This window comes from Meriones unguiculatus, chromosome 6, assembly GCF_030254825.1.
Source record: "Meriones unguiculatus strain TT.TT164.6M chromosome 6, Bangor_MerUng_6.1, whole genome shotgun sequence".
Classification (NCBI taxonomy): domain Eukaryota; kingdom Metazoa; phylum Chordata; class Mammalia; order Rodentia; family Muridae; genus Meriones; species Meriones unguiculatus.
In genome coordinates, this window is record NC_083354.1 from 94,034,857 (window position 1) to 94,106,945 (window position 72,089).

Here is a 72,089-nt window from a genome sequence, read left to right on the forward strand (position 1 = left end):
AATTATAGTCCTAAAACACAGGGCAGGCCTTCTACACAAATTGGAGACAGCTAAATGCTCTTTTGTGCCTGCAGCCCTTGGATTGTAAAAGAGGCTGCTGATGCATGAGAAGAAGTGACTGATTTAACTCATTGGGATGCAGGAAGCGACCTGCCCTCTTTTGAGAGAGAGAGAGAGAGAGAGAGAGAGAGAGAGAGAGAGAGAGCCTAGCTATAGAGAGTGAGTGACAGAGGAAGGAAGGAGAAGAGAGGAGAGCAGAGGGGAAGAGGAGAGGAGAGGAGAGCGGAGGGGAGGGGAGGGGAGAAGAGGGGAGGGGAGAGGACAGGAACACGCAGGAGGAGGGGGGAGATCAAACTCCTTCTTTGCTGCATTGAAAGCTTCTGAATTTCAAGCAGAAAGTAGAAGGAGCCCCACACAGCAATATGCATCTTTCCTTGGGCTGCATGTGCAGAGCATAGACAATGAAAATCTCCACCCCCTCCCCCATGCTTTATAGTCTACAAGATTTTTGTTTCTTTCCTCCTCAGAGATGGAAGCTATGTAAAAGCAAATATAGAGACGCACATACTTTTTTTTTTCTTTTTCTTTTTTTTTAAATCACAGACTAACAAACCAAATGGAGCTGACTGCGGATTATCCTAAAGCGCACCTGCTGTAAGTACTGTGTTTTCCTGGGTTTTTGAGCTCTTCGTAACGCGGTGAACTGAGTGCTCCCTTTGTGAACAGAGTTGCTGCCTGTGTCTTGATGTTTTTATTAAAAGGGACTCCCTGGATTGTTTTTCCGCATTGGAGCACTTTCGCCTAAACTGGTGATAGGGTCTGGCTAGTATTCTAATATACAGCGGCGGCTTGGAGCCGCGGGCTGGGGCCAGAGGAGGTCCGCAGACCAGAGTTTCCCGCGCACTGAACATCCAAGAGAGCTGCTGCTCTCGGCATCCTGGGTGCAAGGATGGTTTCTGGATCTCTACGGAAATGGGTCACGGAGATCTGTGAGTCCTCGATACCGGACGCGCTCAGGGGACAGGATGGATTCTGAAGGAGGAATCTTAGACTGGGAGAGAAGGCGCCTTCATCCCTGCAACACACCTAGCAGGCAGTCCTCCACAGCCCATGGCTAGGACCACTTGCCTGGAGAGACTTAGAATGTTTGTGGCCAGCTCACCACCAGCTCTGAGCCTTTTGTGCATCTTTTATCTAACCCTCAAAGCTGGCATCTTCTAGAACCAGTGCTAAGTGCTAATGCCAGTGTGTGTGTGTGTGTGTGTGTGTGTGTGTGTGTGTGTGTGTGTGTGTGTGTGTCGGAGCCCCAGCAATATAAATTGCCATTCGGGGAAGATATTTTCTAACCTCTTGAAAATGTGCAAGAATTCTGCGGCCCACGCTTTCTTTGTGTGGCGGGCAGCGCCAAGCGCTTTGTGCTTCCCAAGTAGAAAATGGCGAGTCCTATTGTGTTTAGGCCATTTTCTTCCCGTACAAGAATTTCACAAGTTTTCAATACTTTGAGGGGTGGGGGCAAGAAGCAGCCCTCTTACACCCAGAAAAGCGCGAATGGCTATGGCTGGGCCCCTGGGCCTGGTAGGTATGGACCTTGCTTTAAGACCAAGGGTCTGTATCCCTGCATTTCAGATAGGTGTACAGGAACAATCTGTGCTGGTTGGTGCCCTCTAAAGATTCCTAGGAGTTCTTGGGAGCTTTGGATCATAAGTGTCTGGTTATACACATGTATGAAAACAATACCTCTGTCCTGATAATCTGGAGAAAATGAAAGAAAAAAATTCCCCTACTCTTTGGAGAGGGAATGGGTGAGGTTTTATTTTTGCTTTTTCCATTCGCCCCCTGGAAGAGCCCCAGGGCAAGGTTACTGTTACTTTACTGTGTCGGACTTTAGATTTTTATAAATCTAAGAGTAAATGCTATTTCTATTGGGATAGAAAACTACTGAGTGAGGAGCCTTAGCCTTCCTTACTATCTTAGAAAGTGCAGGCCTTACAGTAGGGATTCTTTATAACTGGCTTATTGTAGATGTAAGGTAGCTTCTACAAAGCCCACAGCAGAATGAACATATAATAGAGACAGGGAGACATCTAGATGAGTATTGCTCAGATCTCTCTCTCTCTCTCTTTCTCTCTCTCTCTCTCTCCCCCTCTCTCTGTCTCCTCTCACTTTCCTTTGTGTTTCATTTTTATAAATTTTCTTTCTCTAGTTAAACCACATTCAAAAGTAGATAAAGATGATTCTACAAGACTGCAGAATATCTGCCTTACTTTTATTAGCCAAAGAAGGAGAAAGAGAAAGGAAACAAATTGAAATTTTTATAAACTATTTATTACAGATCTTTGGACCCATACATAGAACTATCATTTGTCCATTCAAAAATAATAATAATAATAATAATAAAAGTAATCCCCCTTTTAGTTTCTGTACTCCATTTGGTGACAAATACAGAGGGGAAAAAAGAAAACAATTGGAATGAAAAAGAAAATGTAAGGTCTATATACGGGACTCCTCCTTTTATATGAACTTAAACTCTTAGGAAGCCAAAATAGTATAGAAACACCTTGACTTAAAATTTTCCAAAGCACTGAAGCTTGATCCTTCAATGGATCAAAACCATGGACAGCGAACGAATAATTAAGCAAACCAACTCTAGCAAAATCCAGTTAGTGTGGAAGAGAAGTTTACCTTCATAGTATTTGTTGGAGTCAAAACTATTCTTATTGTACTTTATAACAATTTGGATTAAATCTTGAATTTAAACTAAAATAAGATTTCAATTTAAAACATATGTATGCACATTCTACCAAGTTTTAAAGAAATTATAATTTGTATGTTCAAAATTTGCCCTTTTTCACAGGTATACTTCTTTATACAACTAGAGGTCATTTCTGTCTTATGATATTCATACATAACAATGCTAGAGGCATGCATTTTTTATGGGCCGCTCCTTTTAAGCCAGGTAGGAAAAGAGAAAATTTATATTCTGCCTGAGATTACCTGGATGACACTAGAGCACATTAAATAGATTTTTATCAGTGACTGGGTTTCTAAATGCATAGACTTGGAAAAATTAAATGCCACTTTGATAGACAAGGATAATATGAATTGAGATATGATGCATATATCCCATTTATTTAGGCAATGTAACCTGTAACTGTGCAATGGTTAGGCAAACATTTATTTATTTTTTCTCAAGAAAGATATTTTTTTTTGCATAGATATTGATTTTGTTTAGGACACAGGATTTAGAGCACACTGTGGCTCTGTGTCAAATAACTATGTTGTTTTGTGCATGGGTTTCATTACCTTAACCTTTTCAAAAGTGAAATATATATGAATTGTTTTGTTTCTGGATTATGTAATGCATTGAAAACTGCTCACTTAAATTTTCACTTTCATCCCTGTGACTGCTGACTTATTTTGTAATGAGTCTTCTTTGTGACCCATAAAGGCCAGGAAGATCATATGAATCATAAATAATATAAAATTTACAACAATAAGAACAAGTTACATTTAAATTTAAAATCAAGTTAAAGTAATGTTGATATTTATAAGGAAATGAATTCTTAATCTTTAGCCATTATACTTGATCATAGAATGAAACCGCAATTATTTGAATGTCCTTGTTTCCTAGTGTAGATGATGGTTATGTTTTAGACACCGCATTGAAAAAAAAAAGCGCAACATCTTCAAAGCATTTGAAGAGAATATTAAGTGGCATTTGGTGGTAGTCTGATCGTTTTCTTGATGGGATCTTGTGGTTCTTGTAATAGTGGCTCAGGGCTGGATGAAAAGCAGAGACAGGTTGGAAGGGAGTCATTGTTTAGGAAGGCATTCCAGCTGGGCTGCATTCATACGATTAAGCATAAATTTAGACTTTGGCCTGGAGAAAGGACAGTGGTGGGTTCAGAAAATGCAGATAAACCTTGACCACTGAATTAAGAGGTAGCTCCTCATCTGGAGCATGGCTCTGTCCAGCACGGGCTGCTTACTGGGCATGCTCAAACAATTAAACACCAGATCCTAGGTGAGGAATGAGAGAGTACTTCACTCTCTCCATTTCAGGGATAGGGAACAAGTGTGGTGACTTTGACTTTCTTTGAACCACCCTGGTCCTTGGTTGACAGTGCGCCGGAGGCGGGGTGGGAGAATGCCATGGAAAGGCTAGAGAGACTGAGGAGCTCTGTCGTAGGGAGTTGTCTTGGGGCCAGTGTGTTGGCGCCCAGGGGAGTGTGAGCAAGGGCAGGACGGTTGCCCTTTGCTTTGCCCAGGCTCGGTTCCTGGGGGCTGCTCGCCTCTGCGGCTCTTAGGTTTCAAGGACACAGCTAGCTGTTCAGGACTTTGGGAGCCAACATCTGTCTGACTGGTGACGTCAGCAGCCCGTGTAATCCTCTTGTGCTGAAGGCAGATGCCTTATTTGTTTGGCTGGAGTGAGCCATTAATCCCTAATTCTGGATCAGCAAGCGAGGGGGAAAGACTGGACCACTATGATCCACCCCCTCCCTGGCCCCACCGCCCACCCTAAAGCACCTTATACCTCGGAAGCCGCTCAGCCTCCTCTTTCCTCTGAGAACACACGGAGCAGCGCTTGAAAACACTTTGGTCCTCTGCAGGTTTGAGCAGAGCTAGAAGCTCTTTCTCCTTCTGATTTCTAGGACCATGTCTATATGTAATTCTTTATTTCATCGATCGTTTCGATTTTCTTGAGGGTACTCTCCAATCCTGCAGTTTGCAGGAGGCTAAACCAAGAAGGGGTGGGGATTGGAGAATGCGGTTCTGGCGTGTGGTCTGAGGGAGGGGTTAGACGGGTAAGGGCGCGCTAGCTGCGCGAATTGCTGAGGCTGCACAGAGGACAATCTGAAGACTCGTTTTCAAGACTCCATCTCCAGAAACCACTTTTCTGGTCCTAACTGCACCCTCGCAGCTTCCGAAGTTGGAACTGAGTCCGGAGCTCCCTTGTCGCCCGGAACATTGCAGCCCCCCATCCCCCATCCCACCCCGGCTCAATTCCCCAGGTCCGGTCAGCCGATCATCTCAGCTCCCTTGAGTGCTCCCTCCCCCGCCCCCGCCTCCTTTTCCTCCTCTTCAGCTTTCCCCTCCTCCCCCCTCCTCATGCTCTAATTCTGCGCTTTGCTTCTGTTTTTCAGGGGAGCGCTCTGGGGTCTCTGCACAAAACCTACTCTTGAGCTCTTTGGCTTCCTCCGAGAGAGCGGGAGCCCATCCTTCCCCCTGGCCCACTCAGCCGAAAGGGATGCTGTGAAAAGAGCTGCTGCCCACCGCCTCCGGCTGCTGTCCAGAGGGCTCCGCCCGTAGAGGTCAACTCCCTTGATTCTTTCCAGCTCTCCCTCCCCCTCCAAGCCCAGACTCGGGTCTTCTCTCGACTCCCGCTACAGTCAGAGAGTGCGCATCTGCTGCGCTGCCCTTAATCTACGCCAGAAGCGGGCTCAGACCCTGTCTCTGCTCTCTAGGGTCAGAGGAAGCCCTAGCAAGCAGACTTTTTTCTCTGCAGTAAAATCATAGCCAGACCAGATGGACCCCAGGTCTCCCGGGACTCGGCAGGTGCTGTTGAGTTATTTTTTCTGCAATACAAAGAAGGATGACCCAGCCTGCCCTTGGATTCTGATCTTTTCCCAAAATTTCCCAACCAAAATCGCGGTATCAAAAGCATATCCGTGTGTTTGTCAGACAAACGTGCATGTTTATATTCGCTTTAATCTGCTAGATTTCTTCGCTGACAGCAGGAGATGACTGACAAAGGTTTCTACAGCAGAACGCGGAAGGCAAGGTCCTTAAAGACTTGCCTTTCCTTACAAAGATCTTAGAAAGGAGCTCAGGGCAAGCCAACCCAGTTAATTGCCTTCAGTAAAATAACACGATTACAAAATTAGATCTGTACCAGAGGGATAATTAACTTTGATCCGTGTCATCACTTGAGAACTAGATTTATAGACATATGTATGGGTTTTAGGTGTGCTGTAAATGGCATGCAGATATATGCATAAGTGTACGCAGATTCATATGCCCACTCCCCTTCCACCACGCAGACTAATGAATGACAGCTCTGGCAGGAGAAGAGCTGAGACCGAAGTACTGCCTCTGACTGCGGAGGTAGGGACTCCAAGCCTAGAACTCGAAGGGAGAGTGAAGGAAAGTAGTAGTTGCAGTGAGTCAGTTGCTTCGGGATCAAGATCAGAGACTCTGCCCTCCGTGTTCACAGCGGACCTTGATTTAATGTCATACAATTAAGGCACGCGGTGAATGCCAAGAGCGGAGCCTACGGCTGCACTTGAAGGACACCAGAGACTCGCGGTCAAAAAAGGCTGGGGAGAAACAATTGCTGCTGGCTTCTAGAATGAATTCATCACCCATCCTGAGCAGCATTAGGACCCATGCATTGACTCAGAATCTTTAGAATTCGAGTCATATGTTTTTCAGGGAGGATCCGGGAAATCCGCATGTATATCTCCAAGGGCAATATCAGGTTTCAATGACAGCTGTCAAGAGAGCAGTAGCTCCATTGATGCAAATGGTCTAGAAAGTCAGCATTCAGAACACAGTGGTCTTTTTGAAACAGGATGAGATTTTCCTCAATCCTGGGCCGAATCGGGAAAACAAAGTGTATGAGAGGGGTATTAAATAACCCCCAGACCACACTGATCAAAAAACCTCAAATGATTCAACTATCTGTGAAAATAGCACCCCCTTCCCATAGCTCTCCACTTTCCCTCATTCTCTACCCAGTCTCATGGTGGCCTTGCTGGCCTTAAATGTTCAAGGCAACATCTCAGTACCCAAAGCCAAGCCAGAAACTATAAGACTTGGTAAACTAATTTATTAGGAAGACTATAAGGTAAATTTAGTTAAGATAGGTCCACTCCGCAACCTTGGAGGCAAAAAAAAAAAAAAAAAAAAAAAACATGGCTGAAAAAGAGCTCTGAGGGAAGTCTTTGTTCTGTGGTGGCCTGCCTGGCCTGAGAACAAAGGAGGTGCTGAAGAAGGATGTCCAAAAGTGGCCGCGCCCTCCACGCCTTGCGCTGTCCGTGGTGCTGACCGGACTGTCTCCCTTTTCCCCCTCCTCCTTCTGTAATTCTGTAAGCAAGGCAATAGAATTCCTTCTTCCTTACCCCCCTCCAAGCCAGAACTAGGTAATTTACAAATAAAAAAACTAAAATATGGACAGAATGTTAACATTTAAACAGTATTTTGCTGAACCTATCTACTCTGTTATGATATTCAGTTGATGTGGCCTGAAACCTGAATGCCAGTAGTTGACAAAATCTGCTAGAAGGAAATTAAATAGAATGAAATTTTGTTTTATCTTAAATCACCACCTTGAAAACAGAAACATAAGCTTTTCAGTTAAGGATATTAATTCAGATGTGGTCACCTAATACACATCTCAAAGGATCCCAGAGTGTGCCTCAAGACATATGGAAAAGGATAAGACTGGGACTGATTTAGTTACCAGGACAGACAGGAGTAAAGCAGCCTACAACCTCTGTACAGTCTCTCAGCAGCGAGACCTGCAGAGCTGCCTTCCTAAGAGACTTCTGAGGCCAAGAGCAGCAAAATGATGGGGGGCTGGTGCCCAAGAGCTAGCACTGCGTATCTACGTTCACGGGAGGCACTGCAGGCCCAGGAGGCCTGCATCCAACACTGCGGAGAAAATCAGACTGCAGAGGCCTTCTCCTCTCAGCTTTCTCGGACGAGACCTGCAGAGGCAGGGCACTCTACCATATCCCATGTAGTTAAGATATGCCTTAGGACTTTTTGGTCAAATGTGTCTGAATCAATGTATTCAACATATATTTAAAATTCTCAGCATTCTCACTTAAATATTGGAAATGTTGTAACATAACAATAGAATATTAATTTTATAGTTAGTAATGTTTGCAATGGAAAGAAATTGGCAATAAATTGATTTTTATCCAGCCTAGGCCCAGGAAAGAAAAATGTTCAGTGTTTGAATTTGTTTATAGATTCACATCTCAAATGATGTCAAACATCAACCATAGATTAACTAAATCAGGTTTTACAAGACACACAGTGGCAGTGATTTTCATCTAGGCCTAGAAATGAGCCATAGATGAAAGTGTTCTAAAAGATATTCTTTTATAACATTTATTCTCTTACACCTGAATGACGGAAAAGTAGCCACTGATTCAGAAAATAATCCAGACCAGAAACAATATCCTTGGCAATCTAGCTCCTTCTCACTCCATCCTAAAGGGTGGACTTTCTTTGACTTCTGATTTTAAAATTCTGTAAATTAGGACTTTTTTTATCCACAAATATTAGGTTTGTATTTGACTTTACACAATACAGTGGGAAGGAGTTAGCAAACTGTGTTGGGAAAGGAGCAACCTTATGTTTCCCTTGTGTCAGTTAAAAGACAATCACCAGAAATGGAAATGGGTTTGAGGTACTGCAGGTTGTCACAGGGGTTCTTTCTTCTTGTATCCATCTAGTTGTATTGAGTCCCCTGAGCACATCACAAAGCAAATGGTAAAGGCTTCAAAAACAGTCCTCTTTGCATTGTTGTAGCTCAGGTTACGTAATAAGAACACACTAATACTCCCCAGCCGAATCCTATTTGTTTACCAAAGTCCTAAACTCTGGCTTTAGAAAGCTTAATCAGTTAAAAATATATTGTCTAAACAGAAATGAAATGTGTAATATGATATGAAAAAAAAAACTAAACAATAAGGGCACAAATACAGGATTTAGTCATCTGTTTATCAAGATAAAGTGGAGTACGGTTTTTGAATCATAGTGTTTCTATACTTTTAACACTATTTGTTTTTAATTTTTTTAAATAATCATCCAAGTTAATGTCCATTACTAAATGTTTCTGCTATGAAATTCCGTGCTCAGTGTTTCCCAGCAAAAAAACTTAGGCGAACAATTAGAGAGCTTTGGTGCAGAGGACCACGGGAATCCTTCGGCAATCACAACTTTCATCTAGCGGCCTGAAATTAGAGCTTCTCGGAATAATTTAGGACCGGCTTGACCCCTTGAGACACTCAGAGACAGCCCTCCTGGGAAACAGCATATTTCTTTCCTTGGAATAAGATGCTAGCATAGGGAATCTAGAGGTATCTTGTATCAACAATGGCAGGGCGCCCTCTGCTGATCCCAAAGAAATAGCACACTGGTTACAGAAGCCAGATGGTTAAGAGTTTCAATAAGCCCTGGAAACATTAAGCTCTTAGGATCATTTAATCTGTAGAATTTAAAAGCTTCCATCATATTCTCCGTATTTTTGACAAGGCTATCCGATTTTTATTTCGAGCGCTTCTGGGATGGTTACCTTCCATTCCACGGGTAGTGAGAAGTCATTGTTTGAAGCTAACTGTCGATTCTGTTGGTTGTATTTCTGTGTCCTTTCTTTCTTCGGGTTTGTAAAAAAAGATTAAACCGTATATCTCAGGGCAAAACCTCTACAGTAAGTAGCTGAATGGCAAATACTTTCAACATTTTTGGCCATAACTGAAATTTTATAAAAGGAAATATTTTAATTGGAATAAAAATAGGAGGCTAAAGGTGTTTGCTTATTTTTAAAGGACGTTAAAACAAAATAATGTCTTACATAAAGAACAATTGATTTGTATTAATATTGACTCCAATTTTCAAAGATACAGTCTTTCATAAGCAAGTGAGTTATATTTCAGGAAGAAGGTAAACAATTTTGTGTCTTATTAATTTATCCAAAATTTCACCCCGAAATCTTCCTAGTGAGTACTCAGATAGCAAAGATGCCAGGAAGTAGGACCACTGTGAGTAAGACCATCAGGGATGCAGAAACGGAAGCACATGTGCAGACTTCACGTGTTATTTGTATTTTTCTGTATGTAGAGATCTATTATAAAATGAAATGGAGAAGTCTTGAAAAGTTAAAATCAAGTTTTTATTTTATGTCTCATTAAGCTTACATTGAGTAAAATAATGTAGAACTCTATTACTTCAACACAGTGAGTTTAGAAGTTCAAGCTTACTTTGAAATAGACGTATCTTTGCTGTGAAAGCTGTTACTACATCACCGCTGGCATAATAAAATGCATCTAACCATGTGGTTGTTAAATAAATCTTTTAAAATAAAGTTCACTTTATTTTATGAAGTCAGAGTGAAGTAGCTATTTAATATAACTTATTTTAATACTGGATTTTAAATTAAAGTTCATAAGAATATTAAGCTAAACTTTAAAAACATATTTGGTTTTTCAATTTGTTTTGTGTGTGGGTTCTCAACTCTTAATTGAATATTAAAACAACTTAAATATTTACCCAACTATGTCAAATCTTTATGACATAAGTACATCTGTCTTATAAAAGCTGGTTGTTTAGAATAAGCATTAACAGTTCATAGGAGAGTAAATAAAGAAAAAATCTGTTACAATTCTTATAATTTTGTTGAAAGCATTCCTTTGGAAATGTGAATTTTTTTTATTTTACATAATTTAATTTTTTCCTAAATAAATTTGTATTTTACTGAGCTTTAAAAAACTCAGTAGCATAGGTTTTCTATATTTTAAATAGTTATTAGATATTTGAAAACAACTTCTAATAAAATAAAATGTGAAATAAAAACAATTTTCTCTTAAAAACTATTCAGTCTACTAGAAAAGAAGGAAGGTAAAAAGAAAAGGAAAGAAAAATAGAAAGAATTGAAAATGCTTCTCAGATGTGTGATCAATTTTTCTCAAATCTAAAGCAAATACCAGCATTCATTGTTCAAACATGTATGGATGGGGTTTTTAACTTGTCTTTTACATTTGTGTTTCATTAGAATTGTATCTGAAATGCATTTACTTTCCTTTAGAGATTTAGAACCCATGGAAGCATACACTTCCACAGAAATAATGTTCATTCAAATAGCATGGCTATAGAAAGCACAAATATAACAAAAACAAACCACTAAAGTGTTTAACAGTTTTTCCAATTTCATACTTGAAAGTAACAGAATATAATCTTGTGAAACACACAGGTCCCTACTCATCAGATTCAGAGAAGAAAGAAAATTTACTTAGTACCCTCTGTGTCTTTTGTCCAGATCCAAACTCTTACTTTGCTACAATTGCTATCAGTTACTGTGAAGTAACAACTCTAATGCAGCAATATGGCAGGATAGTAATTAAAAATACAATGCTTTAAGAAGGAATAAAATAGGACATAGAGATGAAATTATTAATGTAAAATAGTAGGTCCATTCATATTTAAGATTAATGTTAGAAGCTAAAGGCCTACACATTGCATTTAGAAGATATAAAAAAAAAAGGTAAAACAAAGTACAATGAGAATCAGTAAGACTGTAATTCATGAGGGAAGAACTGACACCTGATTTCAATTTTACTTTGATAAGCCACTAGGAGAAGACACTATATGGGTGCATGAAAACTTCAGAATAACTAGATTGCCCACAAAGGGAATTTATATATTTATTTGCCATGCAGTAATTTTGATCTGCTTTAAAGGAAGTTAGAGAATATAATTGGGAATTGAGTTAGCAAATCATTTATTTATTATTCAATGCATATTCTATGAATTTAAAAGGTATACATTTTAGAATTGGCTGAACATCTTGAATAAAATATTTTCTTCCTGCTAATGACGTTACATTTTAAAATCAGAGACATGTTAAAAATGAAACTTATTTTAGTAAATTGTTCCTTACAACTTTCAGTGTTCTGGTTCACAATATATTTAGAAAGACAGGGGAATTCATTTAAATTCAACTCCAGTGCTTGCTTCCTGAAGCTCTGGATGGTGATAGTGTGAAAACTGATAATGTGAAATTCCCAGAGACTAGCTAAAGGTCAGGGGTTTATGCTGTCATAAAAGCATAAGGTGGAGAGAGGCGTTTTCTCTTTTTTCTTTATTATTATTATTTATTACCATTTATTCACTTTGTATCTCAGCTGTAGCCCACTCCTTCAATCTCCTCCTGGCACTACCCTCTGTCCCTCCCTCTTCCTCCTCTCTATGTCCCTCCCCTAGTTCACTTATAGGGGAGGCCCTTATCCCCTACTATCTGACCCTAGCCTACCAACTCTCATCAGGACTGTCTGGAGCCTCTTTCTCTGTGGCCTAGTTAGGCCACCTCTCCGGTGATCAAAGAACCACTGAGTCTATATCAGAGACAGCCTCTGCTCTCCTTACTAGGGAACCCACATGGAGACTATTTGTTACATCTGAGCAGGGGGTCTATGTCCTTTCCATGCATGGTCCTTGGGTGATTCATCAGTCTCAGCAGGACATCCTGAGCACACCATACACCAAGGACATTTGCTCAACTATGTTCATAGCAGCTTTATTCATAATAGCCAGAATCTGGAAACAACCTAGATGTCCCTCAACTGAACAATGGATGCAGAAATTGTAGTACATTTATACAATGGAATACTACTCAGCAATTGAAAACAAGGAAATCATGAAAATTGCAGACAAATAAATGGAACTAGAAAAGATCATCCTGAGTGAGGTAACCCAGAAGCAGAAAGACATGTATGGTATGTACTCACATATAAGTAGATATTAGCCATATAATATAGGTTAAACATACTAAAATCTATAATCCTAAAGAGCAAGGAGGACCCTAGGAAAGAGGCTCAGTCCTCATTCAGAGAGACGTTCTCTTATAAAAGTTATATGGGATCCTCTTTTGTGAGGTCAGAAGCGTCTTTCATTCCTTGATATCCTTGGTGTGTCTTGATTCTCACTCTGCTTTCAGAACCAAGTTACAGCTTCTGTGTTGGTTATCCTGAGAGTATCAAGTGAAGACGAGTTCCAAGAATACAGTCTTCAGTATGTGACTCCTACAAGCTAATACATTTAAAGGGTTATGAACTGCTTTTTATACAGGATTTTTTTAAAAATTTATTCGCTGATATGATTAAAACCTAGGACTTTTTGCACATGCAAGGCAAGTGTTCTACCACTTAGCTATATTGCCAGTCCCATGCAAAAGTTATTTTTACCTAGATTTTTAATTCAGAAAACATAATTATTTATGTGTCTTTTAAGCCTCAGGAAGTTGTTCAAAGTGGATAAGGGAAGAAAGACTGTGATGTGCACACATAAAACTGTCAGTGCTATGGATTATAGTTAACATTTAAACAATGATTGTTCTAAAAAAATCAAATTCAAATGCAGTTTCTATCTATCACTTCTGTAGTTATTTTCTCAGATAACCTATACGATGAAATTTAATGGGACATGGGATTATTAACAAAAGATCATTTAAAATGTCTAGTAAAATGGCAACCTACTCATTCTACTACAGCTGTTTTTATTGCAATAACTTTATGAGTAATTAACATTTTCTAAATCTACAAGTGCCATTGCTCACATGAATAAAATTGTTCTACACTAGCCCACTTCTGCATACTTTATCTCAGTTGCTAACCATACTTAGTATAACTGATTGCAATAGCATTAAACATACCTAGACATAAAGACCAATGTAGCCCATAGACCTTGAACTGATTTTTCTTTTAACATCCCTTTCTTGTAATAGTTAACACTTATCTAGGACTTCTAATAATAAAACACAGATCCATTTATTCTTTTATTGGGTGCCTGCTTGTGGCAGGTCCCACTCCGGGTGTGCAACCTGTCATAAAAAACAGAACAAACATGATTTCTGTTGTGGTGGAGCTGACAGGGAAAGATAATGTTTTCAGAAATAAAAACGGCGAACCTGTATTGTCTTTTGATATCCCCTTCCTTCCCTATGTCTTCAGTAACACTGAATGGGTTTTCTACTCTTTTCCTCATTTATTTATTTAATCCCTTTGCAACCTGATCCGAGGCCCCTCCCTTGCTCCTCCTAGTCCCACCTTCATGCCCCCCTCCCTCGTTTTCCCCTCTCCTTGGAAAAGGAGAAGACTCAAATTGTACCAACCCACCATGGAACAGCAAGTCTCCTTTGCTTTTCTTTTAAACGCTGAAAAAAAAAAAAACAAAAAAACAAAAAAACAAAAAACAGCTGAGGAATGTAGAATTACAACATGCTTTGATGTTGGCCGTGATGTATTAACTTCTGTCTCAGCTTTGGTTTACCAATTATGCTTCACCTTTGTGCTTACTCAATGTACGAAAGTGCTTTCAATTTTGTGGTAGACTTTTCACTTCTTTTTAACGTTCCTAACCAAGTGTCAATTCAGACCCATTTCTTTGGTCTTATTTCAAAGAACATATTTAGTCTGACTTATTTTTATTTAATGTTTCATGTATAGGTGTAGTATATGCATGCGTATACAGCTCTGAATACTCATGCATGGATGTGTGGAAGCCAGAGGTCCATTTCAGATATTTTCTTGTATAAGCCTCCTCTCAGTTTTTAAGATAAGCTCTCTCACTGAACTGTAACTCCCTGATTTGGTAGAACATAGGGATTTTCCTGTTTCTGCCTGCCAGTGATGAGATGATGGGTGCATACAACCACATTCATGAACAAGCAATCAGACTTCAGTAGTGTTGACCTCTAATAAAATAAAAAAAAAAGAGGTAAGAAAGGGAAGTTTTAGAAACATAGAAGACTCTTCATAAGGTAATTAATAAGTGTTTGAGCCAATACTTCTTAATTTCAAGTATTTCAAGAACATTCCCACTTTTCGCCCATACTATAGTTGACCACAGATTTAGAAAATGTTTGTGGAAATTATGGTCGATGAATAAGCATAAAGATGAATTTTAGATTGTAGGTACTACGTAGTTAATTGGATTCTCTGAGGTTGAAAGTCTATGTGTAATGTACAGACATACAAAATACAACAGGCAGGAAAGTCCTTGCTAATGTCTGAGTCAGTTGCTAGCCAGTTTTGCCAATATTTATCAATTATCACATAAAACTATATAAATTATATCAGCAACCAATGAAAGTGATAGGAAATTTAAGAAGTATGGAATGATTTTCTTTTCTTTCCAAATGTATTATGGATAGGTGAAATAATGATATAGTAATAAGTGACCCCAACATTCATTGGCTTGAAGGAGCAAAGGTGGGAATCTTCTCATAGTACATGCCCAGCGTAGGTCAGAAGGACCTCCTTGATAAAATATCTACAGAATATTACTTGAGTGAGGCTTCCCTATCCATACATGCCATGATTTTAAATTAGGGTATCTTATAACTAGAAAATAAAAAAGCAAATGCTTTGACTCAGAAAACACAGGCTTTGCTTCCATTCTGACTGTATTAGTTAAAATTAGTTACGTGAAACTGCCATAAATCAGAATCCTGTGTTGATCTGTAAGTTGCCAGATGCCAATGAAGAATGATTTTACCGTAATGAGACTTCTTGCAAGCATTTTTCACTATGTTATATAGAAGCTGACTATCTCACCTATGAGGATTCTGGCATTTCAGATTCTTATGTGACTAAAATAGAATCTGATTTCACATGGATTTTTGCATATTTTTAAGGCAGTGGATTGTGGCAGACAGGGCTGAAACAAAGGATCGTGAAATCCTTTAGGATAAAAATAGGCTTCCTCTGAATTTCTGTGTGATTTTAAAATTCAACTGACCTTTCTGAATATGTTTTCTCATTTGAAAGTAAAAAGAATGGAATTATATATTGAAGATATATTCTAGAAAATAATTAATTCTAATAGCATTCACATTAATAAAAATAAAACTAAAGTAGGGTATGGTCTGTACAGTAAACTGCTGAGGAATTCTCATTCCTGCTTCTAATGATGGAGCTTGAGACTGCAGTTTTAAGACTGTATTTTATTTGTTACTCTCAAGATCCTCCCTGGTGTTTTGGGAATAATGGTATTCTGGAGATATCTAGGAGAGCACACATATGCTGCAGCTTCACCTTTTATAAGACTGATACTGGGATACCATCTCCCCAACTCCTTACAAATCACAGGGTTCTAATAGGATCACAACCATAGCATCCCCAACTCACAAATCCCCCCTTGGACGCTGCCTATGCTTGCCCACATTCCAGTTCTATGGAATCACTCCCAAAATGAGTTTCATGCCTACCTTTTTCTTAGTCAATGCTTTCTACAGGAATTCTAGGCTATGATTTCAGAATAATATTTGTTAAATAGAAGAACAAAGGGTCCAAGAAATAAGGGACTTGGTTCAACCTTTATCCAGTGTATGACTGCAGAATCATTTTCTACTTCTGAAAGATCATAAAGGGCCAGGCACAGGGATATATGTCTGTAATAGAAGAACTTGGGGCACAGAGGCAGGAGGCTTATTCCGAATTCAAGACAAGCCTAGTCTACCTAGTAAGTTCCATCTCACCAGCCCTAAAAGTAAATAGTAAGACCCTGTCTCCAAACAAAAGTGAGAAATGACTCTTCCTAAGGGTATCACCTCTGCATTATCAATCATGCAAGTCAAAGCAATAAGTTGAAATTATGCAAATATAACAATATAATACAACCAGTGGTATTCAACTATAAGAATTCTCATAAACAGCAAAGGTGTGGTTCTGCTTCCAACTCTGTGATCGTGATGAAAGAGATGGGAAAAGCCCTCAAGGGTATCTCGATTCTTATAGTTCTGCAGTTGGAACAGTATTCTCTATCATTAATTTGATAACCTCTGACATGCAAACATGGGGAAAATAATCTTTAGAGATCTCTCTATAGTCTGTGAATAAAGACATGCATGTATAAAGACATACATACAGTGCATGTATTTATTAGAGAGAGAAAAAAATAATATTTACGAAGTAGAACATATACTTCATGGTGCAGTCTGAACAATCCAGGACAAGACAGAGAAGAGAAGCTCTGCCTGTCTCGCCTCTCTAACATAACCGATAGCATACTGCTGTGAGGCCAGTGCTGCAAGCAACAATGATAATGAGGACATCCAAACTACACAAAAGAACCACGAAAGAACTGAAGTACATTTAGATGATAGACAAAAGACTTATTACCCAGAAAAGAGCTGAGAAGGGGAATCCAACACTACATTTGCCTTCATTTAAATAGACACAAAATTTAATAAACAATTTTGCTCTAGTTGAGGAATCATTCTTAATAATGTATTTATTTAATTCAGTGAAAATGTTCTTAATAAATTAGATGATAATCATAGAATTTTAGATGAAGCGGATCTTGTTGGAGTTGTGTATAGTCTTTGGCGTTTGAGATATACTTCTAGATATATACTACTAGATATGTCCTAGAGTCAAAAGGAAGTTGTCTCAGCATCTGTTTTAAGAGGTTAATATACAGTTATTTCTGATGGAAACTGGGTGTTTTATTTAAAAATTTTAGTAGTTGCTTATAATGAGTCAACACCACATGTAAGGGATGAACTGACGGAGACACAGGTTCTTGAGAAGGAAATTGGAGCTACTCAAGGATTGCTATTCATCATTTATGCTCTCACACAACAGCAGTGCAAGCAGTAATTGACACCCCTGAATATTGTAATATTTTTATTGTCTTTCTTGTTATTCATTTTCCTACTTCCAAGAAATGGGAATCCTATAGAATATGATTTTTATCATTTATTTTCTTAACTCAATGATAAATGGAACCAACTCCTTTGTAACTGATGCTTATTTTTACATGTGTCTCCCTGACAACTCACATTGGTGCTCATCTGGCACTTCATCTTGGCAGAGTACAGAATGTGTACACAACATAAATATATATATGTATCTGGGTGATATTAATCCCCAACAGAAAACAGTTCATTCCATAACTGATACCTGTTTCTCAAACCTCTAAAAATTACATTGAATAACCTCTATAAGCAAGTTAACATTAATTCAGTTTTCAATCCTTCAGTTCTTTTTTATATTCAGCTTTCAGTAATTTATCCACCCAACATAGGCTAAAGACATTAAATTTCTATAGTTTTCTTCAATGCTAATGTGCGTACAGTTCATATGAATCTGTTATAATATAAATAACATTAAAACCCAGTTTTATTGTCCTGCATAGTTCTCAGAGAATTTTCACACAATAGGCTTCAAAGATTCACCACTGTGCTGTGACATATTTTTCCAATGTACAGATGGGAAATGGTGGCTTAATGAAGTGGTAAGAAAACCAAGGACAGGATGAAAGAGAATCCAGCTGGAACTCTCATCTCATGATGCCTTTCCTTCCCTGCACATACTAAGGTGGAGCATCTTGCTAGTTTGTGTACAAACAACACACAAACCTCCACTTACTAAGGGATAAGCCAAGTTGTCTGCTTATAACTGAGTGTCCCTTACACAGTGGCATTTGTATTTGTAAAGCAAAGGTCTCACCCTTAAATCTGAACAGCTGCTGATTGCTGTGTTTGATATGGAAAGTAACCTTTATCCATTAAAATTTCTCAAAAATATAATTGAGTCTCCTTGGAGAATAATTATGTTTCAGAAGACTCTCTGATATGTCTCTCAAATGAATATTAATGAATAGCATAAAAATACCTTTCAGCCATAGGGACAAAGTTCCTTTGCTCATTTCAGGATCATTTTGAGGATTCAAGAAATTGAAATGAAATGAAATGAAAACTCAGAAATATCCAGAAAGTGAATACTGCAGCTCTTCTTGTAGAATCACAGACAGGAGCAAAAGAAACACTCAAGTCTCAGTCCCCTAATCGCTACATCATGGGTTGTGTGACAGATAGTTTAACAATGTGCGTCCTCACATGGAGTACAGCATTTCTTTAAAACAATGATTCTCATCCTGTGGGGCAGGAGCCCACACAGGTTTCATATCAGATATTCTGCATTTCAGATATTTACACTCTGATTCCTAACAGTAGCAAAATTACAGTTATGAAGTAGTAATACAATAAGTAATTTGTGATTGAGGGTCACCACAACGTGTATTAAAGGGTCACGGCAGTAGGAAGGTTGAGAACCACTGCTCTAGAGCAATATTTTTTCCATGGATAGCAAATAAAAACTGCGACATATACTAGATTCACTGTCACCTGTCTATTCCGAGGATAATGTTGGTGTGCTTTTTAAAAAACTCTTTTATTTACATTTCTTATATCTCCTTCTCCCTACTCTACCCCAATCCCAACACCACAATTAGGTAGGAGATATAAATGGTTAGAGGGGCGGTGCAGTTCTCTTAGCTGTTTCCTGCTGGTTAGGGTCATCGGGTTCCTTGGATCCAGTCCAATCTTCGTTTCAGAAGATCTCCAACTTTTTTTCTCACTGCATCAGTAGCAACAAGGAGCCACAGGGGGGAAGGAGCAGCAGCCTTGTTTTTCTAGGAGCTTGCCAACACTCTCTAGGCTCTGGCATTGATTCCCTCTCCAGAGTCCTCAGATTTAAACTGTCTGCAGTTGGCAAAGAGCTCCTCTCAGAGCCTGCATGAGGCAAATAGTTTGCTGATGTAGACTATCCTAAACAGTACCATAGCCCACATCTAGGATTAAAACGAAAACATATTTATAGTCACAACAGGATAATAATGTGTCTGGGACTTTTTGTTTGACAATGAGTTTTAAATCCTGAGTCTTGGAGTGAAAGGAAAATGTTCAACCACAGAGATGCTTTTCTATGTCTTGTGTTTTTAAGATGGATTTTCACTGTAGATATCAGATTCACCCACTCCAAATTCACTATAAATACCAGACTATCATCGAATTTCAATTCTTATGCACCACCTTGCAAAGTACTGGGATTAAGGTTACAAGCTACCACATATAGCAATTTGGTATCCCTTCAACACACAACCACTCCTCCCATGTGGTTTCTAACGTGTCTCTTTAAAGCATGTGTCAGTAATACTGGTATTGGATTTTAATTTTTTCTCTCTACATAAAATGCCTTTCTTTTCTTCTTGGTACTATCTATAATCTACCATTGTGTTCTGCTAATGTCCAAATCAAATTTCATTTGTTCAGACTTGCATTTTTCTAGATTCCATAATATAGTATTCAAGGCTGGTACAATGTATTTTGTAACTTAGGTATGCTGGAAGCAAGCATGCCAAACGTGCATATTTACAAAATTGTCTACACAGCAAGCACATAATGAGTGCTTGCCGAAGTATTCCAAGACTGACGAAGAATTAATGGGTAAAGATCATTCTCAACCTCTCCTTTATTGTGGGTAGAAGAGAAATAGGCATATTTGATATTACCAATTTATTATGTGAAAATAAGTACTTTAAGTTTCAAAGATTTTATTAAACGTTCCCTATCAACAAATGAAAAACAATATTATAAAATATTTGTGAATGTGAGTGACTTTCTGTACTATCAAAATGTTCATTTCCTTTCCAGAATAAGTTTATTAAAATCATGATAATGTAGTTCTCACATTAAAACTCAACAATATTTTATATAATTTCCCCCTGTTATATTACATTTCCTATTACCTTGATACCAATTTGAACTGTCCTGAAGACTCATATTTTTGCTCATCTTAACCTGAGGACTTTGTGTCCCTAATATTAATGTAAAGACATTTGTGTTATTGTTTAGAAGTAACAATTATAAATATAATTATTAGAGCATATTGGAAGGAAATTAAGGAAGAAAAAACTAAATAAGACTTGTCCCCATCTCATATCCTCCCAACATTCAAACACACCCTGGGTATAATATAAATAGAACAAGGAGCATGTAAATTGGATAATTTAGGTTCTATCAGTTGGTAACTGCATGATCTGAAGTTGTTTGTTGGTATACCTGTAGTACTTGTTTTCATCATTTGCTAAATAGGGATAATGATTCTCTTATTTATTCTATAAGGATTCAATAGAATCATAGAAAGGAGCTAGCTCTGTGTCAGGAACATAGTGAATCTTAGATAAAATGCTGATTTCTCCATTCATTCTCATTGTTCTCATTTTTCCCTCACACCTTTCTTTGTAGCCTTCTTCCAATTTCACAGTTCTGATTATTCCTTCTTTCTTTTATCTCTCCTAGTACCCCACTGAGATTGGATGATTATGTGTATACTGAGGAAGAGCAGAGCTGACAGGATTATAGAAAGCTTTCCTAGGAGCTCAGCCAGTGGCTATTAGGCTCCCATGTCAGCCAGGGCTGAGTTTGATAAAAGCAGAAAGTGAGCTTTGCAAAAAGCCTACTGCTGGCAAGTGTGACAAGGTTGAGGCACTCAAGACTTCCACATGAAAAATAAATAGGGATTTTATATTTATTGCCTCCATCCCCAATAATAGCATTCAAAATCAAAGAAGCCCATGTGAGCATATCAAGTTTTTAGAACAGTTAGACACAAAGCTTCTACGCTGATATCTAAAGGCAAAGAGAGATAATGCCATTCCCAGAGGCCGAACAAGATATAAAGGACTGAGAAAGTGGAGCAGAGATTAAAGGATTGGTGCTGTACAGTGAACAAATGCTCTGACATCCTATATGAAAGGAATAAAATTAGAAGTGTAATGTGACTTGAGATCCAATTCAAACATGCAGCTGAAATTGAAATCTTAGATACAGAAAAGGTGTCTAAAAGTTACTAAAATCTATGATTTTGTATGTGCTAATTTCTGTTATTCGGATGACATTAAGAAACCCAGAGCTAAGTCATCACACTGAGGATATATGAAACTTCACTGTACCCCACATCATGTTTCCAAGTGACCTCTGCATGACTAATATGTATCAAATCCTAAGTACCAGTAAAATTTCTAAATATTTTGTGCATACTAATTTCACTACTTATGGCAACAACCCTAAAAGATGTATACTTGCTTTAAAATGTTTTCCAATTTTGTTGGCTAGGAAACCAAGTAAATTTTGTATTTAATAAGATACTTATCATAGTAAAGGTTATATAATTAGTGACTAGCGGTACTGAGAAAATCAGATATCTAGTTACATATCAACTCTATCTGCTGAGGCTGGGTTTAGTGGCAAGCACCTATAAGCCCAGCATTAAGAGGCCAAGGCAGATGAGTCTCTGTGAGTTCAAAGCAGGTCTAGTCTATATATTGAGTTCAAGAACAGCCAAACATATTCAGTGAGATCCAATCTCCAAAACAAAAATATATAGCTGCTGATCAAATTTAACCTTTATTTTCTTCATCTTTTATTTGAGTAAGAAAGTGTTTTATAAACCAGTCATATTTTGGTTTCCTTATCACTCTTGTATTAAAAACAAAAAACAACTCATCACATTATTTGTCTTCTTTATAAAAGTTTGATGTAATTTTCATATGTTTATTTCTATCATTCAGTTGGGACATCATCAGTAGCTTGTATATATTTTTAGAAAATAATGAATGAATGAATGAATGAATGGTCAAGTTATAGTATTTCAACATATCAAGTTCCACTTAAAAAAATACTATGCAAACACGTATGCACACACACACATATGGGTGCCATGGTTACAATTTGCAGAAATCCTATTTCTGAAATCTCTCAGTCTTTCAAAGAAAATATCTGATTTAATTCTCCAGCATATGCTGGAATCTTTCTACAAAAAATAGGAATGGGCGGAAAATTAGTTCCATCTATGTACCACCAACCTCCTACCACTGTTCCCAAGGTTGAGACTAAGAATATAAGGATGTAAACAGTAGCAAAGATGTCATTTACTTATAGGAGGAAATGTATGGTAGATTATCAATACCTTAAAATTATGACCAAATGAAAACCACTAAAGAGACCATTATTCAAAAAACACATGCTCTAAAATATATTATTGATTAACTATAAGATTGGAGAGGTTTCTTTACAGGCCTTCTGTTTTCTCACGCTAAGAAGGCCTGTAGAGAAAAGAGAAACTGAGGGCGGGGGTATCCCTTAACAAGCTGGAGATCTAAGCCAAGGTAGGATTTCAGGAGAAAATGAGGGGAACTCAAGCAGAGACCTCTAGTACCAGAGAACATAGAGACAAAAGAGGACACTCTCTAGACTAGTCTCCTAGTAGAGAGAGAGGAACACCAACCCAACCACAAAATCTTCAACCCAAAATATACACTGCCCACAAAATGTGCAGGTGTAAAGACAGCAGATAGAGCAGAGATTGAGGGAATGCTCAGTTCCTGGCTCAAACAAGACCCACAATATGCTAGAATGTCTACCCCTGACATTGTGAACGGTCCTCTGATAAGCTTACAGACAGGAGCCTGTCAGACCCAGCAGTGCTTCAAAACTGATGCTGGGACTCACAGCCAAACACTGGGCAATGTGTAGGAAGTCTTGTGGTAAGGTGACAGAATAGAGGAAAGGTCCTGGAGGTGACAGGAGCTCCAGAAGAAGTCCCAACAGAGCCAACTAACAGAGCCAACTAACCATGGGCTTGCTGAGCATCAACCAAAGACCATGCATGAATTAGACTTCGGCCCTCTACAAAGATTTAGGAAATGGGCAGCTTAGGTCTTATGTAGGTCCTCTAGTAAGGGAAGTGAGGGCTGCCTTAGACAAGGGCTTACTTGCCAGATTTTTTGTCACTTCCCTCTGGCGGCACTGCCTAGTCATAGCACAGGAGAAGAGAACAAGCTCAGTACTAAAGCAACCCAATGCGCTGGGCTAGATGGGAAAGGGAGGTCCCCTTTTCTGAGAAAAAGGGGAGGACTAGTGAGTGATGGTAGGACTGAGAGAGGAAGAGGAATGGAACTACAACAAAGATGTAAAGTGAATAAAAATAAATAAAATAAGCACCCCCCCCCAAAAAAAAAAAGAATGGGGAGGTAAACATGTCATGGTTGAAGGTTTAATACATGGGACTTAAAAGTACATGTTACCATAAATGTTGTAAAAAAAATGTAATTTTCTAATAGTGAAGACAATGCTCATACCAATGGCCTGTGTTAGGTATCTGCCCTAATGTCTTATGGGTGAATAAGGAAACATGTACAAAAATGCTTATCTCATAGTTTTTTGCTGGACAAGAGAGCAAAAATGCAAGTGCGCAATATTTATACACTGCAAATATACAAAACATAATCACACATGAACATCAAAATCATGTCTTATGAAAGGCAAACTTCTCAATAGTATGTAGAGCATTAATATGAATGATAACACTTATCATTCAAATGATTGTGTCATGGATGAGAAGAGTATAAGTAAATAAGAAGAGTATAAATAAATAATAAAGAGCGGTTTTACTTGAGAGAATGGGGGAGGTAATACAGGAAGAGTAAAGACATTCTAATTACTGAGATCTTTACTTAAACCAGGAATAAGTTAGAGCAGTTACCATTTTATTTTATCCTTTGGGCAGCTTAAATGAACACCATGAGAGGCAAAAGATGTTTTTGCCTGTGTGATGCTCATTGTACCATTTATAATGGAATATGAGTGTCACATTTCCCTTCACATACAAATGTAGTCAACCAAAAGCTGAACTTAAATCCATCCTGAAAGTGCTCTTCACATTATAAGAAAACTAAAGGCCACGTGCATGCAAATGTTGAGAAAGCATTTCTTTGTCTCTACAATTTTTTGATATGATGGTAACTTAGAATTTGGAAAGGGCTCATGAAAAATAATCTAACAAACAGATAAATGTGTAAAGTCTAATTATCTGGAGAAGTAATAAATAAGAACCCCCCCCCAAATTCTTTTGACTTGAATATTAACTAGATCTCATTTTTTTCTATTCAATAAGAGTGGGCAATGTGGTAAGAAAATTATAGTTTTGATTTTTGTTTTGTTTTTATTTCTTTTTCTTTTCTTTTCAAAATAAATGCAAAAATATTTTCAAATGTAGGTAGGGAGGAGGCTGTTAAGGCTCTTGGTCCTCTTTGGTACAAGTCAGCTTGGAGTAAGGGTTTACACTCTACTAGAAAGCTAGGGCATCTTATGTATTGCCTTCATTTCGATGAAACACTGCTGCCTTCCTGGTGAGCTTTAATTATAGAATTTCCATGCAGAAACCAAGATATGATTTCAAATAACTTTGTTATTAATATTTTAAAACAGTATCTTCTGAAGCAAGAAGTCCACAATGAACATCTGTATTGGAATAAATTGTTGCCACAGAATACTTTGCTTAAGTTACACTTTATGGGGAAATAGGAAAAAAGCCAATTTTTAGGCATTTGCTCTACAAAGGGAGTACATCTCTGTATAATACAAGATGACAATTTAAAAAACAAAGAAACTTGCATAGTATTTATATTGGCTAATCTCAGAGTACTTTTAATATCTTATAACAATTTTTATCTAAATTAAACAACTATACAACTACAATAAGTTCAATAACAGACCAATAAGTCCTGATTTTCTCATCAGATGTGGAACTCCATTTTCTCACTGTTTCCCTGGCTGCATTAGCACTTTGATATTTGACTTAACCATTTACTAATCTCTCATGTGTCCCTCTAATTTCATCAGCTGCCAATTTCATCCAAGTTCTTTATCAGTATCTTGGTCCTTTTCTTTTAGACACCTAGATTTGGAAGGTGGAAATATTTACATATTTGATATATATCTGGGTCTACAGGAGCAATTAATGTTTTGCAAAGAGTTGGTACTTGAGAGCTACCAGTGGAGGCTTTGTCTTCTGAAACATAAAGTAGCATGATCAATTAAAATAAAATTACATCATTGTTGATGGGTACCAAAAGTCTCACAACATTTGAAAAAGAAGTCAAAGTTTTACTGGATATATTTAAATTATCCATAGCCTGAAATGTTGCAATTCAATATATTTGTCTGAAAATGGTTAGTAAAGACCCCATTTAGTATTTTAGTTCTATAGAAAATTGCAGTGCACTTAAAATATGAGAAAGGTTGAACACTATCTCTGTTCTCAAAACATAAGATACTTGTCATAGGCTGTGAGCTTAACTGAAGATGTTATAATATGCATAAAATGTGTATGATCATTTAAATAATACATATTATAAATTATTATGTATGTTGTATACAAGTTAAGTAACAATGTTTTCAATCTAAAAGCTTTCTGAGTAACCTCTTACCTTGGTGTTCTTCCTGTCCTATCACGGATTACCACCATCCTAACTTTTGTGTTTTTCACTACTCTCCACTATTTTTTACTTATTTAATAATTTAATCTCTTTACGGTCATATTCCAGCTCCCTCTGCTCTTCCCTACCCCATCCTCAGGCCCTCCTCTCTACTCCCTTCCTCCATCTCCCTTTTCTTAGAGAAGGGGGGGCCCCCAAAGGGTATCAACTCACCCAGACACCTCAAATAACAGCACGACTAAGTGCATCCTCTCCCACTGGCATCCAACAAGGCAGCTGAGCTTGGGGGAAGGGATGCAGTGGCAGACCACAGAGTCAGAGACAGCCCTTATTCCAATTGTTAGGAGACCCACATGAAGAACAAGCTGCACATCTGTGACATATGTGTAGGGGGTCCAGGGCCAGCTTATGCACACTCTTTGTTTAGTAGTTCAGTTTCTGTGAAGCCCCATACAACCATGTTTGACTCTGTAGGTCTTCTTATGTAGTCTCTGACCCCTCTGGCTCCCTCTATCCTTCCTCCCACTCTTCTTCAGAATTCCAGAAGCTCTGCTTATTGTTTGGCCATGGGTCTCTGCATCTATTTTCATCCACTGGGTGAAGCCTCTCAGAAGACAGTTATGTTAGGCTACTGTCTGCAAGCGTAACATAGTATCATTAATAGTGACTGGGATTGGTTCTCTACCATCGGGTGGTTCTCAAGTTGGTCCAGTTATTGACTTACCATTCTCTCAATCTCTGCTCCATCTTTACCCCTATACTTCCAGTAGGCAAGAGAAAATTTGAGTCTTATGGGTGGTGTCCCCCTGGAAGTCCAATCTGGCTACAAGAGATGATCTAGAAGTCTCAGCTAGGGTCACTGGTATTGACTCTCCCAGGAGCCTCCCCTGTCTCAGAGATGGCACCCACTGATTTCCATTTTCTGTACCATCCTCCTCCCATCCCCCACCTCTGTTTTCCACCCCTGTTACCCTCCCCATCCCTCCTCCATCTAGCTCCTTCCATCTACTTCAGATGACTGTTTTTTTAATTAACTGCTTTATTTATTTACTTTAATCCCCATCTCTCATCTCCTCATGGTACTACCCTCTTTCTCCCATTGCTCCTTCCTTATTCTTTAAAATAAGGGTCCCTCTTCCTACCCACCCACCCCAGTTCATCATATAACACCAGGTCAATACTGAGATCATCCTCTTCCCCTGAACCAGGTGAAGAATCCCAGTCAGGAAGAAATGATCAAAAAGTAGGCAACAGAGTCCATGCCAGAGTCAGCCCTGGCTCCCCTTACTAGGCCACCCACATGAACTCTGAGCTGACCATCTGCTACATATGTGTAAGGGGCAGAGGTTCAGTCTATACATGTTCCATGGTTCATTGTCTACAAGGCTCTCTGGGCTCTGGTTAGTTGCCTATGTTGGTTTTCCAAGGAAATCATGAAATTTGTACCAAATTGATGGACCTAAAAAAGGTCATCTTGAGTAAAGTAACCCAGACCCAGAAAGACACACATGGTATGTACTCACTTAAAGTGGATCTCAGCCATAAAGTACAGGATAGACATACTGCAATTCATATACCTAAAGAAGATAAGTAACATGGAGGATGCAAAGGATGCTTAAATCTCACACAGAAGGGGAAATAGGATAGAAAATGGAATTAATTGAAGAGAGGGAACCAGGCAGGAAAGAGAACACAGAGAGAAATGAGGGTGGAGACCAGACCTGGGTTGATCAGGGGTGAGAGGACAGAGAAGTTACAGAGAGAAGACAAACTGTGGGCAGGAGCATCTCTATGAAAAGCTGCAGACATAAGACAGGCGTAGGCTTTTGGGAGAATATAGCAGTGACATTAGCTGAGACTCCTAGTAGCAGGGGATATGGAGACTGTAGAAGACACCTTCAAATTAGACAGGACTCCTAGTGGAGGTTTAGAAAACCAACCCACAAAAAATGTTTGACCGAAAATTTACTCTGCCTATAAGATATGCAGGGATAAAGATAGCAGAGATTGAGAAAATTTCTAGCCAATGCCTGGTCCAACCTGAGACACACTGCACAGGAGAGACACAATTAAAGGTATTCTGCTATACTCACAGATAAAAACCTAGCATAGCTGTCCTTTTAGAAGCTCCACTCAGCAGCAGATAGAAACAGATGTGGAGACTCAAAGCCAAATATTGGACACATAGAAGGTGTCAGATGTCTATTTTATCTCCTATAATTCAATCACTTACATGATCCTGAAACACTGAACTGTTTATACTTGAGAAACTGAGTAGAAATTTTGAATTTAGTTCAGTTTAATTTTGGTTTTTGATATGTAATATCAAAATATTACTCAATCAGAAGAAAGCTTCCAGAAAAACAGAAGTTGTTGGAGTCTGGTTTCAATTTATCACACAGTTTACATAATGCTTTTCTGAGGAAGCCCGTGAGAGAGTCTAGGCTGAACGGTCTGTAACACAGAGGCCTTGCTGTAGGTATCTTATAGGGCTGAGGTGTGATCCAGGCTTTAGTACAGAGCAAAGCCATATCAAAGAGAACAGGTCACTCTGTGTTTTCTACTTCTGAGAACACTAGTGCCTTTCTGGGAAATTTCAAACCCAAGTTCTTTGACATGATGAAGAAGTCCAGTTCATATGACAGGAATGTAACCGGGGAAGAGTAAAAGTTGAAATAAAGGCAGCTATAATAGAATCCATGGCCAGGTTTACCTGGCATTCGGTCCTTTGGCTAAGAAACAGTGGCTATGCACAAGGATCTTGTGCAGACCTTTCTGGGTGTTTATATAATCCACAGAGTTCTGGGACTTCATTAACGCCTTCTCCTGGAAATTGTTTTTCCATTAGTTCCTATATTAAATACCATATTTGCTTTGTATTCCCATTGTTTGCTCTTGTACTTATTTAGAAACAGTTATTCTCTAACAGTTGAGAAATTGTTGACTAGGGCTTTAAATTAGATCAAAAGCAGTTTTGTGTTTAAAAATGCTAGGTGTCTCATTTTATGCTGATTGTATCAGTCTGGAGAAAAGCATAGGTGGGAAATAAGGTATTTAGACATTTTAGAGGCAGTCTGTTACATTGTTTCATTGTCTTTTGTGTTTCTGAAGCCTCTAAGGTTAGTTTTACTCCAGAAGTTTTGGTTTTGAAAATGTGGATTTCATTTTATTTTTGATATTATTTTCATGTGCTTTTCTTTTTTATATTTTTGAAATTTTTTAAATTTATTTGACTCTTGGTTACCTACCAGCATTTCAAAGCAGATACTAAGACCCATAACCAAACCTTTGGCAGAAGGAAAGTTAGTATGACATGGAAAAGATAGGAGCTCCACAAGGACCAAATATATCTGGGCACAGGGGTCTTTTCTGAAACTGTTTCTCCAACCAAGGACCATGTATGGATATAACCTAGAACCTTTGCTCAGATGAAGCTCGTGGTAGTTCAGTAACCAATGGGTTTCCCATAGTAAGGGGAACAAGGACTATCTTTGACAGGAACTCAATGGCAGACTCTTTGACCTCCCCACCCCCTAAGGGAGGAGCAGTCCTGCTAGACCACAGATAAGGACTTTGCAGTCAGTCCTGAAGATACCTGATAAAATAGGGTCAGATAGAAGCAGAGGAGGTCCTCTCCAATCCATGGACTTGGAAAGGGGCAGGGAGGAGATTAGGGAGGGAGGGTGGGGTTGGGAGGGAATAAGTGAGTAGGATACAGCTGGGATACAGAATTAATAAAATGTAACTAATAATAATATTAATAAAAAAGAACCTATAAATAAACTTCATATAATGATTTTAAAAAATAAATATGCAACAAAAAGAAAATAAATTCTTCTGGAGAATATTGAGAAAAAATAGTTTTCAACGTGGGGAAAAGGCAATGTGATTTGTAGAAGTACCTAAGACAGCTGCATGTGTTGCTTTAAAAACATGTGTTCTGCTGTTAATTTGGTGTTTAATTTATAAAATATTCAGTCAGTGTCTGATGTAACCTGCTCTTAAAAGCAAATTTATAAATGTCTAAAATATGAGTAACTTTGCATCACCTATTCGTAATAGAATGCCATGTCACATAAATGAAAAAGAAGTGGTTTTCTATCTGCATAGAACATCGATTTTTCAGAAATTCTCTTGGTGGCAATGTAATCATTTCTGAAACTAACATTTACCTCATGTGACACTGAGAAACTCTGGTTAACATTTTCACAAATCTAAAAATATTTTACTATTTTCTAAATTAAAACAGCTGGTTGTCAAAAAAAAGAAAAAAATATTTATATTTTTATAAATTACTATTTATTTACTTTGTATCCCCACTGTAGCCCCCTCCCTCATCTCATCCCACTCCCTAGCTCATCTCATCCCATGTTTCTTCTCAAGTCCACTGATAGAGAAGATCCTCCTCCCCTTCCATGTGACCCTAGCTTATCAGATCTCACCAGGACTAGCTGCATTGTTTTCCTCTGTGGCTGGTAAGGCAGCACCCCTCAGTGGGAGGTCATCAAAGATGACCTGAGTTCATGTCAGAGATAGTTCCTTTTCCCATTACTAGGGAACCACATGGAGACTAAGCTGCCATGGGCTACATCTGTGCAGGGGTTCTAGAGCTCTAGGTTATCTCCATGCATGGTACTTGGTTGGAGTATCAATCTCAGAAAATACTCCTGGGCACAGATTTCTTAGTTCTGTTGCTCTCCTTGTGAAATCTTATCCCCTCCAGGTCTTCCTATGTCCCCTTTCTTTCATATGCTAGAAACAACCCAGATGTCCCCCAGTTGAGGAATGGATACAGAAATTGTGTATATTTACACAATGAAATACTACTCAGAATTAAAAACAAAGAAATCATGAAATTTGCAAGCAAATGGTGGGATCTAGAAATGATCATCCTGAGTAAGGTATCTCAGAAACAGAAAGACATACACGGAATATAATCACTTATAAGTGGATATTAGACATATAATGTAGGATAATCATTCTAAAATGTGTATACCTAAGGAAGCTGAACAAGAGGGAGGATCCTGGTATGATGCTCAATCACTACTCAGAAAGGCAAACAAGATGGACATCAGAAGAGGGAGAAAGGGAACAGGACAGGAGCTTATCACAGAAGGCCTCTGAAAGACTCTACCTAGCAGGATATCAAAACATGCTGAGATTCATAGCCAAACTTTTGCAGAGTGCAGGGAGTCTTGTGGAGGGAAAAGAAGCTAAACAAGGAGAGCAACAGAACCAAAGTATCTGGGCACAGGGGTCTTTTCTGAGACTGATACTCTAAACAAGGACTATGCTTGGAGATAACTTAAACCACTGCATAGAAGTGGCCCATAGCAGCTCAGTGTACAAAGGGGTTACAAGGTAGTGGGAACAGGGACTGTTTGTGACATGAATTCATGGACTGGCTCTTTGATAACCTCCACCTGAGAGGGGAGCAGCATTGCCAGTGCACAGAGGAAGACAGAGAAGCCAGTCCTGATGAGACCTGATGGAGTGGGGTCCAATGGAATGGGGAAGGACCTACCCTACCATTGGACTGGGAGGGGCATGGGAGAGGAGGATGGAGGGAAGAATTGGGAGAGGATAGGGGAGGGGACTGCAGCTTGGATGCAAAGTAAATAAATTGTAATTAATAAAAATTAAATAAAAGAAGATTATTTGCACTCTGCTCAAAGTTTGGCTTTGAGTCTCAGCATCTCTTTCACTATTGTGTTGGGTAAAGGATTTCAAAGGCCCTCTGTAGTAGGCTCCTGTCCTGTTTACCGTTTTCTCAAGCTTCCAATGTCCATCAAATTTGCCTCTCTGCATGAGGATTGATCATCTTACCCAGAGTCCTTGTCCTTGCTTAGCTTCTTTAGGTGTGCAGATTTTAGATTGTTTATCCTACATTAAATGTCTAATATCCACTTATACGTGAGTATATGTCATGTGTGTCTTTCTACTTCTGGGATAACTCAGGATGATCTTACCTACTTCCCACCATTTGCTTGCAAATTTTATGATTTCCTTGTTTTTAATTGTTTAGTAGTATTACATCCTATAAATATACCACAATTTCTGTATACATTCCTCAGTCGAGGGACATCTGGGTTGTTTCCAGATTCTGGCTATAGCAAATAAATATGCTAAGATAAGGGTTGAGCAAATGTCATTGCATACTGTACCATGTTTTGGGTATATGCCTAGGAGTGCTATAGTTAGACCTTGAGGAAGCAATATATCTAATTGTCTGAGAAAGTGCCAGATTAATTTCAAAAGTGGTCGTACAAGTTTACATTCCCAAAGCAATGGAGGAGAGTTCCCCTTTCTCCACATCCTCTCCAACATGTATTCTCACTTGAGTTTTTTATCTTAGTCATTCTGATAGGTGTAAGGTGAAATCTTAGGGTCATTTTGATTTGAATTTCCCTGATGACTAATGATGTTGAACATTTCTTTAACTGTTTCTCTGTCATTCAAAATTCCTTACTGAGAATTCTCTGTTTAGGTCTGTAACTCAATTTTAAATTGGGTTACTTGATTTTTTGCTCTTTTATTTCTTGAGTTCTTTATGTATTCTGGATATTACCCTCTCTCAGATATAGGGTTAACGAAGATATTTTCCTAGTCTGAAGTCTGTTGTTTCATTCTGACAACAGTATTTACAGAAGCTTTTCAGTTTCATAAGGTCTCATTTATTGATTGTTGATCTTAAGGGCCTGTTCTGTTGGTGTTCTGTTCAGGAAGTTGTCTCCTGTGACAAAGAGTTCAAGGATCTTCCCCACCTTTAATTCTAAGAGACTTAATGTGTCTGGTTTTATGCTGAGGTTTTGATCCACTTAGACTTCAGTTTTTGTGCAGGGTGATGAATATGGATCTATTTGCATTTTTCTACATGTAGACATCCTGTTAGACCAGCACCATTTGTTGAAGATGCTGTCTTTATTCCATTGTATGGTACTGGCTTCTTTGTCAAAAATCAAGTATCCATAGGTGAATGGACTTATTTCTGTGTTTTCTATTTGATTCCATTGATCCACCATTCTGTTTCTATGCCAGTATAATGCAGCTTTTTTTTAATTTTATTTTTTTTATCAGTTACATTTTATTAACTTTGTATCCCAGCTGTATCCCACTCCCTCATTCCCTCCCAATCCCACCCTCCCTCCCTCATCTCCACCCTGTCCCTTTCCAAGTCCACTGATGGGGCGGGGACCTCCTCCCCATTCATCTGATCCTGTTTTATCAGGTATCTTCAGGACTGGCTGCAAAGTCCTCCTCTGTGGCCTAACCGGACTGCTCCTCCCTTGGGGGGTGGGTAGGTCAAAGAGCCAGCCATTGAGTTCCTGTTAGAAATAGTTCTTGTTCCCCTTACTATGGGAAACAATTGGTTACTGAGATACCACGGGCTACATCTGAGCAGAGATTCTAGATTATATCCATACATGGTCCTTGGTCGAATGTCAGTCTCAGAAAAGACCCTGTGCCCAGATACATTTGGTCCTTGTGGAGCTCCTATCCTTTCCCCATCATACTAACTCCCCTTCTTTCATATGATTCCATGTACTCTGCGAAGGTTTGGTCATTAGTCTTTGTATCTGCTTTGAAAACACTGCTAGTTAGAGTCTTTCAGATACCTTCAGTAGACTCCTGTCATACATTCAATGCACATCCCATTTGTCTTTCTAAATGAGGATTGATCATCTTACCCCATGTCTACTCTTGTGATTATCTTTTTTAGGTGTATAGATTTCATTACATTTATCATATCTTATAGGTCTATATAAGTGAGTATATACTGTGTTTGTCTTTTTCCTTCTGGGATATTTCACTCAGAATGATCTTTTCTAGATCCCACCATTTGCCTGCAAATTTCATGATTTCCTCCTTTTTGATTGCTGAGTAGTATTCCATTGTGTAAAAATAACACAATTTCTGTATCCATTTGTCCTTTGATGGACATCTGGGTTGTTTCCAGGTTCTGGCTATCACAAATTAAGCTGCTATAAACATGGTTGAGCAAGTATCCCTTTTGTGTACTTGAGCAAAGTTTGGGTATATACCTAGCAGTGGTATAGCTGGGTCTTGAGGAAGCATTATTCCTAATTGTCTGAGAAAGCACCAGATAGATTTCCAGAGTGGTTGTACCAGTTTACATTCCCACCAGCAGTGGAAGAGGGTTCCCCTTTCTCCACCACCTCTCCAGCATATGTTGTCACTTGAGTTTTTCATCTTGGCCATTCTGATGGGTGTGAGGTGAAATCTCAGGGTCGTTTTGATTTGCATTTCCCTGATGGCTAATGAGGTTGAGCATTTCTTTAAGTGTTTCTCTGCCATTTCCATATTCCTCTGTCAAGAATTCTCTGTTTAGCTCTGTTCCCCATTTTTCATTTGGATTACTTGGTTTGCTGCTTTTCAGCTTCTTTAGTTCTTTGTATATACTGGATATTAGTCCTCTGTCAGATAAAGGGTTATTGAAGATTCTTTCCCAATCTGTAGGCAGTCATTTTGTTTTGATGAAGACATCCTTTGCTTTATAGAAGCTTTTCAGTTTCATGAGGTCTCATTTATTGATTGTTGCTCTTAGAGCCTGTGCTGTTGGTGTTCTGTTCAAGAAGTTGTCTCCTGTGCCAATAAGTTCTAGGCTCTTCTCTATATGAATAGAGAGTTGTTTAGTTTCCATATTATGTAGGCATTTTTAAATTTCTGTTGTTGTGGAGGTCTACATGGTGTTCTAATAAAATACAAGGGATTATTTTGATCTTCTTGTATTTGTTGAAGCTTCCTTTGTGCCCTACTATATGGTCAATTTTTTAGAAGGCTCCATGATGAGTTGAAAAGATGGTATACTCTTTGGAGTTTGGGTGAAAAATTCTGTAGATATCTATTAGGTCCATTTGACTTAGGACCTCTGTAAATGTCAGTATTTCCCTATTTAGCATCTATTTAGGTGATTTTTCCCTTGGTGAGAGTGGAGTGTCAAAGTCTCCCACTATTAAGGTGTTGTGACTGATGTATAACTTAAGCTTTAACAATGTTTTATTTACAAATGCATGTGCTCTTGTATTTGGGGCATAGATGTTTAGGATTGTGATGTTCTCCTGGTGGATTTTTCCTTTGGTGGGAATGAAATGCCCCTCCTCCTCTGTTTTGGATTAATTTTGGTTAAAAGTCTACTTTTTCTGATGTTAGAATAGCTACCCCAGCTTGTTTTCTGGGTCCATTTGCTTAAAAATCATTTTTCCAGCCCTTTACTCTGAGGTAGTGTTTATCTTTGTTGCAGATGTGTGTTTCTTAGATGCAGCAGCATGTTGGATCCTGTTCCACAACGATTCTCTTAATCTGTGTCGTTTTACTGGAGGGCTGAATCTGCTGATGTTGATATTTAATAGTGACCAATGAGTGTTAGTTCCTTTTACTGTGTAGTTGGTGGTATTACTGTGTTTCAATGCTTGTTTACTTTTAATTCTTTGTTGTGACATATATATACTCTGTTTTCTTGGGTGTAGTTGAATTTTGTTGGAGTTTTCCTTCTAGTATCTTCTGTAGGGCAGGGTTGCTGTGTAGATATTAAGTTTAGTTTTGTCATGGAATGTTTTGTTTTCTACATCTATTTTGGTTGAAAGCTTTGCTGCGTATAGTAGACTGGGTTGACATCTTTGGTCTCTTAGAGTCTGTTTGACCACTGCCAAGGCCCTTTTGTCTTTCCTAGTTTCTGTTGAGAAGTCTGGTGTGATTCTGATAGGTCTGCCTTTATATGGTACTTGGCCTTTTCCCCTTGCTTATTTTAATATTTTTCTTTGTTCTGTAAATTTAGTGTTTTGACTATTATGTGATGGAAGTAGTTTCTTTTCTGGTCTAGTCTATTTCGTGTTCTGTCGACCTCTTGTATGTTTATGGAAATCTCTTTAAGTTAGAAAATTTTTCTTCTATATTTTCTTGAAAATATTTTCTGGAACTTGAAGCCCTGAATCTTTTTTTTCATTTATTCCCATTCATCTACTCCTATTATTCTTAGATTTCATCTTTTCATGGTTTCCTCGATATCTTGAATGTTTGGTGTTTGGAACTTTTCTGATTTTACTTTTTCTTTGAGAGATGTATCCATTTCTGCAATTGTATCTTCAGCACCTGAGAGTGTCTCTTTCATCTCTTGTATTCTGTTGGTGATGCTTACATTTGTAATTCTTGATCTTTTCTTTAAGTTCTCCAGCTCCAGGGTTTTCTCTGTTCGTGTTTTCTTCATTGATTCTAATACTGTTTTCAAGTCTTGCAACATTTCTTTCATCTCTTTGAGTATGGATTCCTAACTATCCATGATGGTCTCTATTTTTTTGCTGTTGTTGTTGTTCATTTTCTTTGTATTTGCCACTAATTGTACCACTACCTGTGCCTCCTTTTGTTTGTCTGTATTTGCCTGCATTTCTTTGAGAGCTTTGTTAGTTTCCTCTTTATATATCTCTAATAGGATAAGTATTACTTTAATATAATTTTCCTGTGTTTTAGAATGATTAATCTAGCCATTTATTTTGGGGTGCTGATGAAACCATTATGTCCTGGGTTTTGGTTGATGTGTTCTCATGCTGACCTCTAGCCATCTGCTTATCTGTAACCTTCACTGTTTGTCCCTGCAGTCTATACCTCAGACTGGGTCCATATCTCTCTGGTGTCTGAAATATTCTTCATGAAGATAAGAGTGGTCCACTGGTTTTAGAGTAGATGTTGGTATTTCACCTGTAGCTAAGGGAGAACGATAGCAGGCACACACGCAGAAGAGTAAGCTTGCTTGTAACAGTGTGCCTTGAAGGAGAGGGTGTTAGAGTTTGTATATGCCTGAAGTGTCAGCGTTGTGGGGAGTACAGAGGAGAGCTGAAATGTTGGCACATTTCGACTGTGCAATGTGCATGGGCAGATGCCCTGCATGCCTCAGTGTCTTACAGGCCTGTTATACTGTCCTTCTAGTATTCAGATCTGTCTGGGCTCCAGCAATTGTTTACCTGGAATCCACTGGGAGACACACAGATTATGACCTTCAGTGTTGAGATCGCTGTCTCAAGGATCCCTATATTGCCCACAGTGGGTTGGAGGGACCAGATGTCTAGCTACTAGCACAGAGGTACCCTAGTTCTGAGGCTCTGTAAGCACTCACTTAAAGGCACACTCACTTGCTCACAGGCCTAGTTGGAAAGCACAGGAGATCTTCCTGTTCTCTACTCTCAGATTTGGGCCTGCAGGGGCAAATAAGAGTGTGGGAGATCCATCAGCTTGGTGGTGTCCAGTGTTTGGCAGTCACAGAGGACTAGAGGAGGATCCTTCTTGTACTTGCCGCTGCTCCACCCCAGGAGCAGCTCTGGGAGGCCTGCCTGTGCTGTTTCAGTCACTGAACTTGGAGGGAGGCTTGAGCCCTGGGCAATCACTGCAGACTCAGCCAAGCAGTCTCAGTGCTTGGGACAGAGGCCACTGCTAGCCACCTTTCAGCAGGGATACCCATTTTTGAGAAAAGGGGAAATGGTCCCTGGAGACAACCACAGATGACCTGGATCCAAACTGTCCCAGCATATAAGTTGTCACCTCTCACCCAGGAAGCCTCAGTGTGTATGTTCTGCCTTGAGCTGCCCCTCCAGTTACTAGTTCAGATCTTGTGCCACTCAGATATGGTGCATGCTGGTTGCTGCCATCTTGGAAAAAAAAACTTATTTTTTATTTTAATTTTTCTTTTTATATTAATTACAGTTTATTCACTTTGTATCCTAGCTATAGCATTTACCCTCATTCTCTCCCAATCCCTCCCTCTTTCCCTCATCTCCTACCATGTCTCTCTTTGATAGCGGAGGTCTTTCTCCCCTTCCATCAGACCCTAGCCTATCAGGTCTCATCAGGACTGGCTGCATTGTCTTCCTCTGTTGCCTGGTAAGGCTGCACCCCCTCAGGGAGAGGTGATTAAAAAAACAGGCCACTGGATGATCCTTTCCAGCTCCCACCATTTACCTGCAAATATCATCATTTCCTTATTTTTCATTGCTGAGTAATATTCCATTGTATAGATGTACCACAATTTCTGTATCCATTCTTCAGTTGAGGCGCATCTGGGTTGTTTCCAGCTTCTGGCTATTACAAATAAAGCTGCTACAAACATGCTTGAGCAAATGTGCTTATTGCATACTTGAGCCTCTTTTGGATATATGCCTAGGAGTGGTATGGCTGGATCTTGAGGAAGTGTTATTCCTAGTTGTCTGAGAAGGCACCAGATTGTCTTCCAGAGTGTTGGTACAAGTTTACATTCCCACCAGCAATGGAAGAGCGTTCCCCTTTCTCCACAACCTCTCCAGCATGTGTTGTCACTTGAGGTTTTCATCTTGGCCATTTTGATGGGTGTAAGGTAAAATCTCAGGGTCATTTGATTTGCATTTCTCTGATGGCTAACAAGGTTGAGCATTTCTTTAAGTGTTTCTCTGCCATTTCGATATTCCTCTATTGAGAATTCTCTGTTTAGCTCTGGTCCCCATTTCTTAATTGGATTAGTTGGTTGAGTGAGCTGTCCCAGAAACAGAAAGACATACACGGTATATGCTCACTCATATAAACATATAATATAGGATAAACCTATTAAAATCTGTACATCTAAAGAAACTAATCAAGAAGGAGGACTCTGACTAAAAGGCTCAATCCCCATCCCGAAAGGCAAAGAGGATTTACATCAGAAGAAGAAGAAAACAGTAAACAAGTTAGGAACCTGCCACAGAGGACCTCTGAAAGGTTCTGCTCTGCAGGCTATCAAAGCAGATGCTGAGACTTATGGCCAACTGTTGAGCAGAGTGCATGGAATCTTATGAAAGAAGTGGGAAATAGTAAGATCTGGAGAGGATAGGAACTCCACAAGGAGAGCAACAGAACCAGAAAATTTGAACAGAGAGTCATACTCCAACCAAGTACCATGCATGGAGATAACCTAGAACCCCTGCACAGATGTAGCCCATGGCATTTCAGTGCCCAAATGGGTTACAGTATAGTAATGGGAAGAGGGACTGCCTCTGACATAATCTGATTGGCCTGCTCTTTGATCACCTCCCCCTGAGAGGGGAGCAGCCTTACCAGGCCACAGAAGATGACAATGAAGCCACTCCTAATGAGATTTGATAGACTAAGCTCAGAAGGAAGGAGAGGAGGACCTCCCCTATCTGTGGACTTCGGGAGGGGCATGTGTGAAGAAGGGGGATGGAAGGTGTAATTAGGAGTGGAGGAGGGTGGGGTTTATGGGGGATGCAAAGTGAATAAAGTGTAACTAATAAAAGTTCAAAAAACAAAAACAAGGAAACAAACAACAACAAAAATAGGCCACTGAGTTCATGTCAGAGATAGTCCCTCTTCCCCTTACTATAGAACCTACTTGACTACTGAGCTGCCATGGGCTATGCCTGAGCAGGGATTCTAGGTTACCTCCATGCATGGTCCATGGTTGTTGGATTATCAGTCTCAGAAAAGACACCTGGGTCCAAATTTTTTAGTCCTGTTGCTCAACTTGTGGAGCCCCCTGTACTCTTCGGGTCTTTCTATCTCCCTCTTCTTTTATAAAGTTCCCTGGAATTTAGGTTATCTCCATTCATGTTCCTTGGATTGAGTATCAGTCTCAGAAAAGACGCCATTGCCCAGGTTCTTTGGTTCTGTTGCTCCTGATGTGGAAATCCTGTTCCCTCCGTGTCTTTCTATCTCCCCCTTCTTTCATAAGATTCCCTGCACTCTGTCCAAAGTTTGTTAATGAGCCTCAGCATTTGCTTTGATATACTGCTGAGTAGAGTCTTTCAGAGGCCCTGTATGATAGGCTCCTGTCCTTTTGCCTGTTTTCTCCCTTTTCTGATTTTCATCCTGTTTGCTTTTCTGAGTGAAGATTGTTCATAATACTCAGGGTCCTGATTCTTGCTTAGCTTCTTTAGACATACAGATTTAATATGTTTATCTTCTATTATATGTCTAATACACACTTATAAGCGAGTATATACTGTGTGTGTCTTCCTGCTTCTGGGATACCTCAATCAGGATGATCTTTTCTAGATCCCACCTTTGTCCTGCAAATTTCATGATTTCCTTGTTTTTAGATTTTTTTTTTAAATCTAGAGTCTTCTTTCTTTTCTCTCTTTCTAAAAGTTACCATAGTAATTATTGATGTGGGTCAAATTTCATTCAGATTTTTCAAATTCTATTGCTTAGAATATGTGGTAGATCCTTTCAAACTGTTAATATAGGTCAATTTTCTAAGATATTAGGTATAATGTATATGTTTTCTCTTTCTGTTTTGACTGTTATTTTGATATAAAAAGGTCCAAATCATATTTGTCATTTTATTCTTTTTTAAATTGTTTGTGGTATTGTTTTGAGATTACAACATTATTTGGGTGGTCTCTTTCTTCCCTCTGTATCCTTCCATACACTTCTTGCTCTCTTTCAAGACTTCCTTTTAATTTTTACATACATATATGCATATGTACATACATATATATTTCTAAATACATAATACACATTATCAGTCTGTGTAATGTTGCTTGTATGTATGCTGATTATCCAGTACCAAATGGTCAGACCAATTTTTTTCTTAAAATATTTTAAATAGTTTTTGAATATTTTATACATGTATTCTGATCATATTCACTCTTTTCCTTATCTATCCAACTTTATGTTCTCATTTTTTTAAAGCCCATCAAATACAATTTATGCTGCTCATATACTCTTGGCTATGTAACCATCTACTAGAGCTTGGTTAACTTAGCAGGAACTATATCTTTAAAGAAAAACTCTCTCTTCTAGTAGCTATTAATTACTAATACATTCTCCGCTAATAGTGGGATTTTGTATCACATTCTTCCCTCAATCCTGGGACTTTCTCTGTCTTGTGATTATGCAGATCATGTACATACTATCAAAACTGTTGTGAGTTCTTATGTATAACTAACTTTTGTGATTGAAAAACACTCTTATATTTTAGTCACCTACTACTTCTGTCTCTGACAACTTTTCTACCCCCTTTTCCATGATGATGACTTTTGAGCATTGGTAGGGAGCTTTCTATTTTGTGATTTGGTGCTTTCTTTTTGGAAGATTTCAGCTTTTTGATCTATATTCTGATATTTTAATTTTACAAGATTGTTTTATCTCTGAATATTCCAAGTTTTTGCGGTATCTCATTTATGTCTTAAAATTGCAATTATTTTTTAACAGTTATTAATAAGAGGGATTAAAAATCTATTTTATGGGAGCATAATTTATATAAGATAAAATTTATTGATTAGATATACTATTAAATGACTTTTCACAAGTATTTACTTTTTTGCCCTCATGCCATAATCAAGACATAGTCAGAACAAAAGTATTGAATTTTGGTAGGAACATTCATACTCAGTGTGCATTGAATCATTGTCCTTGTTATGGATAAAGCACTCAACCTTTGAGTCTCAAGCACATATACCTCTCACCTTCTCAATATGTTCTCTCTGCACATACATGGATACTTCTGCTGACATAAAACAGGAAGTTTTTCTATGCCATGAGCTGGTAACGGGATTTTAAGACTGTAATTGTTCTTCAACCTAGTATTTCTTTTTTTAAATATTCCCTCTTATATTCTTTGTCTATCTGGAATTAACAAAATCAAACCCAGTGTTAAAGTTCTCTGAAGAAATAGAATCAATATAATATATCCATTAGTGGAGAATTCACAGACAAACCTATGAAGATTGAGACTCTGGGATCTTGTGATCTACTGTTGAAAGCTGGAATCTAGTCCAAGGGTAGTGGGAAGGGGGTTACAAATCTTGGTGGGAGTCAACTGGTACAAATCCCAGGTGTGCAAAACCAGAGCTCAGACATTCAAGGGCAAGAAACAATAGATACTACTGTTCCAGAAGACAGTGAATCATCTCTTCTGCCACTTTTGTTTTGTTTTGTCTTGGCCTACCCACATTGATGAGGAAAAAATCTACTTTACTCAATGCGGTGACTCAAATTCTATTCTCTTTCAGACTCACCCAGAGGGTATTTGATTTTTGTTTTTGCTTTTGTTTTTACCAGCTATCTGGAAACCTTTAAATCAATCTAATTGCCACATAAAACAGGACATGCCAGAGTCACTCGAGAGTTCTTGAGTGAAAATCAGTTTCTCAGCTGTGGCATTTTTGGAAATCATTAGGGTCATTGCCACCTGTCTCTTTTTTCCAATAGTTAGTTGTTTTTCTCTCTCCCGTTTTTTTGTTTGTTTGTTTGTTTGTTTGTTTGTTTTTTAACACTCTAACACTGTGGATTCATATCTCTTGAAAAAAATGCTTTGGCTTTATTGCTAAAGATATTTGGAGAGAGAGTAAACATAGATGTGATATATGTACTTAATGTATTATCTTGATTCAACTTTCTATTTCAGATTCTTATTCTTTAACACACTTGATAAAAGCATCACTGTGCAAAGGAACTAAATACATAAAAGCTTATACAAAGATCTTTTTTTAGAATTGCTGATTTGACTGGTATAAATTCAGCATGAATTTGTGCATTAACCATTTGTTTCTTACCTAATTTAGAGTCATTACCTAAGTACAAGATTTGCAGAGCCTCTATTCATGATTTCAAGCCCCACAGTGAAGATCAAAGCTAGAGCTACATTTTGGTTTGGTTGTTCTCCTTGTAGAGTGCCTATCCCCTCTAGGTCTTCCTATCTCCGTCTTCTTCCATAAGGATTCAGACACACTGCCCAAAGTTTGGCTGAGTCTTATTATCTCCTTTGATATCTGGAAGAACAACAGAGCAAAAATACCTGGGCCCAGTGGGGCCTACAGAGACTGATACTCCAGTGAAGGACCATGCATGGAGAGGACTTAGACCCTCTGTTCACAGGAAGCCCATAGGCTACTCAGTTTCCAAATGGGTTCCCTAGTAAGGGGTATAGAAGCTGTCTCTGACCTGAACTCAGTGGCCAGCTCTTTGATCACCTCTCACTGAGGGGGCGCAGCCTTTCCAGACCACAGAGAAGATTTACAGCCAGCCTTGATGAGGCCAGATAAGCTAGGGTCTGATAGAAGGGGGACTGATACCAGGGGACTAGGGAAAGGGCATAGGAGGGTGGATGAAACTGAGAGTAGACAAAGGAGAGAGCTGCAGAGGGGATACAAAGTGAATAAATTGTAATAAATAAATTAATTAATTTAATTAAATTTTTAAAAGCTAGAGCTCTAAACTAGTATGTTAAAATAAGAATTCAATAAGAACTTCTACTTCATACAGAAAAAAACAACGACAGAATAATGATAACAATCATACACAATATTAGAGCTTCTAGGGGTATCTCTGTACCTGACCTCATGCTATACTAAAGAACATTAGTAATAAAAACTGCCTGGTACTGGCATATAAATAGACTGGCTGTTCAATGGCATTGACAAAACCCCAGATATAAACCCACATACCTATGCACACCTGGTTTTTGACAAAGATGCCAAAATCATGCAATGGAAAAAGATAGCATCTTCAACAAATGATGCTGTTCTAACTGGATGTTAAAATGTAGAAAAAAATGAAAATAGATCTATATTTATCACCCTGCACAAAACTCAAGGTCAAGCAGATCGAAGACCTTAACATAAAACTAGACACACTAAATCTGCTAGAGAAGAAAGTAGGTAAGAACCTTGAACTCATTGGCACAGGTGACAACTTCCTGAACAGAACACCAGCAGCTCAGGCTCTAAGGTCTTGAAAATTAAAATCTTCTGTAAAGCAAAGAACACCATCACTAGAACAAAACAGCAGTCTACAGATTGGGAAAATATCTTCACCAATCATATATCTGAGAAAGGGTTAATATCCAGAATTAATAAAGAACTCAAGAAATTAAACACCAACAAACCAAATAATCCAATTAAAAATGGGATACAGAGCTAAATAGAAATTTCCTAATAGAAGAATCTTGAGTGGTGACAAAACACTTAAAGAAATACTCAATGTTTTTAGTCATCATGGAAATGATGACACTGATATTCCATTTTATACCTGTCAGAATGTCCAAGATTCAAAACACAAGTGACAACACATGCTGGTGAGGATGTGGAAAAGGGGATCACTCTTCCCTTGCTGGTGGGAGAGCAAACTTGTATAACCACTTGGAAATCAATCAGAAAACTGGGAATACCCAACTCTACCACTTCTGGGCATACACCCAAAAGATACTCCACCATACAAGGACATTTGCTTAAACATGTTCAAAGCAGCTTTATTCCTAATAGCCAGAAAGTGAAAACAACATAGATGTCCCTCCAACAAAGAAGGGATAAAGAAACTGGTACATTAACACATTGGAATATTACTCAGCTATCAAAAACAAGGAAATCAGGAAGTTTGCAGGCAAATGATGAATGAGAAAATAACATCCCGAGTGAGGTAACACAGACCCAGAGAGCCAAACATGGTATATACTCACACTTGGTATATATTTTAGTAATATGGTACAGGATAGACATACTACAATTCACAGACCCCAAGAAGATCAGTCTGGTGGGCATCTTAGGGTTCATGCTGAGCCTACTAGTTAGGGGAGTGGGGAATATCTCTGACATAGACTATGTTTTCTTTTTTTTTAATTCTTTATTAAGTACACTTTATTCACTTTGTATCCCCCTGTGGTTCCCTCCCTCCTCCCGTCCCAGTCCTTCCCTTCCTTCCCCTTCTGCACGAATGCCACTCCCCAAGTCCACTGATATGGGAGGTCTTCTTTTCCTTCCTTCTGATCCTAGTCTATTAGGTCTCATCAGGAGTGGCTGCATTGTCTTCTTCTGTGGCCTGGTAAGGCTGCTGCCCCCTCAGGGGGAGGTGACTAAAGAGCAGGCCAATCATTTCATGTCAGAGAAAGTCCCTGCTCCTATTACTATGGAACCCACTTAGACACTGAAATGCCATGGGCTACATCTGTGCAGGGGTCCTAGGTTGTCTCCATGCATAGGCCTTGGTTGAAATATCAGTCTCAGGAAAGACCCTTGTGCTCAGATTTTTTGTTTCTGTTGCTCTCCTTGTTGAGTTCCTGTCCTCTCCAGATCTTACTGTTTCCCCCTTCTTTCATAAGATTTCCTGTACTCTGTCCAAAGGTTGGCCATAAAAACAAGGATATCATGAAATTTGCAGATAAATGGTGGGATCTAGAAAAGATCATCTTGAGTTGCTATTCCAGAAGCAGAAAGACACACACGGTATATACTCACTCATATAGATGTATAATATAGGATAAACCTACCAAAATCTGTACACCTAAAGAAACTAATCAAGAGGGAGGACTCTTGCTAAAATGTTCAATCCCTATCCAGAAAGGCAAAGAGGATGGACATCAGAAGAAGGAGAAAAGAGGGAACAAGTCAGGAACCTGCCACAGAGGACCCCTGAAAGGCTCTGCCCTGCAGACTATCATAGCAGATGCTGAGACTTATGTTGTCTGCTTTTTTATCACTTCCCCCTGATCGCACTTTCCTATTGAGCCACAGAGTAGGAAGAGGAACTCCATCCTCATGTGAATATATGAGACGGAATGTCTGGGTAGGGCTACTCCCCTATTCTGAAGAATATGGGTGAGTAGATGTGAAGGGAGGGTGTATCTGGGAAGGCAGGAGGGAAGGGCCTAGGACTGAGATGTGAGTTGAATTAATTAATAAAAAAAGAAAAGAAAAAAGATAAATAAGTCTTCAAAAACCTCAGAGACCTGCAAAATAATGACATTTAAAAATATTTTTATTATTTTAAGGATTTTTTGACAGTGAGACATGTCATCTACTGAAAGCACTTAGCCTACCTCAAAAAATATGATGAACATCGAAGAACCTCCAAATCAGATGGCTTCAAATATGGCAAACCAGCCATCTCAGCAAAGAAAATACCTTTATTTTAGGACAGACAGAATTCTGACTAAAATGGGCAAGCTTAAACGCAGGCCATATAGACTGCCAAAATCTTCTAAGAAAGGGTAAGGAAGTCCTAAATAGTTCCTACTTCACATATATATCTGTCAGATATACTGGGCCAAAGGCTAAAGATGATGTTCCAATGTTATACAGAGTTTTTGATGGCTGTTAACGAAGCAAACTGTCTCTGTCAATTTTTATTTTTTGGAGACTGCTAACATACACTTCCTATTTACTCATGTACTTAATTTTAATACTTCTCAAGTCTCTGATGGGGTTGAAGACCAGATAGCCATAGTTTTACAATTAACTTAGTTGTTTAGGAATTAAAAATATGCTTTAGGCTTAAATAGATGTTTGTAGGTTGATAGATAATAACTATGATAAAAATAACTTAGGTACAAAACTTAGACCCTCATATATAGGATAAATATTGTATTCAAGATTGCCAAATACATTTAGAGTAGACATTATATATATATATATGTATATATATATACATGTATACATATATACATATATATACATATATGTACATATATGTGTATATATGTGTATATATGTGTATATATATGTATATATATAAATCTTACCTATTAGTTTTTATAATTGTTTCATAATTATACCTACTATATAGAATGACCTTTTTAAATAGAAAGAAAAGGGGGATTGTTGGGGGTTGTTCTGATGCTTGTATTTTGATGCTAATTACTGGCCCTTAAGATTTGGTTACTTCCTGGTGTAATCTTGCCTAAGACATTATTTCTGAATGGTTGATTAAAAGTCTAAAACCTGGGCAAGAAAAATGAGGTAGGCATGGCTAAGATTCCTAGGCTTTGGGTTCAGGAGAATCATGGGAAACAAAAAGAAGGACAAAAAAAGAAGAGAAAGGATGAAGCCCCATGATGGCTTAACATTAAGAAGGAACCACATGGGCCAAGAGGAAAGACTCCAATAATGGCATAAAAAGGCCCAGATAAAGAATACTAGAAAGTATTTATAAGATTATGGATAGGAAAGTCTCCCAGATAGGAATGGTTAACATGCATGGCATTGGATCGGGGCTGGGAGATGGATAAGGAGGTCATTGAGATAGCATAGGTGGAAATATCTGCCTAACCCAAAGTAAATAAAACAATTAAAAAATTTAACATACGTTTATGTTATTGTGAGTGCAGGTTAAATAATACCATCATACTAATTACAGGACTAATAAACATTAGGATAACACCCATTTATTTAGAACAACACTATACTCATAAAGTCTTACCAACAAGACTGTCTAAACATGAGCTGAACTATCATGACAATATGCAAAATGTGGACAAGAGAAGTCCAGGAAATCTCAACAAAGAACTACAGGCAACTAAGGAATATTGATAGCAGGAGATACAGTCTTTCTTAGGGAAAAGCACCCCAGTATCAAACAAGTAAGTAATGTTATATAGACTAAGCAGGTTGTATTTGTGTATTTAAAAGACGTATGTATTTACACATATGTATATGTGTGTTTATATACGCAACAACAATTAATGAAAAAGAGGCCATGAGTTTGAAAGAGAGCAAGGAAAAGTATATGGGAGGGTTTGGAGGGAAAAAAGGGAAAAGACAGATAATGCAATTGTATTATACTCTCAAAAAATAAAAATAAAAAATAACTTTGAAAAGAATTTTTTTTAAAAAAATAGGTTTACTGAAAACATGCCTCTGCAATATTTGGGACCCATTTATATTAAAAAAGAAGGAGAGGAGGACCTCCCCTATCAATGGACTTGGGGAGGGGCATGCATGAAGAAAGGTGAGGGAGGGTGGGATCGGGAGGGGAGAAGGGAGGGGCTTATGGGGGGGATACAAAATGAATAAAGTGTAATTAATAAAAGTTAAATAAAAAATTAAAAAAAAAGTTTTCCTAATGGGATCTCATTGAGTAAATCAACCACTCTTTGGGCTGTCCCAATTCACAGGAGTAGTAGGCTAACACCAGATAAACTCAAAGATGTATTTGTAAACTAAGAGCTAATGTAAGGCAGGGAAGTAGGGAGGATCTGGGAGGAATTGGGGAAGCTGGGGAAGATAGTCATACATTGTTTGAAAACTTTTTAAAATAAATTTTATAAAAGCAATATAATACAGTAAAGGAGAGATTAGCATGTTTCAGAATTGATTGCAGAAAATAGCATGGCTATTCAAGGGTTAGAAAGACAAAGGAGATATACAATAATCCCTTCTGTGGAAGACAGCCAAAGGGGGGGGGGAACAACCTTACAATATGTTGGTAGGGTATCATGCCTTTGCTCTATTAAGGAACTCATTGTGTTCAGTGAGACTAGGAGATAAAATATTGGACTTCACTGTAACAAGCACAGAGAAATACTTGGTCTTGGAAGACCAGGTTTGAGAAGGTCACATAAGAGAAAAATTTTTTTAAAGAAAAAGAACATTATTTTTGGATTCAGGGTCTCACTATATTCCTCAGGCTTTCATTGAACACAAAGTAATTCTGTATCTCAGCCTCATAAGAGTTCTGGTAGTACAAGCTTGAGCTATCATCCTTAGCAAATAATTATACTGTAAACATAATTTTTGACAATATGCAAAATGTGGACAAGAGAAGTCCAGGAAATCTCAACAAAGAACTACAGGCAACTAAGGAATATTGATAGCTCAGACTATCCCTGAACAATTTTATATTTCTTCAACCTAATGCTCTTTCATCTGTTAGTGCCTCTAGGTAAATATTTAGTAGGCTTTCAGAAATTCTTTGTGTTAAAATTGTTCTTAATGTTTTTCTTTAGATACATCTATGCTTGGAATATACCATCTCTTGGACACTCACTATGCTCTTCATTTTCATGCAATAGCCTACACTTTTGAGAATACATAGGGTGTTTGTTTCTTTAGGTGTTTTGGTGTTGTTTTAAGACAAGAGATAAGGGGATTCCAAGGTCCACCCTGTTTTCACGATGCCCAAGTCCTGTGATTCTAGCATCTAGTGTACTCCCGGGGTTTAAGGAAGTTTTTCCTCTGGTCATCTGAATGCATGGGAATTCTAAGTCAGAGTTTTTCAGAAAGGCAGAGTCAGTAGAATGTATACCTATGCATAGGAGGAGATTCATTGTAGATGTTATTTCCTCATGTTGTGGAGCCTCAGACTCCAGAGGCCTCTGATCACCCAGGATCGAAACCACATAACACTCCTTCCTAAGAGTAACAGATCATATTCTATTTCTTTTTAATATTTTCATAATTCTATTAGCTTAAAATTGAAATTTTCATTTCAATTTAATCGAAACTAGATTTTTAAAGGAGAAATTATTGGACTAGGAGTTGTATTTCTATTGCTGTAATAAGACATCATGACCAATGCAAAATTTTTAGATTATTATTATTATTATTTACAATTTATTCATTTTAGATCCCAATAGTATCTCCCTCCCTCAACTCCTCCTGGTCCTACCCTCCCTCTCTCTTTCTCTCTTCTCCCCATCCCCTTCCCCTAGTCCACTGAAAGGGGACATCTCTGACATCTGACCCTAACTTATCAAGCCTCATCAGGATTGTCTGGATCCTCTTTCCCTGTGTCCTAGCCAGGCTGCATCACCAGGTGGAAGTGTTGACAGAGCAGGAAACCTAGTTCATGACAGAGGCTGCCCCTGCCCCCCTTACTTAGGAGCCCACATGGAGACTGAGCTGCCTGTCGGCTACATCTGACTACATCTAACTCCATGCATGGTCCTTGATTGATAGGTCTCTGTAGCCCTCCCCAAAGGTTTTTTAGGTTTGTTCGTCTCCTTGTGGAGCTCCTGTCCCCTCTAGGTCCTTTTATCTCCCTTCTTCCATAAGACGCCCTGCACTCTGCTCAAAGTTTGGCTGTGATTCTTAGCATTTGCTTCTAACCTCTGTTGAATGGAGTCTTTCAAAAGACTCTCTATAATAATCTCCCATCCTGTTCCCTCTCTTCCAGTGCTTCTGGTGTCTATCCTATTTGCCATTAGGAATGAGATTTAAGCATCCTCCCTAGGGTCCTCCTTGTTGCTTGACTTCTTTAGGTCTATAGATATCAGTATGATTATCCTCTTTAAACGGTTAATATCTGCTTATAAGTAATGATATACCATATTTGTCTTTCTGCAATTTTTTTAAAGAAAGCATTTATTTGAGTTATACAGTTTCAGGTTAGAGTCCATGGCCATTGTAGTGGAGGGCATGGACACAGTCAGCCATGGTTTTGGGGCAGCAGATGAGAGTTAACATCTTGGGAAAGACCCTTGAAACACAGTAAAGAGACACTAGAAAAGGAGTGAATATTTTGGAATCTCAAAACCAGTCCCCAGAGACACCTCCAACAATGGCTCTCTTAATCCTTCCCAAACAGTTCTACCAACTGAGGGTCAAGTATTCAAACATATGCGTCTATGCTCATTTGCATATAATCATTAAAACACCATATAAGCTAAATAATTTTTTTTTAAATCCAAATCTGTCTGAGTAGTCAGTGTTCACTTTTCAGAATTTGTCTGGCATAAGAGGACCATGAGGCTGGATGTTTAAAGGCCTCCATCCTACTATCTTCGACCCTGAGCTCTGTGTAGTAAAATCCCCCTCCATTGTATGATGGGGAAAAGGAAATGATAATGAAGGTAAAGGTAATTCCATATATTGTTAGTTTCTTTAAAGTTACATTTTTATTGTTTGAGAATTTTCAACATGAATATAATGTGTTTCAATCAAATTTATCTCCCAATCTTTACCCTCAAAAGTCCTGATTCTTACAACACCAGCAGCCATCAATTACTAAATGGTTCCTGAGCAAAGAGCCTTTTCCTGTTCTGGGTTGGTATTTTAGCTGATTTGATCGTGTGTAGGTCTAATGCATATAATCACATGGACTGGGAGTTTATGTGTGCAGTGGCACTGCCATGCTCAGCAAATACTGTTTCAATTCAGATGTCCACTAACTCTGACTGTCTTCTGAGGCTCGGGGAAAGGGATGTGATATAAGTGTGTGGTTTAGAGCTGAGTATTCCACACTCTCTCCTTTACATAGACTCATTGTGGGTCTCTCTGTTAAACACCATCTCTCTATTGTCAATATGTTAACGTAAGTTTTTCTGTGTATAAAACAAAATACAATCATCAAATTAACATTAAATATAAATTAAACATAAATATTAAATTTCACATTTAAATATATTTTTGTTAAGCATAAATAAGACAGACTTGGGTAGAGATCACTTGTCTAGCATATGCACAGCCTTGGCTTTGATCCTCTGCACAAAGTATATATGCACATAACACAGTCATTTCAAATGCTTCCAAGTCTTGTCAAATTTGAAGTACATAGGTTATTCATTTTATCCTGAGCAAACAGTGTCACAGTGTCACAGCACACATAAACAGTGTCACAGATGCTAGTCCTTGTTGATATGAGATGTGATATTATACAGTAATTGAGATTACTTTAACAAACAAAATTTATATGGATTTGTTTTTCTTAGTAATATAAATGTTAGAATGAAGGTTGGGGGTTGACTGAATTTGTGCCAAACAATTAAATGAAGTTGTATTGCAAGACCTCTAGTCTAGAGGGCAAGCAGTTCTTCATTGCTTCCAGAAGAAAGAATCAGAGAAGCTGTTTCATTGACAATTATACAAATACTCATAAAGCAGCTAGATGGAGAGTGTGGGACCACAATACACAGACTCAACAAACACACCTGGGTTCAATCATCTAGGCTGTTGTCTTTCAAGTTCCAGTCCAGGCTGCCCACCTATTTACTTTTTACATATGGATAATTCTCTAATGATGTAAACTATACCTAACTTTTCCTTTGTAACTTTGTACTGCAGTTGAAGGATATATCATAATTAAAAATAAGAACTGAAGGGAATTGTACACCTTTCACCACTGCAGAAATTTACTACCTCTTTTTTCTTTTTTTAAATTCATTTTTCTCTCATAGAACACCCCCTGAAAGTAGCACTCCCTTTCTCTAATCCTCCCAGAACTCCTGCCACTTCCTGTTTACATCAGATCCAGTGATCCTCCTTTATATCCCAGGCCTTCCAGGGATATAAATCAAATAAGGCATAACAAGATGGAATAAAGACTAGGCACGAAGAATGATATCAAGGTTGGACAAGGAAACTCAGTAGGAAAAAAGGGTCTCAAGAGCAGGCAAAATAGTCAGAGATAACCCCTACTCCCACTGTTAAGAGTCCCACGAAAACCATAAACTAAACAACTATAGCACATATGCAGAATACCTAGTTTAAACCCATCCAGGCTCCGTGATTGTTGGGAACCCATATGAACCTTGTTTAGGGAAGCACTCATGAAATGATGGCTTCTTTTCAGTCCTTTGTCAGCTAACACTAAGGGAAGTCCAATCTGATGTCCACAGCAAACCATTTGACCCCAGAGCATTCTTTCCTGGGATGCTTCACATTGTACAACATAAACCAACAGAAAGAGAAACAGAGTTTTCTCAGTGTGGGTATGTTTTTAAATTTTTTTTAATCCAGAGCTGTTTTTATTCTTTTATCTTTGTATGCTAATTTGTTTCTTTTTTAAAAAAATATTATTATTTATTAGACTTTATTTACTTTATATCCCTGCTGTAGCCCCCTCTGTCCTCACCTCCCAGTTCCACACTCACTTCTTCTTCTCCCACCCCCTATGTCCCTCCCCTAGTCCACAGATAGGAGAGGTCCTCCTCTCCTGGTATAACTGAATTTCTTTTTATTTTTAAGATTATAATTACATCATTTTCCCCTTCTCTTCCATTTCCTCCCACCAAACCCTCTGATACACCCTTCCCTTTTTTCTCTCTTGAGAATACATGGCCACTTTTTCATTAATTACTTTGTTATGTTTTATATATATATACTCTTCAGCACACATAAAACATATTACATAAACATATATATAAACATATATATTACATAAACATATATATATACACTTATATATGTATGTATGCATATTATATATATATGCTTAAATGTAACCTACTTAGTCTGTATAAACTTAATTGTTAATATTTTTCTGGGCTGACCATTTGGTACTAGATAGCTAATTGGTATGTTCTTCACTAGGAAAAACTATTTCCCCCACTCTTAGCTTCCTTAGCTGCCTATAGTTCCTTGTGTAAGGTTGATCCTCTTTGACTTTCCTCCTGTCCACCTTGCCATATCTATTTTTGTCCTTGTTTACCTCATGTTGAGACTAAATTTAGGTGAGACTTTATGGATGTTAGATTCTGGCATTGCTAGAAAACACATCTCACAACAACCCCCCTTATCTGCTGGCTCTTATAATATTTCTCCATCTTCTTCAATATTACATGAGCCTCAGGTGTGTGATTTGTTTAGTTCTCTTAAAGAATGGTAAACAGATCCTACTTACAGCCTTATGAACCAATTTCTTCTTGAATCTAACAGAATTTTTTCCCCAAAGAGCATGAAATAGTATCATGTACTAAGAGATATTGGTTTATAATAGAGATTCCAGTGTTGCTAGAAGTGCCACATACCTTACACTAACTTCTCTCATTGACAACTACATTATAGAGCCTGTTGGGGTTGTTTTATAGTTTGTTTTCCATTGTAGTAAATACCATGACTGAAAGAAACTTGGAGAGCAAAGAGTTTATTTAGCTTCTATGTCCTACTCACTCTATTGATGAAGGAAATCAGAACAGGAATTCCAGTAAGGGCAGGAAAGAACCCATAGAAGAATGTTGCTACTGGCTTGTTCCCCATGGCTTATTCAGTTTGTTTTCTTATATAACCCAGTACCACCTGTCCAAGGTTAACATTGGCCACAAAGGACTGGGCCCTCTCACTTCACTAATTTTAATTAAGAAAATACCACAGACTTGCTTACAGACCAGTTTGAGGGAGGAAATTTTTTTTTTCAATGATAAATGGCAATTTATTCAAACACATTTGGACTTCAAAATCAGTGTCAGACTCATCTTCAGGTTGTTCTCAATACCTTAGGAAAATAACTACATAAAAGGCTTCCTTTTGTTTTTGTATTTGAATGTAATGTTCTAACATTATTTTTTTAACCATTTAAAAACTCATACTTTAATAAACTAAGACAATGTATCTTTACTATGTTATTTATTGAGTATATACATGTTTGTGTGTGTGTGAGGGAGGCAAATTTTATTTGCATTCTTCCTCCCAAGATAACTATAGCTTGGGTCAAGCTGATAAAAATTAGCCAGCACAGGTGTTCTGTCCAATCCAGATAACTGTTTACTTGTTGTTGTTATTGCCGTTGTTGTTGTTTTCCATAATGGATCTTGCGGTGTAGCACAGACTGACCTCTAACTCATGATCCCACTGCCCTGGACTCTCATGATCTAGGATTAAGGTGTGAATCACCACTTTTGGCCAGAGTTGTCAGTACAAAGCATGCTTGTACCTTACAATTTTAAACATCAGAATACAAAAGGGCAGACCAAGATGGCAGTGACCAGCAAGCACAGTATCTGAGGGTCACAGGACGTGAAACTTCGAAATTGGTGAGTAGAGGGGCAGCTGAAGCCAGAGCATCCACACTGAGGCTTCCTGGGTGAGAGGGGACAACCCATGAGCTGGGAGAGTTTGGATCCAGGTCACCTGTGGATGTCTCCAGGGACTGAGAGTGGTGGATATTCAACTACCTGCATGCCCCCTAGCCCCAAGCACAGGTCTCCCTGCTTGAGAAATGCAGCCATCAGTGGCCTCTGCCCCAATCACTGGCCTCCCTGTCTGAGATGGCAGTGATTGCCCCAAGTACAAGCATCCATGCTCAGTGCCTGAAATGACAAAGGTAGGTCTCCTGTGGCTGTAGCTGTGGCAAGGCAGTGGATACTCCAAACTCAAGCCTCCACACTGTGACTGAAACATCACAGGCAGGCCTCAGAGAGCTGTAAATGCAACAGGGCAGCAGCTAGTCAAAGCAGGAGTCTCCAGGCTCAGTGGCTGAGGAGGCAGAAACAGCTACCCCAAGTACAGGCATCCCTACCCAGGGGCCAAACAGTGGACACCACTGAGCTAATGGATTTTCCCACACTCTCATTTGTCCCTGCAGGTCCAAATCTGAGAATAAAGAACAGGGGAATTCCTATGCTTTCAGATTAGGCCTGCAAGCAAGTGTGCCTTTAAGTGAGTGATGCAGAAATCCAGATCCAGTGTCCCTCTAGGCTACAGCAGGACATCATATCTCTCCCACCCACACACCCACTATGGGCAACATAGGGATCCATGGGACAGCATTCTCAGCATTGAAGCCTCTGTTCTGTGGGTCTACCAATGGAGTCCAGGTGCACAAAACCTGGAGCCCAGACATATCTGAATGCCAGAAGGACAGTACAACAGGCCTGTAGGCCACAGAGGTATCAGAGCACCTACAAGTGCACGTTGCACCCTGAAACAGCATCAGCACACTCACTTCCTCCCACACTTAAACTCTAACCTTCTAGACATCTACACACTATCACTCTCTCTTTCATGACACACAGTCACACACAAGTCGACACTTGCACATATTTGCCTGCAACTTCCTCCCTTAGCTAGACCTGAAAAAGGTACATCCACACTCAAACCTGTAGCCCTCTCTAATCTTCCTGAAGAATTCTCCAGACACAAGACACAGATGAACCCACTCTGAAGTACAGACTCCAAGAATAAACAGTGAAGGTTACAGATAAGCAGATGGCTAGAGGTTCACATAAGAATGGATCAACAAAAATCAGGACATCATGGCTTCACAATGAACCTCCAAAATCAATGGATATTTTAATTCATTGGAAACAAAAGAAAATTATTTTAAAGCTATGCCTATCCTGTTATTAGAGGCACATAAACAAAAATCAAACAAGTTCTCAAAGAAATACAGGCAAATGCAGCCAAATAGAAGCACAGTAGAGGCACAGAGAGAAGAAATGAACAACAACAACAAATAGAGGCCTTCATGGAAAGAAAGGAATCCACAATAGAACAGATGAAGAAAGTGGTGCAAGATATGAAAACCGTATTAGAAAAAAAAAGAAAGAAAGAAAGAAAGAAAACACAAACAAATAAACCCAGGAGCTGGAGAACTTAAAGAAAAGGTCAGGAACCAGAAATGTAAGCATCACTAACAGAATACAAGAAGAGAGACTCTCAGGCGCTGAAAATACAATTGCAAAAATGGGTACATCTCTCAAAGAAAAAATAAAATCAAAAAGTTGAAATCACAAAACATTCAAGATATCAAGGACACCATGAAAAGATGAAAACTGAGAATAATAGGAATAGATGAAAAAGAAGATTCCAGACTCCAAGATCCAGAAAATATAATCAAGAAAATATAGAAGAAAATTTTCCAAACTTAAAGAAACAGATGTCCATACACATACAATAGTACTACAGAACACAAAATAGACTAGACCAGAAAAGAAACTCTTCATGCCAGATCATAGTCAAAATCTACCAAACAAAGAAAAGATATTAAAAGCAGCAAGGGAAAAAGGCCAACTGACCTATAAAGGTAGACCTACCAGAATTACACCAGACTTCTCAACAGAAACTAGGAAAGACAAAAGGGCCTGGGAAGATGTCATGCAGACTCTAAGAGATCACAGATGCCAACCCATACTACTATAGCCGGCAAAGCTTTCAATCAACATAGAGGGAGAAAACAAAACATTCCATGACAAAACTAAACTTAAACAATATCTACACAGCAACCCAGCCCTACCAAAGATACTAGAAGGAAAACTTCAATCCAACGAAATCAACTACACCAAAGAAAACACAGAGTATAGATAACTTCACAACAAAGAATTAAAAGAAAACAAGCACTGAAGCAAAGTAACACCACCAACTCCACAGTAAAAGGAACTAACATTAATTGGTCACTATTATCTATCAACATCAATGGACTCAACTCTCCGGTAAAAAGACAAAGATTAAGGGAATGGTTTCAAGAGAGAGTCTTTCAGAGGCCCTCTGTGGTAGGCTCCTGTCCTTTTACTTGTTTTCTCCTACTTCCAATGTCCATCCCATTTGTCTTTATAAGTGAGGATTGATCATCTTACACCGGATCCTCTTTCTTGTTTATCTTCTTCAGGTGTAGAGATTTTAGTATGTTTATCCTATCTTATAGGTCTAGTATCCACTTATAAATGAGTATATACCCTGTGTGTCTTTCTGCTTCTGGGATACCTCACTCGGGATGATCTTTTCAAGATCCCATTATTTGCCTGCAAATTTCATAATGTCCTTGTTTTTAATTGCTGAGTAGTATTCCATTGTGTAAAAGTACTACAATTTCTGTATCCATCCCTCCGTTGAGGGACATCAAGGCAGTGTATCAAAGCAGAAGATGAGATTCATAACCAAATATTAGGCAGAGCGCAGGGAATCATATGAAAAAAAAAGGGGGGGATTTAGTAAGACCTGGAAAGGACAGGAGCTCCACAAGGACCAAATATATCTGGGCACAAGGGTCTTATCTGAGACTGTTTCTCCAACCAAGGACCATGTGTGGATATAACCTAGAACCCTGCTCGGATGTAGTCCATGGCAGCTCAGTATCCAAAAGTGTTTCCTAGTAAGGGGAACAAGGACAGTTTATAACACGAACTCAATGGCTGGCTTTCTGACCCTGCCCCCAGGCTTAGCCTTCCTAGGCCACAGAGGAGGACATTGCAGCCAGTCCTGAGGAGACCTGATAAGCTAGGGTCAGATGGAAGGGGAGGAGGACCTCCCCTATCAGTGGAATTGGAGAGGGTCAGGGAGGAGGTGAGGGAGGGATGTGGGGTTAGGAGGGAGTGAGGGAGGAGGCTACAGCTGTGATGCAAAGTAAATAAACTATAACTAATATTAAAAATAAAAAATTAATTAAAAAAGAGAGAATGGTTGCAGAAAGAGTATCCAACATGCTGCATCCAAGAAACATACGTCTGCAACAAAGATAAAGACTACCTCAGAGTAAAGGGCTGGAAAAATGTTTTTCAAGCAAATGGAAGCCGAAAACAAGCTAATATCAGATTAAAAAGACTGTCAACCAAAATTTTCAAAAAGATGAGGAGGGGCATTTCATTCCCATCAAAGAAAAAAATCCACCAAGAGGACATCACAATCCTGAACATCTATGCCCCAAATACAAGAGAACCTGCATTTGTAAATGAAACATTATTAAGCTTAAATTACACAGATACCAACACCTTAATAGTGGGAGACTTCAACACTCCACTCTTACTTACGAAGGGACAGATCAAATAGATAGAAGCTAAATATGGAAATGCTGACACTTACAGAGACCCTAAGTCAAATGGACCTAATAGGTGTCTACAGAACGTTTTACCCAAACTCAAAAGAACATACCTTCTTTTCAGCTCATCATTGAAACTTCCCAAAAAATTGGCCATATACTTGGACACAAAGCAAGTCTCAACAGATACAAGAAGATAAAAATAATCCCTTTTATCATATTAGACATGTGGACAACAGAAATAACAAAATGCCTACATACACATGAAAACTGAATAACTCTCTACTCAATGACACTTTGGTCAGGGAAAAAATGAAAAAAGAAATTAGAGACTTTCTAAAATTCAAAGGAGATTAAGGCAAAATTCACCCAAACCTATGTGACACAAGGAAAGCAGTGCAAAGCAGAAAGTTCATAGCACTAAATACCGCCAGAAAGAAGTTGGAGATATCTCATGCAAGCAGTTTGATGGCATATCTAAAAGCCCAAGAAAAAAAGAAGCAGACACATCCAAGAGGAGGAGACAAATGGAAATAATCAAACTCAAAGTTAAAATCAATGAATTAGAATAAAAAAAAATCAAAGAATCGATGAGACCAAGAGCTGGTTCTTTGAAAAAAAAAAATCACAAGATAGACAAACCCTTAGACAAAGTAACAAAAAGGCAGAAAGAAACTATCAAAATCAGCAAAAATAAGAAATGAAAAAGGAGACATAACAACAGACACTGAGGAAAGCCAAATAATTATTAGGTCATACTACAAAAGTCTATATGCCACAAAATTTAAAAATCTAAATGAAATGGTCAATCTTCTTGATATATTTCATTTACCAAAATTAAATCAAGAGCAGGTAAATAGATTAAATAATCCTACATTCCCCAAAAAAATGAAAACAGTCATCAAAAGTCTCCTTCCAAAAAAGAAGGGCAGGGCCAGATGGTTTAAGCACAGAATTCTACCAGACCTTCAAAGAAGAGCTAACTCCAATTCTCTTCAAAGTATTCTACAAAATAGAAAGAGAAGGAGCATTACCAAAACTCATTCTATGAAGCCACAGTCACATTGATACCTAAAACACAAAGACCCAACAAAAAACAGAATTTCAGACCTATCTCTCTTCTAAACATTGACGCAAAAATACTCAATACCCTGAACATGCCAGATCTCATCTGATCTTGGAAGCTAAGCAGGGTCAGGCCTGGTTAGTACTTGGATGGGAGACCACCTGGGAATACTAGGTGCTGGAGGCTTAAAAAAATACTCAATAAAATACTTGCAAAGCGAATGCAAGAACACATAAAAAATATCATTTACCATGACAAAGCAGGCTTCATCCCAGGCATGAAGGGGTGGTTCTATCTATGGAAAACCATCAATGTAAACCACCATAAAAAAAAAAAAACTGAAAGAGAAAAAGCACATGATCATCTCCTTAGATGCACGAAAAGTGTTTGAAAATATCCAAAACTCATTCATGTTTAAAGTCTTGGAGAGATCAGGGATACACGGCACTTACATAAAAATAGTAAAGACAATATAGAGCAAACCTATAGCCAACATCAAACTAAATGTAGAGAAACTTAAATCAATCCTACTGATATCAGGAACAAGGCAAGCCTGCCCACACTCTCCATATCTCTTTAACGTAGTACTTGAAGTTCTACCTAGAGAAATGAGACAACTAAAGGAGCTCAAGCAGATAAAGACTGGAAAGGAATAGGTCAATGTATCACTATTTGCAGATGATTATGATAGTATACATGAGCAACCCCAAAAATTCAGCCAGAGAAATCCTTCACCTGTTAAACACCTTCAGGAAAGTGACTGGATACAAAATTAATTCATAAAAATCAGATACTGAGCCTGATGGCCAACTGACAGGCAGAGTGAATGGAATTTTATGTAAGAAGTGGGAAATAGTAAGAGCAGGAGAGGACAGGAACTCCAAAAGGAGAGCAACAGAACAAGAAAATTTGAACACAGGGAACTTCCCAGAGACTCATACTCCAACCAAGGACTATTCATGGAGATAACCTAGAACCCTGACAATGCAGCCACTTCTGATGAGAACTGATAGACTAAGATCAGAAAGGAGAGGAGGACCTCCCCTATCAGTGGACTTGGGGAGGGGCATGCATGCAGAAAGGGGTGGAGGGTGGGACCGGGAGGAGAGGAGGGGGGGCTTATGGGGGGATACAAAATGAATAAAGTTTAATTAATAAAAGTTAAAAAAATATTAAAAAAAAATCAGTAGCCCTCCTGTGTTCAAAAGACAAAAGGTCTTTGAAAGAAAATAGGGAAACAATACCCTTCACACTAATAACATAAAGTACCTTGGTGTGACTCTAACCGAGTATGTGAAAGATCTGTTTGGAAAAAAATTCAAGTCTTTGAAGAAAGAAATTAAAGAAGATATCAGATAATGGAAAGATCTCCCATGCTCATGGACTGGTGGGATTAACATAGTGAAAATGGCCATCCTGCCAAAAGCAATCTACAGATTCAATGCAATTCCCATCAAAATACCAACACAATTCTTCACAGACCATGAAAGAACAATTCTCAATTTCATATGGATAAACAAAAATCCCAGAATTGCCAAAATAATCCTGTACAACAACAGATCATCTGGAGGTATCTCTATCCCTGATCTCAAGCTGTACTACAGAGCAATAGTAATAAAAACTGCATGATACTGGAATAGAAACAGAACAGCGGATCAATGGAATGAATAGAAGACCCAGAAAGTAATCCACTCACCTGTGGATACTTGATTTTTGAAAAAGAAGACAAAATTATACCATGGAATCTTCAACAAATGGTACTGGTATAACTGGATGTCTACATGTAGAAAAATGCAAATAGATCCATATTTATCACCCTGCACAAAACTAAAGTCCAAGTGGATCAAAGACCTCAACATAAAACCAGACACAATAAACCTCTTAGAAGAAAAGGTGGGGAAGAGCCTAGAACTCATTGTCACAGGAGACAACTTCCTGAACAGAACACAGCAGCACAGGCCCTTAAGATCAATAATCAATAAACGACACCTTATGAAATGGAAAAGGTTCTATAAAGCCATGAATAATGTTATCAGAATCAAAGGACAGCCTACAGACTGGGAAAGGATCTTCATCAACCCTAAATCTGAGAGAGGGCTAATATCCAGAATACATAAAGAACTCAAGAAATAAAGCAGCAACAAATCAAATAACCCTAAACAGAGCTAAACAGAGAATTCTCATTAATTAATATTGAATGGCAGAGAAACACTTAAAGAAATGCTCAACATTCTTAGTCATGAGAGAAAAGCAAATCAAAATGACCCTGAGATTTCACTTAACACCCATCAGAATGGCTAAGATCAAAAACTCAAGTGAGAATATATGCTGGAGAGGATGTGGAGAAAGGGGAACCCTCCTCTATTGCTGGTGGGAATGTAAACCTGTACAACCACTTTGGAAATTAGTCTGGCGCCTTCTAAGAATATTAGGAATAGTGCTTCCTCAGGATCCATCTACAGCACTCCAGCACTCCTAGGCATATGTCCAAAATATGCTCAAGTATTCAACAAGGACATTTGTGTAAACATATTTGTAGCAGCTGTATTTGTAAGTCCCAAAATCTGGAACAATCTAGATGTCCTTCAACTAAGGAATTAATATAGAAATTGTGGTACATTTACACATTGAAATACTACTCAGCAATCCAAAACAAGGAAATAATGAAATTTGCAAGCAAATGATGGGAAAATAGAAAAATCATCCTGTGTTTGTTATCCCAGAAGCAGAAAGACACACATGGTATACACTCATTTATAAGTGGATATTAGTCATATAATATAAGATAAACATAATAAAATCTATACACCAAAAGGAAATTAGTAAGAAGGAAGACTCTGAGTAAGATGATCAATCCTTATGCAGAAAGGAAAATGAGGACAATGGAAGAGGGAGAAAATAGGCAACACGACAGGAACCTACTGCATTGGGCCTCTGAAAGTCTCCACCAAGCAAGGTATTAGAGCAGATATTGAGACTCATAGCCAACACTTGGGCAGAGTGCAGGGAATCTTATGAAAGAAGGGGGAGATAGGAAGACCTGGATGGGACAGAAGCTCCACAAGGAGACTAACCAGAACCAAAATATCTCAGCCCAGGGCTCTCTTCTGAGACTTTTATTCCAAACATGGACCATGCATAGAGATAACCTTGAACCCCTGCACAGATGTAATCCATGGCAGCTCAGTCTCCAAGTGGGTTCCCTAATAATGGGAACAGGGATTGTCTCTGACATGAACTCTGACATGACATGTGGCTGGTTCTTTGATCATCTCCCCCTGATAGGGGAGTAGCCTTACCAGGCCACTAAAGAAGAGAGCGCAGCCAGTCCTGATGAGACCTGTTAGGCTAGGGTCAGAGGAAAGGGGAGGAGGGCCTTACCTATCTATGGATTTGAAGAGGATGATGGGAGGAGATGAGGGAGGGAGTGTGGGATTGGGAGTGGATAAGAAAGGGTGCTAGAGCAGGGATACAAAATGAATATATTGTAATTTATTTAAAAAAATCAGAATATAAGTTAGATACTACAAATTATATTTTTACATTTTACAAATTATAGTAAGATATAATATAATACTAATACTACCATAAATTAATACAATACCAAACTCTTAGAATGTGGTTAGTTCATTAACAAAAATCTATTCTATTTAACCTCCATGAAACAGTTATCATGTATCAATACAGTGCTTGCATAAACCATCAACAATTATCATCAGCATAATTATATTCATTAAATAGTGTATAATGTAGAGTTGTGTTCTGATATTCACAAGATTACTGGTGAACATTTAGCCATGAGAAACTGTTTCGGCATGTTTCTAGATATGTATTCTTCAAGATGATATTATTATCCATATGTGGCTATTTTGATTCAAACCCAAATTGAGTAACATAAAACATGTCTTTGTCCATACAAGGTTCTACTGGGCAGCTATGAGGCTAAGAAATATCTATTTGGATATATTTAGTTCAAAATCTTTCACCTTTACCCTACTTTAATGTTTTTTCCATTCTAGCTCACTTAAGACTAAATGAGTGCTGGTAGATAAATCAGAACACAAATAGATTAGAACTCCAAGTACATCAAAAAAAGGTCAAACAAATGTTTAATGTTTACTCCTTTTCTCCCTACAACTATAGAGAATACAACAACTTAATTTAATTTAATAAGGTTTGCCAGTAATCCCTCTTAGAATACCTAGGATGAATGCCTGGTGCCATCAGCCTGGGATGCTTTATATAAGACTTTTAAGTTAGAGACTACTGTGCAAAGAAATGAAAATTGCTTCAAAACTCTCTTCAGAAATATTCTTCTATGTTGTCATCTCTTAGTCATCCCAAATATTTCAGAGATATATTTTCCCCTCCTTCTTACCAGCTAATACCAATTTTCGCATCAATAACTACTCAGCTCCAATGTCACTTTTTTTCCAATGTCACTTTTAAGGAATGTTTTCCCCAACTTTAGACTGAATTGGTCCTCCTATGAAATTCTTTTAGAACACAACACGATTTTACCTCATGGTGACTGTCACATTGCCTCCACAATTATTTGTAAGGTAATAATTCTTGCCTTTCTCTCTCAGTATGTTATAAAATAAAAAGAGGACCAACTATGTTGTGTCTCTTTGAGATGACTATTTGCTACCCAGATGAAGGAACAAAGCAAGCATTCAATAAATGAATGACAAATCAATTTCCCTCAGTGAGATGAACAAAAACAGACCTGGGAATTAGGATGTACAACTCAAGAAAGGTGAGTGAAAAAAGCTTTCCCCCTGTACAGAAACAGTGGTAGACTTTATGCCATGCTTATGAAATGGTGGTGACTGACTGGATAAACACCACAGGGCCTGGGACCAGCTTATCTGTGCTCAAAACCAAACTCAGTAATTGCCAGTTGTGGAAATTTGTAGGGATAAAGTTATTTGTCTTATTTTATGTTTTCTCTTCCTGTTTCTATGTCTTCTCACTTCCTACCCCACCTCATTATCTTTTGAAGGAAAGGAGATCTTCACTCCTTTGAAAAAAAGAAAATGAAGAAGAAAGAGCAGGAAGAGGAGGAGCAGGAGGAGAAGGAAAGAAGCAAGGAAGGAAAGAAGAAGGAAGGAAGGAAGAAGGAAAGAAAGACAAAGAAAGAAAAAGAAAGAAAGAAAAAAAGAAAGAAAGAAATTTATGGAGCTAGCTCAGCTGGTTAAGTACCTGTTTACAAACACTCAGAACTGAGTTCTTTGCTCAGGTGGATGTGTTCCTATGAATTATAATCTCATCTCTGGAGAAACGGAGGCAGACAGATACTTTAGCATTGTTAGCTAGCAAGCATAGCCTAGTTGGCAAGTTCTAGGCAAGTTAGAAACCCTGTCTTAAATAACTAAAAATGAAGTTTAAAAGTGTATAGTACCTGAAGAAAAATATCCAAGACTGTCCTCTGGTTTCTGTATGCACAGACACACATGTACACATGTATTTGAACACATATGTGAACATATTACACATGGAAATACACACTCATACGCACATACGCACACATGCACACACGCGCGCACACACACACACACACCTGTCTTTTGTATTCTGGGTTTTAAGTCTTGGGAACTGAATGGAAGTCTTGTTTTCCTTGCCTCAACATTTTGCATATATTATAATTTGTTTTTATTTTGTCCTTTTTTTTTTTTTTGTTAATTTAAGACAGAGCCTCAATGTGCTATTCAGGCTCATTTCTAACTTGTAACCCTATTGCTTCTGGTTTCCTGAGTAATGACATTAACAGTTGTGTACACAACATTGATTTTACCCGAAGATTTTTTACATTTAACCAAGTATATTTTTCCTCTTTTTGTTAAGTCTTTCCTATATTAACCGCTCTTTTCTCTACATCAAGGTTTCTTGAGAACATTATTCTCACCTTCAATGGTTGTTCCAATTGAACCATTCCAATGGACTATTCTTAATAAAACAAAAATGTTAACTTCTTTTTGCAGAAGTCCATTGCAAATATCTAATGCTTGTCTCATATTCACATCTTTGGATCACTTGACGACATGGAACATTTTGTTCTTTTATCAACAGATTCCCTGGAGGAAGATGCTGCTGGGTATCCTTTCCTGGTCCCACAATTCGTAGCCAATCATCTTTCCTCAAGTTTGCTATCTTTCCACAGGGATGCATTCTATTATTTTTTAATTTATTTTATTATGATTAATTACAATTGATTCACTTTGTATCTCCCCTGTAGCTCCCTCTCCCCTTCATTCCCAAACTACCCTCCCTCCCCCTTTTTCACCCATGCCCCTCCCCCAGTCCACTGATGGGAGGTCATAGCCTGATCATAGTCTATCAGCTCTCATCAGGAGTGGCTGCATTGTCTTCCTCTGGGTCCTGGTAAGGCTGCTTCCCCCTCAGGGGGAGGTGATCAAAGAGCAGGCCAATCAGTTCAGGTCAGAGACAGTCCCTATTCTCATTACTATGGAACCCACTTGGACACTGAACTGCCATTGGCTACATCTATGCAGGAGTTCTAGATATCTCCATGAATGGTCCTAGATTGGAGTATTAGTCTCAGGAAAGACCCCTGTGCACAGATATTTTTGGTTCTGTTGCTCTCCTTGTGGAGCTCCTGTCCTCTCTGGGTCTTACTATTTCTCACTTCTTTCATAAGTTTCCCTGCATTCTGACCAAAGGTTGCCCATAAGTCTCAGCATCTGCTTTGATACCCTGCAGGGTAAAGCCTTTCAGAGGCCCTTTGTGGCAGGCTTCTGTCCTGTTCCCTGTTTTCTCCCTGTTTTGATGTCCATCCTCCTTGACTTTCTGAATGGGGATTGAGCATTTTAGTTAGAGTCCTCCTTCTTGATTAGTTTCTTTTGGTGTACAAATTTTAGTAGGTTTCTCCTATATTATATGTCTAATATCCGCTTATGAGTGAGTATATACCCTGTGTGTGTCTTTCTGCTTCGGGGAGGGGATACCTCACTCAGGATGATATTTTCCAGTTCCCATTAATTACCTGCAAATTTCATGATTTCCTTTTTTTTATTGCTGAGAAATATTCCATTGTTTAGATGTCCACAATATATAAAGAACTCTAGAAGTTAAACACTATCAAATCAAATAATCCAATTAAAAAAATGAGGTGCAGAGTTAAACAGAATTCTCAATAGAGGAATATCAAATGGCCAAAATACAATTAAAGAAATGCTTAATGTCCTTAGGCATCAGGGAAATGCAAATCAAAACACCCTGAGATTTCACCTTACACCCATCAGAATGGCTAAGATCAAAAACTCAAATGACAACACATGCTGGAGAGGTTGTGGAGAAAGGGGAACCCTCCTCCACTGCTGGTGGGAATGTAAACTTGTACAACCACTTCGGAAATCAATCTGGCTCTTTTTCAGATAATTAGGAATAATGCTTCCTCAAGAAACAAGCTATACCACACCTAGGCTTATATCCAAAAGAGGCTCAAGTACACAACAATTATATTTGCTCAATGATATTCATAGCAGCTTTATTTGTAATAACCAGAAGCTGGAAACAACACAGATGCCCCTCAACAGAGGAATGGATACTGAAATTGTAGTACATTGAGACTGGAAAGTTTTTTTCATACAAGTATTTGACTTGCTTGGTTAGGGTCATATCAGGGCACTTTATGTCCTTTGTGGCTATTGTGAAGGGTGTTGTTTCCCTAATTTCTTTCTCAGCCCTATTGTCTTTTGTATACAGAAGGGCTACTGATTTTTTTGAGTTAATTTTGTATGCAGACACTTTGCTTAAGGTGTTTATCAGCTGTAGAATTTCTCTGGTAGAATTTTTGGGGTCTCTCAGGTATACTATCATATCATCTGCAAATAGTGATACTTTGACTTCTTCCTTTCCAATTTGTATCCTCTTGATCTCCTTTAATTGTCTTATTGTTCTAGCAAGGACTTCAGGATCTATGTTGAAGGAATATGGAGACAGTGGGCAGCCTTGCCTTGTCCCTGATTTCAGTGGGATTGCTTTAAGTTTCTTCCCTTTTAGTTTGAAGTTGGCTATAGGCTTGCTGTATATTGTCTTTTCTATGTTTAGGTATGTGCCTTGTATCCCTGATCTTTAAACATGAATGGATGCTGGATTTTGTAAAATGCTTTTTCAGCATCTAAAGTGATTATCATGTGTTGTTTTTTTTTTTTTCTTTCACTTTGTTTATATGGTGGATGTTATTGATGGATTTCTGTATATTGACCCACTCTTGCATGACTGGGATGAAGCCTACTTGGTCATAGTGGATGATATCTTTTATGAGTTCTTGGATTCGGTTTACAAGTATTTGATTGAGTATTTTTGCATCAGTGTTTATAAGGTAAATTGGCTAGAAATTCTTTCTTTTTTGGGTCTTTGTGAGGTTTAGGTACCAAGGTGACTGACTTCATAGAATGAGTTTGGCAGTGTTCCTTCTGTTTCTATTTTGTGGAATAGTTTGAAGAGAATTGGAATTAGCACTTCTTTTTTTAATTTTTTTAATTTTTATTAATTTTTTATATTTATTTTATTAATTACACTTTATTCACTTTATTCATAAGCCCCTCCCTCCTCCCCTCCCAATCCCACCCTCCCACCCCCTTCTTCACACATGCCCCTCCCCAAGTCCACTGATAAAGGAGGTCCTCCTCTCCTTCCTTCTGATCTTAGTCTATCAGATCTCATCAGGAGTGGCTGCATTCTCATCTTCTGTGGTCTGGTAAGACTGCTCCCCCTTTAGGGGGAGGTCATCAAAGAGCAGGCCAGCCAGATTATGTCAGAGGCAGTCCCTCTTCCCATTATTATGTAACCCACTAAACTGCCATGGGCTACATCTGTGCAGGGGTTCTAGGTTATCTCCATACATGGTACTTGGTTGCAGTATGAGTCTCTGGGAAGAGCCCTGTGTTCAAATTTCTGGTTCTGTTGCTCTCCTGTGGAGTTCCTGTCCTCTCCAGCTCTTATAAATTAGCACTTCTTAAAAGGTCTGGTATAATTCTGCACTGAAACCATCTGGCCTTGGGCTTTTTTTGGATGGGAGACTTTTGATGACCACTTCTATTTCCTTAGGGGATATAGGACTATTCAGTTCATTTTTCTGCTCTTGATTCAGCTTTGGTAAGTGGAACATATCAAGAAAATTGTCCACTTCATTTAGATTTTCAAATTTTGTAGTGTATTGTCTTTTGAAATAAGACCTAACGATTCTTTAGATTTCCTCAATGTCTGTTGTTATGTCCCCCTTTTCATTTCTGATTTTGTTAATTTGGATAGTGCTTCTCTGCCTTTTAGTTAATTTGGCCAAGGTCTATCTTGTTTTTTTCTCAAACAACCAGTTCTTGGTTTCATTGATTCTTTGAATTGTTTTATTTGTTTCTAATTCATTGATTTAAGCCCTGAGTTTGATTATTTCCAGCTATCTATTCCTCTTTGGTGTGTCTGCTTCTTAATGGCCTTTAGGTGAACCATTAAGTTGCTTGAATGAGATGTTTCAAATTTCTTCTTGAAGGGACTTAGTGCTATGAACTTAACTCTCAGCACTGTTTTCAACATGTCCCATAAGTTTGGGTATGTTGTGCCTTCATTTTCATTGAATTCTAGGAAATCTTTGATTTCTTTTGTTATTTCTTCACTGATCCAATTGTCACTGAGTAGCAAGTTGTTCAGTTTCCATGTGTGTGTAGGAATTTTGTTATTTCTGTTGTTGTTGAAGTCCAGCTTTAGTCCATGGTGATCAGATAGGATACAAGGGATTATTTCAGTCTTCTTGTATCTGTTGAGGCTCCTGTTCTGACCAAATATATGGTCTATTTTGGAGAAGGTTCTATGAGGTGCTGAGTAGAAGGAAAATTCTTTTGTGCTTGGGTGAATGTTTCTCTAGATGTCTGTTAACTCCATTTTCTTAATCACCTCTGTTAGAGTTATTGTTTCTTTGTTTAATTTCTGTTTTGTTGACTTGTCCTTTATTGAGAGTGGAGTGTTGAAGTCTCCCACTATTAATTTGTGGGGATCTATGTGTGGTTTAATTTTTATTAATGTTTCTTTTACAAATGCGGGTGCCCTTGTATTTAGGGCACAAATGTTCAGGATTGTGATGTCTTCCTAGTAGAATTTTCCCTTGATGAATATGAAGTGTCCTTCCCCATCTCTTTTATTAATTTTGGTTGAAAGTCTATTTTATTAGATTTTAGAATGGCTACTCTTACTTGCTTCTTGGGTCCATTTGCTTAGAAAACCATCTTCCAGCTCTTTATCCCCAGCTAATGTCTGTCTTTGTGACTTAGGTGTGTTTCTTGTATGCAACAGATTGTTGGGTCTTGTTTATTCATCTGTTCTATTAGTCGGTCTTTTTATTGGAGAATTGAGTCCATTGATGTTGAGACAGATTAATGACCAGTGTCTGTTAGATCCTTTGAATTTGATGTTGGCTGTGGTAGTGTTTTTGTGTGTTTGGCTACTTTTTGTTTTGCTGTACTGAGGTTATTTACTTCCTGTGTTTTCTTGAAAGTAGTTTTCTTGGGTTGTATTTTTCCTTCTAGCATCTTCTTTAACACTTGATTTCTGTATAGGTATTGTTGAAATTTGTTTTTGTCTTTGAAAATATTGCTTTCTCAGTCTATGAGGACTGATAGTTTTGCTGGGTATAGTAGCCTGGGCTGATATCTTTGTTTTCTTAGGGTCTGCATGATATCCGTCCAGGTCCTTCTGGATTTCATAGTCTCTGTTGAGAATTCAGGTGTGTTTCTGATGGGTTTGCCATTATATGTTACTTGGCCTTTTTCCCTTGCAGCTTTTAGTATTTTTTCTTTGCTCTGTATATTTACTGTTTTGATTTTTATGTGGCAGGAGGATTTTCTTTTCTGGTTAAATTCATCAGGTGGTCTGCAGGCCTCTTGTATGCTTATAGGCCTCTCCTTTAAGTTGGCGAAATTTTCTTCTTTGCTTTTGTTACAAATATTTTCTGGGCCTCAGAGATGGAAATCTTCTTTTGCCTCTATTCCTATTATTCTTAAGTTTTGCCTTTTCATGTTGTTTTGGATTTCTTGGATGGTTTGTGTCAGGAATTTTTTAGATTTTTATTATTTTCTTTGATGAATACATCGATTTTTTCCATTGTATCTTTCACACCTGAGAGTCTTTCTTCCATCTCTTGTAGTCTGTTGGTTATGCTTACCTCTGTAGTTCCTGTTTACTTTCCTAAGTTCTCCATCTCAATGATTTCCTCCATTTGTGTTTTCTTTAATTTTTCCAATTCTATCTTCAGATCTTGAGTCTTTTTGTTGATTTCTTTCACCTGTCTGACTGTATTTTCCAGTTTTTTCTTCAGTTCCTTTACCTGTTTGTTTTTACATTCCTCTGCTTTTTGTATTTCTTTCAGTGATTTAATCATTTCCTCTCTGAAAACCACAAACTAGCTGCATCTTCCTGTATTCCTTTATGGATGGCCATAATCTGTTTGATTTTATCTTCCTCTAATTCTTTATGTATTTTATTTGTTTTCTCTATTAACGTCTTCATAAGCATAGATGTAAGGTCATCTTCTTGAATTTCACTTATGTTAGGATGTCCAGGGCTACTTGTCCCAATACCTGGGTTCTGGGGATGCCATACTGCTTTGCCTTTTGTTGGTTGAACTTTTATGCTGGCCTCTACCCATCTGGCTGTCTCAGGTGTTTTCTGTTAATTTTTGGTGCCTGCTGGAGAACTGGGATGGGGAGAATCCCCTTGGCATTGTTCTGAAGGAGATCCCCTCAGCTTTTTGAGTATGGTCAACTGAATGGTGGTGCTTCTCCCAGGAATTGTGACAGTTCACCTTAAGCATATGAACCTGTGTGGTTACTGTGGTATTCAGGAAGGCTGTCCTCTCTTTAGGAGAAGTCCTGGAGATGGCTGCCCTGCTCCTGGGTTTCTTGCTCTGAATTTAGTGAGCTGCTACTGTTCCTCTTCAGCTGTATTTGCTTGGCAGAGCCCTTGTGAAGAACCATGGAGTCAAATGGTTTTGTCAGTTTAGCTAGAGATAACTGGTCGCTCCTTGGAGCAGTATCTGAGGGCTGCTCCAATGGCTTTCAGACTTTTGTAGGTCTGAGGTTGGAGCAGTGTGCCCCAGTACCCTAGCAGTAATCAGTGGCAGATGAGCACAGCACTCATGTGTGCAGTAGAAGGCCAGAGCTTAGAGTCTGTGGAAAGCCAGAAACTTTTCTGGAGCTGGCTGTCCTGAGGGTTGGACCTGATGTTTTCCCTGAGTATGTGGTGTTTTAGGGTCTGCAGGTCTGTCTTGGATGGCAGTAGAGCAAGCAGGCAGAGCCAAGTCTGGGTGCCTGGGTTCCATGGTGCTTGCAGGAACCCGGGAACTTTTATCAAGAACTTTTTTAGAGGGGGGGGGTTGTGTTGGCTGAGTGCTTTGAGGTCAGACTTGAGGTTCCCCTCACTGTGGGCTTCCACTTGACAGAGAACCTCATCCTCTGGTGTCCTGAGGCCCTCAGTTCTGCCCAGGGTGGTGAGTGGGGCTTGCAGGCAGGACTCTGTAATGGAGGCTAAGCACCCCACTTTTGGGCTGGAGCCTGGGCGGGTCCTTTTCTAGGGATCATCTGGGTAACCTAAGGTGGGTCTGCTAGCATCCTGCACCATGGGGTTTTCTCTAAACTGGAAATCCCAGTCTCTGGTGTTGTGGGTCCCACAGTTCAGACTGGAACAGTGATCAGAGCACACTGGCAGAGTGTGGCTCCGGGCTGGTGACTGAGCACCTGGCAGGACCCAGGAACTGTTCCGAAGTTTACCTAGGTGATCTGAAGCTGATTGAATCCCACACCTTGGGGTTTCCTCTCACCTGGGAAACACATTTGCTGGTGTCCTCCTGGCGCTGCCATCTTGGATACCCCCAGGATGCATTTTAGATCTCACAGGCTATGTTTGACTTTTGACAGGATTTGACTTTTACAGTTGCACTGTCTTCTGATTTCTTATCAGAGTCTACTTTCCATGTGGACATAAACCTTGCCAGGAAGAGACTATC

General features: G+C 38.6%; 2 long non-coding RNA genes across 2 annotated transcripts in view; both read left to right on the top strand.

The window, feature by feature from the left end:
* The first annotated feature begins 251 nt into the window (after window positions 1-251).
* On the top strand, window positions 252-10,111 carry LOC132654729 (uncharacterized). The gene is made up of 2 exons (XR_009592426.1): window positions 252-654; window positions 5,145-10,111. It is a non-coding gene; the product is annotated as an uncharacterized LOC132654729 (long non-coding RNA).
* Window positions 10,112-63,191: 53,080 nt separating this feature from the next.
* LOC132654730 (uncharacterized) overlaps window positions 63,192-72,089 on the top strand; it is a 16,431-nt gene continuing 7,533 nt past the window's right edge. Inside the window, exons 1-2 of the long non-coding RNA XR_009592427.1 lie at window positions 63,192-64,267; window positions 65,144-65,168. This is a non-coding gene — a long non-coding RNA (uncharacterized LOC132654730). The remainder of the gene's footprint in view (window positions 64,268-65,143; window positions 65,169-72,089) is intronic.